We start from the raw sequence: 71,193 nt of genomic DNA, 5'->3' as shown, positions 1-71,193 counted from the left end.
AGTAGTTAGCTGAGCCCTGAGCTTTGCCCTGTGTCTAGGGCTTCACAGCCAAAAAGTCTCTCCCTCCCGAGCGAGTGCATAGCCCAGACTGGCCGTAAAGAGAGAGGGTGGGGATGGGAGGGAGAGGTGACTGGAGGAAAGGGTGCAGGCCGCTCTGCAGCCTCCTTTTATACTGATATTTATGAGCCAGAGCTGGCGGTCCACGCCTTTAATCCCAGCACTGGGGAGGCAGTCCCAGCTTTGTGAGTAGGAGGCCAGCCTGGTCTACATAGTGAGTTCTAGCCAAAGGTACAAAGTGAGGCTCTTTAAAGGAAAAAAAAAAGTTACTTATGTAGCTTTTGTGGTTCTAAGAATCAATTCTAGGACCTCACAAATGCTAAGCAAGCAGTGTATCTCGGAGTTGTATACCCCCAGCCCTTTGAAATATTTTATCTTTTTCTTCAGGCTACGGAGATGGTTCATAGGGTGAAGATACTTGCAAAACAAACCTACTAACATGAGTTCCATTCCCAGGAACCCAGGGAGGGAGAAAGGCAGGCAGGCAGACCAGGAGAGTGCCAAAGTGCCTGTCACCAGCTTCCACAGCCACTGGTGGTACCTGAGATGCCCCTCTGCCTTACGCTTGCTCTTCTTCCATCAGGTCCAGCCTTTCAAATACTTCTTTTTGAACATTCCCAGACTGGGGATGTGGCTCAGTTGGTGGAGCGCTTGTCTACTGTGCACAAAGCCCCAACATTGCATAAACCAGCCACAGTGGCTCACCCATAATCCCCTCACAGGTAGGTAAAAAAAAATCAGAAGTTCAAGGGCATCCTTGACTATATAGTAAGTTTGAGGTCAGCCTGGGCTACAATTAAACATTCTTGATCCGAGTTTAGAAGCAGCCTTGAATTTTAAAACTTGGGATTAACAGAGCTGCAAAAGTTTCAAGTTCACATGCTTGTTGCCCTCAAGACACCAAGTCTGGCAATGAATCATCCAGGCATCCCAGCTGGCTTGCAAGACAAGACGGCCACAGAGAACTCATCATGGCTTCATTTGTAGCAGTGACATCCTGGAAAACAGTAGAGGACCGGTTAAATAATTCACCACTTACCCACATAGTGGATGACTATGCAGCCTTTTAAAATAGAAAGAAGGCCCTCTCCGTACCCAAAAACAATATTCAAGATGTAATTTTTAATGAAAATCCAAGAGTGGAATCACCAGCACCCAGATCCCTCCCCTCACTGAGCCAGACACATGCACTTCTTCACCCAGTAACATATTTGAAATGAAGATAGATTACCATCGAAGGCCTGCCGTAATTCAATTGGAATGGTTTTTCACTCTTAGTATATAAAATAATGTCATGTTTTACAATATATAGCATCTGGAAATTTATGAAAGTCAATAGCATTTACCAAGTTCAAGGCATTGTCAAGTGATGCGCAGATATTACATATAGATTTTTTTCTTTTTATTACATTTATTTCATTAGTACGTGAGTGACTCTGTGTGTGTGCACGCGCGCGCGCATTGGAGCAAGTGCAAGAGCATGCTCGCCTGCTCAGGCACACAAACACATGTGTGTAGATGAGTAGACAAGAGGACAGACAGCCCACAGGACTTGGTTCTCTCCTTCCACCATGTAAGTCTGGGAGTCAAATTCAGGTCATTGGACTTGGCAGCAAGCACTTTTACTAAGGTATCTAGCAGCCCCTTCCCCTCACACACACACTCACACACACACACACACACACATACACACACACACACACACACACACACACACACACACACACCACACATCACACACATCACGGTGACCTATGACGGTGGGCTGTCTACATTCTATAGATCAGGAAATAAGACTGACCTTAGGTACTCTTTGGATTTCCATAGCCGATGCTCTTAGGCTCAGGAGCCAAAGCTACCAATAATGATGACAATGTCACATATAGAGGGCTCTCTGGGTGCCAGGCCTGTCATCAGTGCTTCCTATATTAGCTCACTTAGTTCTCAGCGTACAATGAGGGTGACAAGGACATTTCTCATGTATGTGTGGATGAGGAAGCAAGCATTGAGAGGTAAGGACACAGCTCACAGGTCAGGTGAGTCTTCACACCTCAATTAACCTAGTCTAGACAACCACTCACAGACACATCCAGAGATTTGTCTCTGAGGTGTATCAAGTTAATAATCAACATAAGCCATCACACCAGGCATGTAGGAAGCCCCTGGGTTCCGTCCCCAGCACCACATAAACAGGGAATGATAAGAATTGTAGTGGGACATTCAATTACACTGTGAACCCCGAGTTTGCATTTGTGTGAATTACATAAAATTAACCTTGACTCAGAGAGGCTGAGTTAGCAACTAGCTGACTGGAAGTAATCATAGAACAACAGAGGGCAGCTGGTAGAGATAGAAAGACGCACAGGGAATAACAGGGAGGGACTGAGTGTAGCATCTTCCAGGGACGCCAGCAAGGAGAGAAAGTTAGCTAATTGCTACTCAAACTCTCTGAGCTCGGAGGTTTTCACCCCAGCCTTTGAATCTTGAGTCTCATTTATAAATAGAACACTAGAGATTTAGCTAAAGCCACCTTTAGTGGCAGCAACAGAGCCATTGCCAGGGAATAGAAGGGGATGGGGAGGGAGGGGGAGGGGACACAGCTCCCACCAGGCTGAGGTCTCAGCAGCCGGGCAGCTGTCAGAGAAGCAGGCCTTTGGAGTCACAAAGGTAAAGCAACAGTGAATGCCTATAACCAAAACACTAGCAAAGTAGAGGCAAGAAGATGAGTTCAAAGCCATCCTCAGGCACATAGCAAGTCTGAGCCCAGCCTGGGCTATAGGAGATCCTGTCTCAAACTAATAATAATAATGAGAATTTGTATTTATAAAATGGAATTTTGGAAGGAATGAAAAGAAACTGATGCACGTGTGTTGCTTGAAGTGTGGGACTAGGAATAGAGGAGGTATAATGGGAATGAAAAACTTTATTCTGCCCCCTTTTTAGTGGCATTTGATTTGGGGTCTGTGTGAACACATTACCTGTTTAAAACTAAATCAAACAAGCGTTTTAACTTTGCTTCAAATGAACAAACCACTGTTGTAAGAGAAGCCTGCCTAGGGTCAATAAAGCTCCCGTTGCCATTTGTTGTTTGGATATTCTGATATTTATCTTTTAAGCCTCTAACAGATTTCATCTTGTTATTTGGAAGTATCGAGGGACAACAGATGAATGCCTCCCTTTAGCCCGACCACACAGGCCATGATGTCAAGGCTCCAATCCCATGGCATCGACTCACACGTGGGTCCCCAGATCAAGCTAACAGAAGGGCAGCGCCACGGCTAACCAGAAGGAAATCCGCTCCCCTCCGAGGGTGGCAGCATGGATGCCAGCTGTGTTGGCATGGGGATTTGTCTTTTAAGTCCTTTATCTCCCCACAGATTCAGTGGGGTCGACTCGCTGACATTCTCCTCCTCAAGAGTCGCAGGGTCTGAATTGCATAAATATTGAGATTCAAAACAATTTTTAAAGATTGTGTGTGTGTGTGTGTGTGTGTGTGTGTGTGTGTGTGTGTGTGTGTGTGTGTGATGTGCAAGCATGGGCACAAGGTCAGAGGATAACTCTACAGAATATATTTTGTTCTTTCACCTTTATGTGGCTCCGGGGATGAAACTCAGGCGTGTTATATGGGATATCAAACTCCCTTGTCCACTGAGCCATCCCACCAGGCTCTTAGCAGTTCTGTTGGGGCACTGGATCTCATGCAGCCCAAGCTGCCTCCAACTCCTAAAGGCTGGGATTACAAGCACGCACTACCATGGCCAGTTTATGCTGAGGATGAAATCCATGGCTTCCTGTGTGCCAGGTCGGCAGGCACTCTGCCATTTGAGCTCCACCCCTCAAAATGCTGTCAGAAAAGGTTGGAGTTTGGGCTCCCTCTGCCTGTACTTACATTATTCCAGCTATGGCATCAGATAAGAATGCTAAATCTCTTTCCGTTTCCAGAAAAGATTATAAAATGTCCACTTTCGCTGAGCGGCAGTGGCACATGCCTCTAATCCCAGCACTCGGGAGGCAGAGCCAGGCAGATCTCTGAGGCTAGCCTGGTCTACAGATCAAGATTAAGGACAGGCACCAAAACTACACGGAGAAATCCTGTCTCGAAAAACAAACAAACAAACAAACAAAATGTCCACTTTCAATAAATGTTTGGCTTGCAAAGATCTTTTGCTATTACTTCCCCCAAAGGACGATATGTTGTCTTTGGATTTTATTCAATGTTACAAGAGTTGGGAGATCAGCATGCCAGCCTGATGCATCATGGGAATGTGTGTGTGTGTGTGTGTGTGTGTGTGTGTGTGTGTCCCCAGCCTTCTAACAAAGATGCTTCTGCGAGTTGCCCCAGCACAAGTAGCAGATATCTGGAGTCTCTCTCTGTCTAAAAGACATACAAAGGCCTGCACCATCAACAGCCATCAGAGATCTGAGCTCACTGTACTCCCAGGACTCAGGACTCGCAGCAAACAGATCCCAGCATCCTTAAGAGATCCATGCTAAGGCTGAGGATGTAATAATGGTCAGTAGAATGTCCAGCATGCGGGAAGCCCTGGGTTCCAACCCTCGAACTACATAAACTAGGCATGGTAGGTGGCATACTCTTGTAATCCCAGCCCTTGGGTGGTGGAAGCAGGAGGAGCAGCATTTCAAAGTCATCCTTAGTGACATAGTTAAGTTCAAGGTCAGCCTAGGCAACATGAGACCCTATCTCAAAAAAAAAAAAAAAAAAAAAAGAAAGAAAGAAAGAAAGAAAGAAAGAAAGAAAGAAAGAAAGAAAGAAAGTGGCCCAAGTTAATGTCATATAGAGTTTTTTGTTGTTGTTTGGTTGTTTTGTTTAAAGAGTTACTTATTGGGGTTGGGGATTTAGCTCAGTGGTAGAGCGCTTGCCTAGCAAGCACAAGGCCCTGGGCTCGGTCCTCAGCTCCAGAAAATAAAAATTTAAAAAAAAGTTACTTATTTCAGCTGGCAGTGGTGGTGCACATCTTTAATCTCAGTATTCGGGAGGCAGAGGCAGGCGGATCTCTGTAAATTCAAGGCTAACCAGGTCTACAAAGCAAGTTCCAGGACATCCAGGACTGTTACACAGAGAAACCCTGTCTCAAAAAAGCCAAAAAAAAAAATTTTTTTTGGGGGGGGGCAGGGCCAGGCATGGAGATGCATCCACTCATTCCATCACTTGGGAGGCAGAGGCAGGATGATCTCTGGACCAGCCAGGACTACACAGTGAGACCCTGTCTCAAATAACAAAACAAAAGACTAACTTATTTTTATTTTATGTATAGGAGTATTTTACCTGCGTGTACAGAAGGGCACTGCTTGCCTTCCTGGTACCCCTGAAAGCCGGAAGTGGGCACAAGAGTTACAAACGGTTATAAGCCATCCCGTGGGTGCTAAGAACTGAACCTGGGTCCTCTGCAAGAGCAGCAAGTGCTCTTAACTGCTGAAACATCTCTCCAGTCCCACTAAAGTCACATCTTAAGTACTTGTGATAAATTATACAAGGAGGAGATACCCAAGTAGGCTCACAGAACATTGTGGTATATTTTAAATATCTGTATTTTTAATTGGATTTTATTTTATTTCATTTCATTTTATAGAAAAATCTCATATATCCAAGTCTGTATGAAACTACAGATGACTAAAATAAGCCCTTTCAGCACAAAAACAAAGTTAAAAATAATTCATTTTTGAGGCTGCAGGTGCCACTACACTGAACATGTATGTTATGGAGCCAGTCGGTGGTGGCGCGTGCCCTTGATCCCAGCACGCGGGAGGCAGCCTGGCAGATCTCTGTGAGCTCAAGGCCAGCCTGGTCTACAAAGCGAGTTTCAGGACAGCCAGGGCTACACAGAGAAACCCTGTCTGGAAAAAACAAACAAATACGTGATGGAGAGGTGGGGAAAGATAAGAGAAATGGAGCGGTATGCGGGCTGTGGAGAGAGGCGGAACTGGAGGCGCTATGGGGACAGGCGTGAGGTCTGCAGTAGAGCGCGTCCTCGCCCTCTGGGGCTGGCGGGGTAGTATGCAGCTGCTGGAGCTTACGCAGATGCAGACTCAGTCCCCCAACATGCTGTCCACTTCAGGAGCGCTCTGGCTCTGGGCAACAGTGGAGGCCAGAGATGAGGGACATTTCACTTTCTAGACTGGACCTCCTTGAAGGACAACCTGCGAATGCCTCCGGAGGCCATGTTGGTGTCTGTGGTCCATGCTGCTGCTCCAGGGGCCATATCTGGGTCCCTAGTCCTACTTCAGCCGGGGTCTGTGTTGATTTCTGTGGACCATGTCACCACCAAAGGCCATGTGGAAGTCTGTGGTCTGTGCCTCAGCCTGAAGCCATGTTGACGTCTGTGGGTCATACCGCCGCCAGGGGCCATATTGATGTGGGTGACCTGTGCTGCCACCTAAGGCCATGTGGATGTCTGTGGTCTGGGCTGCCTCTGAAGGCCTTGCCTGAGTCTGTGTTCCTATTGCAGCTGGGGGGCCATCATGTTTATGGACTGTATTGTCACCAGAAACCGTGTGGGAGCCCATGATCTGGGCTCCCTCTGACTGTAAGGAGCAAGGAAGCTACTTTTGCAATGATATTGATGACTGCAGACTCACAGTTGAGAAAGAGGGACATGGAAGGCTTCTGTGACAACCCCAACACTCACCACCACCACCCCAAAAAGCAACAGCCTAAAGAGGAAGCCATTGAAGAGAACCCTTAAAAAGTGTGATAAGGATGCGGAAGTGTAGTGCTCCACAATTGGTGGACGGGACGGGGTAAGGGGAAGAACTCAGTCCTATTTAAAGACCCGGGCAGGCCACTGAGAGTTTGACCACGCTCCAGTGAGTATATAGGTAACACAAATTGGACTTGATTTTCCTTTATTTTTCTATTTTTTAAAAATTACCTGGAGGGGGTCAGAAGGGTGGGGAGCAGACACAGAAGGACTGGGAAGTGAGGGGTGGGGCGCATGGTGTGAAATCCCCAAAGCACCAATAAAAACATTATGTTAAATAAAATGAATAAATAAATACATTCATTTTATTTTTGCTAACCAGGAGATAATTGCAGAATTCATAAACATTCACCCACAGTGCAATAGTTATACACTCCTGACATGAAAAATCACATTATCTGCAATTACTTCAAAATCAAAATGAATTTAAAGGTAAATAATAAACTGAGAGAAACACCTGAGGCATGGGATTAACACCGTTACCTCACAAAAAGCTCCCAGGAGCTTCATAAAAACACTAAAAATCCCCCTTCCCAAGTGAGGGAAGGGACAGGGAGATGGAACCCACTGTGTTCAAGGATTAGCCTTGAACTCATAGAGATCTGCCTGTCTCTGCCTCGTGAGTGTGGTATTGCAGGTGTTAGCCACTATATCCAACCATGGTCCAAAGTTTCTATATATAGTTGTGTGTGTGTGTGTGTGTGTGTGTGTGTGTGTGTGTGTGTGTGTGTAGAGGTCAGAGGATAACTTTAAGAGGTTAGTTTTCGCCGGGCGTTGGTGGCGCACGCCTTTAATCCCAGCACTCGGGAGGCAGAGGCAGGCGGATCTTTGTGAGTTCGAGGCCAGCCTGGGCTACCAAGTGAGTTCCAGGAAAGGCGCAAAGCTACACAGAGAAACCCTGTCTCGAAAAACCAAAAAAAAAAAAAAAAAAAAAAAAAGAGGTTAGTTTTCTCTTCCCACGTGGGTTCAGGTTCCCAGGATCAAACTTAGGTGGTCAGGCTTGGCAGCAGGCACCTCCATTCACTGAGCTATCTCACAGCCCTTTTTACTTCGGTAATAAAAAAAATCGTGTTTTAGTTGAATGGAAAAACATGTCAGCCTTCTAGGTGATTACAGATTGGCTGTGGTTGTCATTTTATAATCTTGGTTTTGCATATAATCTTTGCACTGTTGTTTCATGGCAACACTTTTCATATACACAGAAAAGCTGATAATATATTTAGCACCTCTATTCTGTAATTAACCTTTTCCTATATTTACTTTATCACATGTACATTGATACATCTAATTTTTATGCATTACTAAACAAATTCCAGAAATCAGTGCCATTTCATCTCTGAACGCTTCAGCACACGCCATTAGCTGTGGCTCACTGTTTATTTACAGTGATATGGCTTTTTAGTTTACACACAGTGGAATTCATAAATCTTACATGGCTGATGAATTTTGATAAATGCATACACATGTATAATCCACATCCCAATTAAGATGTAGAGTAATTCTGTCATTCCAGGTCCATCCTCCTCCCTCTCTCTATACAGTCCCATCCCTGTGCACTGGTGACAAACCAGTGTCGGACTTCTATCACTGTAGGCTCCTTCCACTTGTTACTACATTTCATATGAGGGTTTGGGGATGTAACTCAGTGGCAGAGCATGGTTAGTGTGTACAGAGCTCTGGGTTCCACCCCCCAACACTATACACCACACACACACACACACACACACACACACACACACACACACACACACACACTCCAGGTAGGCCAAGGAAGATTGCTTAGTGGGTAGTATTTGCTGTGTAAGCATGAGGGCCTGAAATCAGATCCCCAGAACCTACAGAAAAGCCAGGGGTGGTGGAATGCACGTGACCTCAACACTGAGTAGGGTAGAGACAGAGCTCCCTAGGGGTTTGCTGATAAACAAGTCACACTCAGGAGACAGAAACTAGCAGATCCTTGTGAGTTTGAGGCCAGCCTGGTACATCTGGCTGGCAACTCTGCCCTTCTTCCCAGCATTCACTCAGCTCTCCTGCCTAACCTCTTTCTGTCTAGCTATTGGCCTGTTGGCTCTTAATTAAACCAATGGGCGCAAACCATCTTCACAGTGTACAAAAGGATTATTCCACAGCAGCCAGGGTTACATAGAGAAACTGTCTCAAAACACAAACAAATGCTGATTTCTTAGTGGGTCTAGGAAACATCAAGGGGAAAGCATTGGGTGGGATGTAGCTCAGCAGAGTTCTTGCCTAGCACACATGGAGCCCTGGGTTCAAACCCCAGCACCACATTAACAGAGCATGTCTATAGTCCCAGCTCCAGGGAAGTGGAGGCAGGAGGGTCAGAAGTTCAAAGTCATCCTTGGCTACATAGCAGGTTGAAGGCCTGCCTGGAATACATGAGACCCTGCCTCAGACAGACAAACAAACAAACAAACAAAAAGCAAGCACACCCACAGATTCCCCTGGAATGGAGCCCTGGTGGTCCCTTCTGCACTATTGGGAGGGTCTGTCACTCACGGTTGGAGCACCCTGGCCAGACAACTGGAGCAGGACTTGGTGCCTGGTCTGATGTAGATATGAATGTCCCCCAAAAGCTCGAATGGAGAAATTTGATTCCCAGCTGGTAGATGCTGCCACTGGGAAGTGATTTGGGTCATGAGGGCTTTGGCTCCATCGTGAGTTCACCTGACGATAGATCTGACTTTTCCACCAACCAACCAGCGCCATTTTACTATCATTGGTGCCATGGACTCGGATAGGAAATTCTGTGCACTCAGCATCTACGGCTGAATATCAGAAACCTAACCAAGGACCTGCGACTGCCCAGTGACTGTCAGATCCACTTTTTCCATTTTCCCAGCTGCTGGACCCGCCCACCACTCCCGCCACCGCATCTCCACCACACATGTGATTGGTGAGTCCCTTCCCACAGCTCTGCGGTCTGAGGTATATTGTTTGTGCCGGACCCCCCACCCCCACCCCGGGTGTGTGTGGGGGTCTTCAGGCTGCACTGGCAAGGACACATTCTATCTTGACAAAATATAGGATGCTGTCAGACCACCGGGTGATCCACGTGCTATGTACGCTCCCAGCCCTTACTCATTCTGTGACAACGGTCTGGGTAACCTGTGTTGATTCATAGATCCTTCTCCTTGCCTCAGGGACGCTTGAGATAGGAGCCTAGGATCCTGGTTTGTTATTTTAATTTTTTATTTTTCTCTCTCGGCTGCAGCCGTGGGACATAAGGGTGGATATCAGTAAATTTGGTGGATACCAGTAAATTTGGCCACATAACGGGCAAATGAAAAGAGTTACCTTATCCCCAAGCTTCCTACTGAAGCTATGAACCCTTCTCCCTCCCACTACAGCCCCCAGCCAATGTGCAACCACTCCTGTCTATCTGAGTTCCGCTTTCCGACAGTGGGCAGGCTTTAACCCACCTCACCTTAACTCCTGAACCAGTGGGTGGGCTCTCTCGTGTTGTGGGCTCTTCTGCTGACTCTCACTTTAACTCACCTTAACTCCTCCCGCTCATTCTCAAGCTGCCTGAGAGGCACAGACGAGTCTGGAAGCCGACTAGGATGCATGCAAATAAGTTCACGATCAGGACCCACATGGGGATCACAGTAATCAGGATGGCTCTTTAGCCAGAGATCAGTTTATAGCCTGCCTCCTGGCAGATCTTCCCAAAGCTGTCCTCAAGCCAGCAAACATCAAGGAAAAAAAATAAAAATTCAAGACATGGAGTAAAATCTGTCTCTTGTCCCTCAGACCTCCCCAACATGGGACTAAAGCTTAAGCATCCAGAGAGCAAGGCTCCTGACCCCACAGGCGAAAGTGTCATCTGGGGTATTCAAGGCGTACCAGGGAAGAGATAAACAAAAGCCTGAGAATAAATTTGCCCAGTACTGGCACATCCTGGCTCCCGAAAGCCGTTGGGTCCCTGTTTTAAGTGAGGAAAAAAAGGCCACGCGGGCTAGTGAGTGCCCTGCCAGGCCATCAATTGAGCCTTGTTGAAAGTGCTGCCTATAAAGACAATCAGTCAGCTGACTGCCCCCAGGCACCAAGATGGCCTGGGGAACATCAAACTAAGACCTCCAGCAGACCTAGGCTTGGCCACAGGCTCACAGGGAACCCAGAACACAGCATGGAAGTGATCTGTTTCTTTCCTTCTGGACACCAGAGCCACTGACCCGGTCCTGGGAGAGTTTTGGGGTGTCACCTCTCCTCGTTTCCCTATTGTTGGGGTAGGGAGGACAGCCTTACCCCCACACACACCAGATTTAATTGTACTTTCAGGGTTACTTAATGGGAAAAGATTTTCCAGCTAAGATAGGAGCTTTCATTTCATTGCTCCCTCCATGTGCCTCATTCCAGACCTGTCAGCAGTGCTTCTCATCCTCGTGCACACAGACAGGGCCCTGATCTCTGCCTTGTCCCTAATTCTAAATAATGATGATGATAATAATAATAAAAATAATAAGTTCTCATGCACCACAAGCTTTTCTCTTCCCAGTTCCCTCTTCTAACTCACTGTTGAGCTAATGGTTACAAGATCACCACAGAACTGGAGTCTAGAGATCATCAAATAAGAAACTAACAGCTAAAAGATATTTACACCCCCAGACCCAAAAGTGTCTGGGCTCTGCAAAAACAGACTTTAATATAACCATCTATTACTGTTAAAACAGGTGCCTTAAATAATCTGTCTCTGATAAAGCTTAACATGTTCCAATATCTCTGTCTCTCTCATTAACACTAACCAATACAAGCAGAGTACTAAACACCACAAATGGTCACTAATCTTCTCATGGCTGCTTCTTAACATGTTCAAAAATTTTCCCAAGCTCCAGAAAACAGCTTAAATCCATCTGGACAGGTCAGATCTACTTCAGGCCTTCTCTGTCTCACCAGCATCCTGTCAGATACAAAAGCAGCCAGAGTGCCAAGCCAAGAAGCATGGATGTCTCCAGGGCAGCAGGACAGCCCATCATCCCAGAACTCCTGTCTACCTTGGAAGACCCCCCTTTCCTATTCCTCCTAAGAGCCAACCGACGCCCACCAAGTCAGCTGGCAGCAGTTTTTTTCCCAAGAGAAACAACGTTCCTATTCCTATTCACTCACTTTTTTATAATAAGCAAAAGTCTGGAATGTTAGGACTCTGTACATGCACAGCTCAGGGTCCTGTGTCCTACGTCTTACATCATCATCAGGCGCTAGCGACTGTGTGGTCACGAAATCCCCACCTTAAAAGATTGGACATGGACCCCCATACTCTCTCTCTCTGTGCTCTTTTTATGTGTTTCCCCTCTGCTCTCTGCTCTGTTCCCTCCCACCATCTTCCTCTTCCTTTCTCTCTAGGCCTGGGTTTGTGCTGAGGTAGGAAGTTATCGTGGAAGGACATGGTTGAATAAAACTGTTTACCTCCAAGGGGAGATGTGGGGGAAGCACAGAGAGAAAGGGCTAGAACACCTCTTGAGAAAAGACCTCACAGAGCCCAGGTGGGCTAGGAACTGACTGAGGCTGAGAATGATCTTGAACTCCTGACGTCTCTGCTTCTGTCTCTGAAGTGCTGGGAAAACACCGCTCACCTCCACCTGGGAATACACTCACTCCCACAGTTACGTCTTTTCTCTTCTTCCTATCACTGTTTCTCCTTGAACATCTCCATCTCTGGCCTTCAGCACTTCCTTCCTTCTGGTCAACCCTGACTCACCTCCTTAACCAGCTTAGAGCTCAAACTGCAGCCTCATAACTTCCCAAACACTCTACCTTAGAGGCCTGCTGTTTGTTTTGAGCCAAGGTCTCATGTATCCCAAACTGACATTGAACACAGTATGCAGCTGAAGATGACCATGAACTTTTGATCCTTTTACCTCTGCCTCCCAAGAACCAAGATTGTGGGTACACACCACCATGTCCAGTGTTTGCAGAGCTGGGGAAGGAACTTGGACTTTGCACATCCTAGATAAGAACTCTACCCACCGAGCTATAGCCCCAACTCCTAAACATCCCACTTTAAAGATGCACTCAATGGCATTAGTCTCCACTACAGGAGCAGCCTACCTTCTGTTGCCCTGTGGCTGCTTTCCAACACCCAGAAAAACCTCCTCATGCCTTCTGTACCTAACTCAAGCCCTATCCCCATCCCACCTTTCACTGTGCCTGAGTCTTATTGATGACCCCGGACTACATTTTCTTCAAAAGCTAACCGGTACCTTCTTCCCAATTTCCCACCAGTGAACCTTCCCACTTTGCAGGCAAAGAGCAAAAGCATCTTTCTTCCATGTCCTTAAATGGGCTTCCAGCAGAAGGTGTGGCCCAGATTAAAGGTCTGTCTTCCCACCTCAAGATCCAGATCAAAGGCATATGTCTTCTGCCTTTAAGATCTGGATTAGAAGTGGATCTTCCTACTTCAAATTAAGCAAAAATCCCTCACTGGTGTACTCTCCATTCTTGGATTTTAGCTAACTCCAGATGTTGTCAAGTTGACAACCAAGAATAGCCATTACAAGTCAGACTTCTAAGATCCCATACTCCCCATGTCATCATCTACAACTCTTCCTCCCACACAGTTTCTAGCAGAATGTGTGCTCTGACCTCCTGAGCCTTCTAGAGCTAGGCAGTGAGACGTGGCTTATCTAAGGTCATATGGCACTGTCTCAGGATGGTCCCAGCAGAGTTTGGCTCTTCCAGCCTTGCAGCCTTGGCTGATTTTATATATATATATTTTATTTTACAATACCATTCAGTTCTACATATCAGCCATGGGTTCCCCTATTCTCCCCTTTCCCACCCCCTCCCCTTACCCCCAGCCTACCCCCCATTCCCACCTCCTCCAGGACAAGTCCTCCCCCGAGGACTTCGATCAACCTGGTAGACTCAGTCCAGGCAGGTCCAGTCCCTTCCTCCCAGACTGAGCCAAGTGTCCCTGCATAAGCTCCAGGTTTCAAACAGCCAACTCATGCAATGAACGCAGGACTTGGTCCCACTGCCTAGTTGCCTCCCAAACTGATCAAGCCAATCAACGGTCTCACCTATTCAGAGGGCCTGATCTAGCTGGGGGCCCCTCAACCTTTGGTTCATAGTTCATGTGTTTCCATTCATTTGGCTATTTTTTTCAATAATTGAGTAAAAGTGAAATTTATTATATTGGCTGATTTTTTTAAGCACCAGAAGCAACTGATGTTGGAAACAGCCAGTACCTGGTTGGCAGCAGAGGCCCATTCTTCTCATACCTGAGTTTCAGAACATGTTTGCTGTGAGACATCTGTCCCCAGGGATGATGGGAACACTTTGTCACTGTCTTGGAAGCAGACAGATGAGAGGGAGGACTGTGCTGGGTCTGAGAGCTAGAATCTTGAGAAAAGGTGTGAAATTAGTCAAGATGAATCTTGTTCTGGTTAACTGCGAGCCGAGCTAGCCCTGAGAGCTAAGGAGACACGCCTGTATTGCAGACCAGGAGGCTATGGGTTCTAATGCTACAGCTGCCTTTCTGCTTGGGTGACCTTGGATATTGACTATCTTGAAGAGAGTTTGGGGCAACAAAACAACAAAGCATCGTCTGATACTCCCAGTGTGACTGTCTGTGCTGGCTAGTTGTTTGTTTGTTTTGTTTGTTTGTTTGTTTGTTTGTTTGTTGTTTCTCGAGACAGGGTTTCCTTGTGTAGCCCTGGCTGCCCTGTAACTAGCTCTGTAGACCTGGCTGGCTTCGAATTTACAGAGATCCTCTTGCCTCTACCTCCTGAGTGCTGGGATTAAAGGTGTGTCTCTCTACTGCCCGGCTCTAGCTGGCTAGTTTTATGTCAATTTGACACAAACTAAAGTTATGTGAAAGGAGGGAACGTCAATTGAGAAAAGCCTCCATAAGATCCGACTGTTAGGTATTTTCTTAATTAGTGATTGATGGGCAAGGGCCCAGCCCATTAAAGGTGGTGCTGTCCCTGGGCTGGTGGTCCTTGGTTCTTCTATAAGAAAGCAGGCTGAGCATGCCATGCGGAGCAAGCCAGTAAGCAGCGCTCCCCACCACCATCATGGTCTCTGCATCAGCTCCTGCTTCTAGGTTCCAGCCCTGTTTGAGTTCCTGTCCTGACTTCCTTCAACATGAACAGTGATTTGAAAGTGTAAGCCAAATACATCCTTTCCTCCCCAAGTTGCTTTTTGGTCATGGTGTTTCATCACAGCAACAGAAACCCTGACCAAGACAGTGCCCAAACTGTTCTCTTCACAGCCCAGAGAGGGCACCTATCAGCCATGACCTAGCTAGTTAGTCTCAGAGCTAGGATGAGAATGCAGGTCTCTTGCCTCCTCAAGGAAGGGTAAGGAAATTCCCAAGGATAAAGCTCTTTCTTTTTACAACCAAGAATGAGTCCAACCAAATGAGTTAGTGTCAGGCCTGCCAGGGCTGCATAGTAAAGCCCTACCTATCTCAAAACCAAAAGAAAACTGAGGGCTGGGGAGGGAGCCCTGTCAGTATGCTTACGCCGGCTTTGATTCTCAGGGCCACATCAACTGGGTGTGGTGGCCCACGCCTGTAACCCCCACACTTGGGAGGTGAAGGGAGGCAGGAGCAACCGAATTTCAAGGCCACTCATTGTTGGCTCCACATTGAGAGTGTGGCCATCGTGTAACATATGAGATCCTATCTGGAAAAAAATAATTAATTCCGTGAACTGCATCATTACACCAAATTAATGTATCAACTTTACTGTATATACATTCTAAAAGGGAAGCGGGGACAGTTTCTGTGTTGTTGGCTTTGTGTTGTTTTAAATGTTGAATGCCATATTGAACCCAAAACCTCAGGCGTGGCTTTATCCCTAGCCCTTTTAGTTTGTGTTAGGGGTGAGTGTCAGGGTGCAAGGGTGGAGGTCAAGGACAACTTGTGAGAGCCGGCTCTCTCTTCTCACCATGTGTGTCACGAGCTTGGCCTCAGACTGGTGGTCTTGGCAGCTCAAGATTGTTTTAATTACCACGCAGCATGGAGAACTTTGTTCTCCACGTGTCGTGGAACTGTTTGAGTTGCTTGAATTCTTTACTGGGAAATCACCATCATTTTGTTTGAAATGTTGAGGATTTGTGCGGTGATATATTGTGTACCCTAATAAAATTTGCCTGAAGATCAGAGGACAGAGCAGCCACTAGATTAAACCGTAGAGGCCAGGCAGTGGTGGCACACACCTAGCACTCTCTGCGAGTTCAAAGCCACCCTGGACTACAGGAGATTGATTCAGTCTAGGAGAGAAACAGAGGCAGGCAGTGGTGGCACACACCTTTAATCCCAGTACTTGGGAGTCACACGCCTTTAATCCTAGTATTTGGGAAGCACACACCTTTAATCCCAGCACTAGGAAAGAAGTAAATAGCTGGGTGGATAAAGGTATACAAGGCATGAGGAGACAGGAACTAAAGCCTTTTCAGGCTGAGGGGTCCTCGAGGTAAGACATGGCAGTGGCTTGTTCCTTTGTCTCTCTGGTTTTGGGAGCCAACTACATTGAAGCTACCACAACACCAAAACTTCTCTCATGACAAGACTGCTTTGGGTATTGTTAAAACCCTGAGCCCTGGGTTTTCCAGGTCCCAATCTGGGGGTACAGTACCAGAATTCCCAGGGGGGCAAGACCTGGGAACTGTTGTCAGGGAATTTTGGGGAACCCTGGGTTGAGTTCTGTAAATTGTCCATTGCTATGCTCAGGGCTAAGCAGCTAATATTTACTGAGCACTTCAGTGTGTGCAGTCTTTCTGTGGGGATGATTGTGAACCAAACAGAGTTCTCATGAGTGAAAAGCAAAGCAGAGACTTGCCAAGGACCACTAAGAGCTGCCCGCTTTGCACTGGCCAGTCCGAGGATGAACGGAGCCGTGGGAAGCCGGCTACCCTGATTTCCTGGCTCTGGTTGCAGGATGAGGCTTTTCCTGGAAGATGCACCAGGCTCCTCCCAGTCCTATGCTCAGGCAGCAAGACGTGTCTGTTCTCCTTTTGGTTGTTGGGTTTGTTTGTTGGTTCATTTGTTTTTTGAGACTGGGTCTCACTTTGTAGACCTGACTGGCCTAGAACTATGTAGACCATGGTAGCCTTGAACTCTCAGAGATCCACCCTCCTCCTGAGTGCTGAGGTTAAAGGTATTTGCCACCATGCCTGGCCTAAAGCATTCTCTTAATAAACTGTCTCCATGGACCAGGAGAGGAGGCTGTGTTTGCAGAGGACCTGAGTTTGATTCCCAGCATTTGCACTGGGTGGCTCACAACTGCCTGTAACTCCAGCTCCAGAGTAGACAGACATCCTTTTCTGGCCTCTGGCCTTGGGTACCTGCACTCATGTGCATTTACCCCCACACAGACACACACATACGCGTAATTTCAAATAACAAAAGTCTTTCAAACAACAAAACTGTCTCTATTCTACCACTATCCATATGTCTCTGGACACCAGGCAGACTGTGCAAACACCCTCTGTCCTTGAGAGTGCGCAGTGAGACATCATCCAACTGAACTTCAGGAACGGAGAGTGTTCCCATCCACATTCCAATGGTCCCCCACTAAGAGGAACTGTTATGTCTCCTGCGTCTGCTTCTGGGGTCACAGTGACAATGTCTCACTGGGTTTGGCTTTCTCCAATCCCTGGAGGGTCTGCCAAGTCACTCAGCTTCAAACGTGCCCCCATCTCTGGCCTTCTTCAGCCTGCCACAGGGACCGCTCGTTAGGGACCCAGAGTGGGAATCCTTCCAAATGTGAACAATGAATTTCCGAACCAGGATATAAATAGCCTTTGCAAGTCAGCAAATGAGGCAGCCTGAATTGCTCACCTCTGGCCTGCATCTGCTAGCACTTCTAACACAGGAGAAGAGCAGTGTCTCTGGTGTCAGAGACCTGGCTGGGGCTTTAAGGCGATTACTAGCTGGATAGCCTTCTTGCTTCTGAAGCTCAGTTTCCATCTTTGTGCAGTTTAGGAGACTGAAGGGAGCGATGGACTCAAAGCTTGTTGGCCTGGAGGTCACACCCAGAGTAACACCCCCCCCCAGCCCCCTTCATCTCTCCGGGCAGTGACTGCACCAGGAAGGAGGTGCAGAACCTCCCATTGGTCGTCAGCATCAGGAATGTGGGGAACTGATGGGTTCTATCACCACATGAAACCTGTGGGTTTGCTCTGTTCCTCCTGGAAAACACTGCCCTTCATCCCTTCCACCCTCACTGTAGATCCCTCCCTCAACCACACAGTTCAGTAGAGGCATGTACCAAAGCCCAGAAAAGGCATCCTGGGCTTAAGGCACGGCTCTTCCACTCACTCCCTTGTGGTGTGACCTTGGGCCTATCACTTGCCCTCCCAGAAACTTCAAGTGAGAGGGTGAACTGGGAGGCTTCTGGCTTATTTTTTGGACAAATTCTCCTGTAAGCAGACTGTCCACAACCTTGCTATGTAGCCAAGGATGGCCTTGAACTTCTGATCCTCTAGCCTCCAACTTCCAAGTTGGATTATTGGGTAGGTGCCACTGTGGACAGCTGGAGCTGGGTAACTTCTTGTTCATCTGTATAGCACTTCCTAGCACATTGGTGACTTGAGTCATGCTGGTGTGAGCTGAGGAACCATCTCATGATGACTCACCTAGCAAGCCACAAGTCAAAGATGCAGGAGACCAGGGATAAGGCCAAGGTTGGCTCTGGGACCAGACGTAGCTCATCTCCTCGGGGCTCTTCTGTCTGTGTGACCTTCTAGGAGACTACGAGAGCCTACCGATTGGCTGCATTTAAAGTATTAGAAGGTTCACTTTTTCCTTCCCATTCAATGAAACAAATATTACAGGAACCAGAGTGACTGGCCTGTACTTCACCTTCTATTCCCAAGCTACTCAGCCTTTCTCATTTATAGAGGAGTGGGTTCCAGGGAGACCAGAGCATGGACTCATGTGTGCAAACCTGTAGAGGTCAGAGGTCAACCTTAATGGTTGCTCCTAGCTGTTCATTTCGCTTTCTGACACAGGGTCTCTCAGTAAGATTTGGGGTTGGCCAACCAGTGAGGCCCAGGGATCTGCCTGTCTACCTCCCAATGCTTGTTACAAGTACATGCCACATCCAGCTCTGTACAATGGATGCTGAGGCTGGTACCCAGATGCTCAAGGTTATAGTTGACTGACTGAGTCAGCTCCCCAGCACCTTCATATTTAAAATGTCACAGCAACTTTTCTCAAAGGTTGATGGAAATGCACGGCCTGGTTCAGCAAGGGTGTCCCCTAGAGGCTGTCTGCAAAGCTTGTTCACTACCCACTCTGTGCCAATCAAAGCTACCAGAGGGGGTTTAGGGTCAGCAGCACCGTCCTGACACATCACTTCCATGTTCTTACCCCTCTGGAAGACATAGGACACGTGTACCTGACTTCTGGCCTCAATGACCACAACACTTAGCCTATAGACTACTTGACCTTACTTCCAGAGCCAGACTGGGTAGCTAACCTAAAAGAGCAGGTGTCAGGGTGAGGTGAGCCCCAGGTCCTCTAAGAAGCATTTAAGAGTCATTCAGACTAAACCACGTCTGTAAGATCATGAGGGTTTGCTATGGGGTACAAAGCTATGTACCACTGGTGCACCCACAGATCGCTATTTTGGAAATTTTTAGGGAAATCTCATACAAAACCTTTACAAAAATGCTCGGGGAGTTTTGGTCCAATGACCATTTTGTCTGCTAGGGAGACAGAGGCAGGAGATTGATGCCAGCCTGATATACAGAGGAAAGAGGAGGGAGGGAGAGAGAGAGAGAGAGTTAGTTCCAGGCCAGCCAGGGCTACTTATTAAACTCTGATTAAAAATAAGTTCTTGAGGCTGGTAAGATAGAGGCAGCCCATCAAATAAAAGACTTGATGCCCCAAGTTCAATTTGAGATCCACATACCATGGAGAAAATTGATTCCCAAAGGTTGACCTGACATGCATCCTTACATTTACACACACACACACACACACACACACACACAAAATGTGAATAGATTTTTAAAACTTTAAATGTAAATACTTCTCAGAATGTCTGCTGCAGGGGAAACCAGAAATAATCTGATGACCTACATATATGGTTACAATGAAGCCAATCAGAACTCAGCCACAGGATTACCAGGGAGCCAGTCTGAGTGCTTGGGAAAACTACAAGAACAGAGATGCCCCGGACTGTAAGTAAAAAGTACACAATAAACACCAGCTGTAACTCTAGGGTTTGTTAAATAATGTTTTATACGTTCCTGAGTTTTCAAAGCATACATTCTTTTACAATATGAAAAGAAACATGAAAGATACTTGAAGATATTAAAAAACAAATGCTATCTTTTGGGTGTTTTAGGTTTTTATTATAAGTAAGTCTTGTACCCCCCCTTTTACCTCCTTTTTTTTTTTTTTTTTTTTTTTTTTTTATGTAGCATTTAAGGAGCACACATCCCACCCAGCCTTGCTTTGAGAACAAAGTCTCCAGTCTTGGTGTAAGGTGACATACTCTGTTTTAGCAGGTGACAATAACAAGACTTCCTTCCGGGGCCAGCGGTTGATCCTTGGACGATCAGTGGCTCGTAAGGACTCAAAAGAAGCCATCCCCAAAAAAAATTGTATCAAAAAGATTTATTGAAATTTATCAATGACAAACAGACATAAAACTCAAAGTTTGGCTCTTCTCAAGGGTGGGAGAAAAATGGGTTGCAGATGTTCTTTGTACAGATGAGACACAGGGTAGGGAACAGCATGTCACTTCTAAAGCAATCCGGAAGGGGGACGCCGAAAGCAGGCAGCATTCGCCAGGAGGAGCCTGCGGTCACTTCAGAGTCCACTAGGTAAGAAAATACAACCTTGCATTCCTTTTCCGTGCTCCAAGGTATGCGAGAAGGAAAACAAAACAAAACAAAGCTACCCAGTGGACATGCAGCGAGCCTCCAGAGCTTAGATTTGCAAAAATGTTCTAAGCTGGAGCACCTCCTGTCACTTCTGCAAAACAGACTGCGATAATATTTTACACAACAAGAGAGGACAGGTTATGGGTTGCTTTTTTTTTTTTTTTAAAGAAGTTGAAATATGAAGGTTCACCTATTTTCATTATGATTACCAAACCCATTTGACTCGTATCTCCTAAGCCTGCCGGTTTTAGGCTCTCAGGATCACAGCCTCTGAGCAACACAAGTTTCTTTTTTGCGAAAGCAAAGCCCACTGCCATCTGCGAAGGGGGAAAAGGGACGAGAGATGGGGAATGTCCCCAAACCAGTGCCAAAATACGCCTTTAGGTTGCTATTTACAAACCCGGGTGCCGGGTGCCTCTAGCAGAGACCACATGAACCAGAACAGAGTTACCGAAGACGGGGGGCTGGGATTCGGCGCCTCCTGGGCTGTGAGTCACCTGGTGGAGGCCAGCCACAGCCTCCTGACCAACTCTGGGGATGTGGGACATACCAAAAGGAGACCTCAAAGCCCCCCTCTCCAGAGAGTAAGAACAAACAATGGCGTGGTGCGTACTCAACTATTGCATACGGGGACAAAAGCAGACACGAGGAAAAAGGAGGGGAAAATAAAGATCGGCAGTAAAAATAGTATTTTATTCCTCCCCCTCCCCCCACCCCCCGGCAACCCCCAGTACACGTTTCCCCTCTCATTCCCACAGCAACGCTACAATCAGAAAAAAATAAGTTTCAGGGGGCAGGAATAGGAGGGGGAGTGGGGAGGGGAATATGGGTAAAAACAGTCAAATCACAATAGGAATTTCCCCAAATAGGCGAATTCCCCTTTAGTCATCCTCTTCACCCTCGTCTTCGGGTTCTCGTTTTCGCTTCTGACTCCTCTCTTCTTCTGGAAAAGCAAGGAGAAAGGGACAGTTAACACAGGCAGCCACCCTCCACTCAGCCCCGCCCCGACGGGAACCCAGACACCGCTATCGAGGAAACAAGGCGTGGAAGTGTGCGGGCCCTCTGATGGGCACCCTCCCCCCCTCCACCGCCGGCCCTCACAGCCCAAGCAAGTCAACGCCAGGGTCAAAGGGATCCAGCTGCCACCAGGACATAGCAAGAAGGCTGACGTACCACCAGCGTCCTCTTCGTCTTCCTCCTCATCCACCTCCCCGTCGTCATTGTAGCCTTCTTCATCCTCCTAGGGGCAAAGACAGACAGCAGATCAGCCGGGCCCTCCGCGGGTCTGGGGGTGGGGCGGGTCTGGGGGTGGGGCTCAGAGGCAGCTAAGCCCGGGGGAACCAAGCTCCAACCCAGCCCCTATGTGGCGGCACAGACAGGTGGGTCCCCAGAGCTCGGTGGCAGGCAGTCTAGCCAAATCAATGAGCTCCGGATTCAGTGAGAGACCCTGCCTCAAAAGAGAAGGTGGAGAGCGATCGAGAAAGACACCTGGTGTCGACTTCCGGCCTCCACACCCTGTGTGCACACACAAGTACATACACTATACCTGCACATATACGTGAGTTTAAAAAATGAGGAGAGTTAAATGCCCCTGCCTGGGAAGGCCTCGTCTCCCACCTCAGAGCTCATAATGCCTGCAGCTCAGGGCAAACACACAGTAGGGCTTCTTACTGTTTTGCATCAAGGAACCATTTGAGTCAGAAGGCTTTCAACGTGTGCCCTAAGACATTTCCAACATCACATGAGATATTGGCAAACCACCTTGGGGGTGGAGTAGTTGTGGACTGCTCCATGTTAGGGACTCCGGATGTGAAGTCCCTAGAACTCAGGCAGCTTGCCACAGTGTGCAGGCTCGGAGGAGAACGGGCTCCCCAGGCAGTGCTCCGTCACTGAAACTAGGCCATCCTTTCTTGCATCTGTCCCCAATATGGTTTTGGCTTCAAGGGAAGACTCCGCTTTCAGCAAAACCCAGAATCAAGTGGACAAGCCCAGCTCTCCTCTCCTGGCCACTCCCCCAAGCCAAGCCTAGGCAGCCGGTTGTGTGTGTGTGGGGGGGGGAGACACAGGGCCCCTTGAGGATTTCACTTCCAACTTGCTTTGGATTCAGCCAAGCCTGTGACTTCATCCTCCCCACCCAGGGCCCTTGCTCTGGGTACTTCCCAGGGTTCCACACTGGCCTCTCTGTACCTGAAGCCCCCGGTTCTAAGGCACGCAGCTGCCTACGCTTTCTAAGAACTGTTGAGGTAAATTTGCTTTCATGTCACTGAATAGTTCTCTCCCTGGTCTGCTTGCTAAGACTGTGTGTGTATGGATTTCTGTGCTTCTTCACTGGTAACTGGAAATGGGCAGATGGTCAACAAGATTACAAACAAACAAACAAAAACCCCACACATGGGGCTCTTAGGACAGACCAGAACAGTACGAAGGATAACCCACCAGCCGGTATGTCCCACTACCCTGTCCTCAGGGAAAGACATTCCCTCCCCCAAGTATCCCTTCAAGATGTGCCTGGCAGCTTGGGCCCAGAAGAAAGAGACACTGTAGGAACAGATGGGAGCTGGGTTTCCTGCTGGCATTCACCATCCCGAGCCCTGAGGAGACTGGGAAACCTGCTCAGGTGGTGTGTGTGGCAGGTGGACATGCACTATCAAGCAAGGAGGCAGAAAACTAGGAGAGAATGAGAGACTACGGGGTGTGTACCGTGTGTGTGTGTGTGTGTGTGTGTGTGTGTGTGTGTGTGTGTGCCGTGTGTGTGCCCGGAGGCCTCTATCCACGTGCTTGCTGTCTTTCCCGGTGTACCAGCCACTAGTGGCAAGAAGCAAGAACAGAGTTAGCTTTCCAGACTCATGGGAAATGACCCAGCTATTGGGAGACCCTGAGCGTCCGAACTCAAAACCCAGCACGCCTAGAACAAAGAGGATAGTGTGGACAGCTGCGACTCAGGGTAGCCGCCCAAACCCACCCCTCAGACACCTCCCGTCAGTGTGTACTTTACTCTCAATAACCCAGTGAGGAAGGTGACGGGATTCCTACTTCACAGATGTGAAGAGGCTCAGAAAAGCCTAGTGACCTGTCCAAGGACACACACTTAGCACAGGGAGGGGCTGGAACTGGTTACTAAATAAGTAGGGACTGGCAAGATGGAGCAGTGAGGGGAGGGTGCCTGCGGCCAAGCCTGCCGATCTGAATCTAAAAACCGAAAGTCACACCGTGGAAAGAGTAACACCGACCCCCAGACGTTGTTCTCGGCCTCCCCAAAGCACGTGGAGCCCTCGCGCCCAGCACTCCCCTCCCTACCCTGAAACCAACTTCCCCAGAACTTTGTACATCTGCACAGTAAAAAAAAACCTCGGAACGGGGCTCCTTTCCCTTCCCTGGGGGTGGGCGGGGGAACAGACAACCCAAGGCTCCTGGGTGCCCTGACTGATAATCGAGGTGCGGGGCAGGACTCAGGTGGATCGCACAGGTGCCGGCCCTATCTCCTTACCTCCTCTTCTCCACTCACATCCTCTTCCTCCCCTTCTTCCTCCTCATCCTCTTCCTCTTCATCTTCCACTAGCTGGGCATATTCATCATATTCCTCCTCTGTGGGGGATGGGTAACAGGAACACGACAGGGATTGAGATGGCTGGCGGCCCACGTCTGCCCCACCCCCACCAAAGCCCGGAGTCCACCTGATCGAACGCACGGAAGTAGTGATCACACAGCCCAACATGCTAAAGAGAAACACGTTAGAAGCCTTCCTCCCTCCAAGTCATGCGGGTGGGTAAGGCCACAGAGACACTGAGGTCTGAACAAGAAGTTCCGGGGCCCCGGGAAGCAGAGAGGCCAAGTCACCATAACCCATCCCTCCTCCCTCTTCAGAGAAATGACTCCTTCAAGGCCACGCACGGCCTGTGCAGTGGAGCAACAGGGCATTGGGACACAGGCCCCTGCCACACCCTACAGCGCCACGTCGTGGCCCCAACAGGGAGACACAATCTACTGGGAAAAGAACCTCCACCAAGACCAACAGACTATCTGAACATCTCACAGAGACCCCAGACCAACAAGGAGAACTCGTGTCTACACTGACTGGGCACTGTCTGGGCTCTTAGCTTTGTTTAGGCTGTAAAGACATGCCGGGACCCTGCAGGGGACATTGGGAAGGGATTAGAAGGAGGGGCCTTTAGGCTATCATTCCCCCCCCCCCAAGGGGTCTGACATTGCCTACAGGCCCCAACTTCCCAGCCTGGGGCCCCTGAGCAGCCCAATGCTGGCCCGTGGTCCTGCATGCTGCAACCACCAGGGGGCGCCACAACCTCTCCAGCAGAAGACCTGGTCGCCCAGGTGGGGAAAAGTCCCCAAGTCACCCTCTATTGGCCTCTTCTCCTCCCAAGTCTGGGGTGACACTAGAGAGATGCACAGCATGACCTTCCCTGGGGGACTTGAGAAAAGACCAAATTTGAAATGATGACTGTTCACAACCGGCAAGTCTCAACACGTCATTCAGGAGACAACCAATAAGACTAACTAGGGAGATGAGGTTCATAGGTTTTGAAAAGAGGTGGCAGGTGGCTGGTCAGTTGGTCCAGGGTAAGTCACCCACCATCCTCATCTTCCTCGTCGTCATCCTCCACGTAGCCCTCAACATCGGAGTCAGGGGCCTCCTTGTTGTCCCGGTCATAGCCATCGAGGTACGTAACCTGGGGCAGGAGCTTGAACACGTTTTCTCGGTAGTCATTCAGGTTGGTCACCTCACAGTTAAACAGGTCTAGGCTCTTGAGGTTCTCTAACTTCTTCTGCAAGTGGAGAGAGGGGGGTCAATGGTGAGGGTCACTGTGGAAAGTGGGTGGGGAGGGGGAGATGCCCCAGGAAAAGGCAGCATGGACGGCCCCGAACCACAGTGAGAAGGAAGCCAGGTGTGTGTGTGTGTGTGTGTGTGTGCGCGCGTGCGCGCGCGCGCGCGCGCGCACTCAAGCGCTCAGCTTAGCTCTGCACTTGCCCAGACCTCAGTGCACAAAACAGGTTGGACTTGAGGGTTTGAAAAACCTCACTCCAAGTTAACACTTTATTCAGCTGTTGCCTAACTGTGACTGAGCCCTTCTGGTACATGAGCAGGGGGAGAGCTCTGACACCCCTGCCACAAGCAGTCAGTCCAAAGGGGGTGAAAAGGACAGCGTGAACTAACTCCTGCATCTAATCGTCACAGGAGCACAGATCTTCATGCACTGAGTTAAAGTATCCTCCAACCTCTGTAAGGCAGAACTAACGACCACTGTGCTGCCTAGCTGGGGAACGAGAGGCGAAGGCCTGCACTCTTAGTCTGTTAAATATACTGACAGGAAAAGAAGCGATGGAGGACCCGTTCTGTCTGGAACACTGAATACCATATCTCTATCAGGTCAGACCAGTCCTGCCCATGTTATCTCGCGGGACAGTTGGGAAAACTGAGGCCCAGGAAGTAAGGGGCACACAGTTAGCAAGTGAGGCAGCTAGAGCCTGACCACCCCCCTCATTCATTAAGGACTCATTCCACGGGTCCCTGTTGCCATGGTGACCAGGTCAAACCAGGAAGAGCAGACCCTTCGGGGTCAGAGTTGACTCTCTGCATACAAAAGTTGACCACTTTTGTATGCAGACCCAGGCAATTCTTGGCACAGGGGTCCAAGGCAGGAAGTACATCTGAGTTCCAGTGTTTGTGTGTGTGTGGGGGGGCAGCACCCCCCCAACCTAAAACAGGTTCTAATCCCAGGAGGACAGAGGACATCATGTCAATAACCAGGGTGGGAAGCTGCATAAATCATGTGATCTGCGTGCAGGGAAGTGAGGACATGTGCGTATGTGTGGTCTCCTGTGGTGACCCTGCCACACTGTTTTATGAAGATTTTACAGACTCGGCCCTAGACACACTCCCAACACAGGTGATTCAGAACTTCAAAGATGTTTCTTCTCATAACAACATGACGACATCAGGACTTCCAGGCAGACGAAAACAGTTCTGCCTTCTCCCGGGTGATTAGTGGGAGACCTGGAAAGAACTTTCTGTGGTCAGTGTGTTTTATTGGCTGACCCCAAGACACAGACAGAAAGGTAAAGTCTGAGCTCGAAAAAGCAACACCAGCTTGCTGACACTGTCCCCTGACAGTCAGCGAGAGTGTCCAGAGACTGAGGGGTGCCTTGTGGACAAGAACCCTGGAAACACCAACCCAGAGGGAGGGCCGCTGCTACTTGGACCAGTCACTTTGGCAGCGTCCCGGGGCCTTCCTCAAGTCTACGGTGCCTGGCGCTGTGCGTATTTTCAACAGCAAGCTTGCTGAATGGGCTACTTTTTTCTACCAAAGATTTTTTTCTGTCACATCTTTGGGTGGTTTCTTTTTAAAAAAAATAAAAAATAAAAAAATGCTGCACTTCAATTCATGGCCACAGAGAATGTCATTCTGACCAAAATTTCCCTTTTCTAACTGGAAAATGAGTAAAGGGAAGAACAAGAAGTGTCACCCATCATGTCTCTGAGGCCCAGGTCACCAACAGAGACACTTTCCTCCACATATGAAAGGCAGGACTGTACCAGGCTCCCACTGGGCCGGCATCTGTCCTAACCCCAAGAAGAAACAATGGCCGATCTACCTCCAGTCAACTTAGAACCAGATTGCTCCTCTCTCCTCAAAGGGTGGCACTCCAGTCAGGCTGTGAGCCCAGACATGCTACACCCCAGGCTGAAGGGCACACACCGGACAGGGTCCGTTCCCTGGCCCACACTGGATGCCCATTCTGGCCAGATGACCTTGGTCAAAGCACCCAACTTCCCACCTTTGCTCACAGCACAGAAGGAGATTCAAAGGAATGGAGATAGGCAGGGAAATGAACTCAAAACACACACGCAAAAGTTGGGCTTCCCACCCAAGCCCCACTGCCCCCAAGGAAAGGGGGGGACCCCAAGGGACTCACCAGCGGCTCTATTGTGCTGAGGTCTTTTATTTTGTTGCCACTTAAATTTAGATGCTTAAGGTTCGGACATTTTTCTGCCAATACTTCCAGGTCCCCCGAGATTCTGTTATCACTTAGTTCAAGCTGTGTGAGGCAGAGAGGGGCAAGACGCTCTTAACTCCAAGGCTCAGGGCCCCCAGCCTCCTAGCTCTCCCCAGCCAGCAGGAAGGGAACCTCCCCAGAGGACACACCAGCGAGTTGCAGCATGCACCTGGCCTTGCCCTTAATTATGCTCCCTGAGCACAAAGCAGCCCCCACCCCCAGCCTCCCGGCTCCCGGCTCCCGGCTCCCGGCTCCCGGCTCCCAAGCCCTGGCTGTTTACCTTCTTGAGTTTGTTTAACTTTGGTAAGTTCGCAATGGAGGTGAGGCCTACGTTGATTGTACTTAAGAATTCCAGTTCTTCAAACTCATCTGTGAGGCCTTTGATTTTGCCTTCAATCGACCGACAGTTGTCCAGGACGAGTTCCTTCACCTGGAAAGGGAAGGATGGTGTGAGTGGAAGTGGGGGACAGGTCAGAGAAGCACCCTCCCCCGTGACCACGTGCGCGCGCACACGCACACCAAACAACATCCTGCTACATGCTCTTCAACCCCAGTATACAATGAAAATCAGTCACCACAGTGCCACAGGCACCAGCCACTGTGCTGGGGTCAGTGCTGGTGGCATCTGGTATCGCTGCTTACACATGCCCAGGCCAGATCACCCAGTGGAGGCAGGCTACTCACTTCCCATGCTCAGCCCCCACCGTCCACCCCGGCAAACGCTCACGGCTCGCACAGAACACACTCACACCTGCTTTCACTCCTTCCTTCAGCCTCAGCCTGCCCACTGAGGGCCGGCACTTATCCCTGTGGTCACATCCCCGCCCCGCCCCGCCCCGCCCCACCCCACCCCACCATTGGGGGCGCAGCACAGCAGAGCCTCCTTCTACGTCCTCACGCCTAGACAACACCGTTCAGGAGAAATTCCCACCAGACCGGAAAGGTCTGGTGCTGTCCAAGAACAGAACCATGAGCTTCGTGTGGTCCTGAACACTTGGTGTTATTTCATCAAGTATACAGAGCGCCAAGGCCTACTTGCTGGACCACATGGCTCATGGATGTGTTCCTTAATCCCTGCCTCGTAAATGGAGACGAGGAAACCTGTACTCCTAGGATGGCCCACATTGAAATATGACGGCCAGCAAGGTCCCAAGGCCAACTAAAGGAGGTGCCCTCATGGGCCTGTTAAGTCCTCACCCATTCCCTATCCAAAGAGGAAGGGGGTGTCCTTTGTTTCTGACCAAGCGAAAAGCCACTCTGATGAGGAGGTTCCAAGTCAAATTCACTGCAGGGGCAGTTGCTGGCTCCAGTGAACACATCAAATGGATGATAGGCCAGAAAGAAGCCAGTGGGTCTCAGGTAGTCACAAGCAGCCCAAGGGGTTGGCAGACAGACCAAAGCTCCCCGGGCAAGCTGGGTGCTTGGGGAACCCAGCGTGTGGGGGACGGAAGGAACCTTACTGTGGAATGGAGCTGACAATTGAGCCTGGGCCCTCACACACGCTAGGCGAGCAATCTCCCTTTATTTTATTGAATTTTAACACAGGCTCTCCTTAAGGTGCCTAAGTTGGACCCTTGTATATAGATTTAAAAAAAAATGTCTTGAGTTGGTAATCCTCCTGTCTACAGATTTGTGGCACTAGGCCTGGCTGAAAGGAATCTAAAAAGAGAAGACGGCCCCTCCTAACGGCACTTGTCTTGGTTCGTCCTTGCACACCAGGACACTGCCTCAGAACCACGCTGCAGCCTCTGGAGTATCAAGAATCCTGGCTGGGTACGCTGCACCCTCCATTCTGGGGACTTCACCACAGGCCCCCACGGCTCACAGGGTCACCACTGTCCTCTGACCCTTTCCTTCCCCTGGATACACAGCACATGAGCCATGGCTGCGCCTCTCCAAGAAGGCGACCTAGCCTAGAGTTTCCTACAGACAGAATGGCTTGCTCCGGTCTTCCACAAGCCCTTGCACTCAGTCACCCTGCAGGGAACAGAGTCCACCCTGCCGGACAGCGTAGCAGGCATTCAGAGTTCCACCTGAAGGAATGGGAGCCAGGAACACCACCTTCCTCACTGAATCGCAAGCTCGGGCGTCCTGGCCATGCTCCATCTTCTTGATGGAGCTGAGAGCCGAGGAAGTCCAAAAGGCCACGGGTCCAGGCCAAGCCTCACTCACTGGGCAGAGTCCCTAAGGATAAAGGCAGGTGGCCCTCCCCTCTAGGGCAGGAAAACTGTAGACAGGAAAGCAGGCTGCTGGGAGCAAGCAAACGTGGGGAGAGGCTGTGGGCAGAGGGATATGAGTAATAAATGCTGGACTCCGGGGGCCCTGTCTTCTTCCTTCACTGGTTTTCCTGGGAATCCCTGCTTCCAAAGGCAGATCCCAGTCAAAGATCGCAGATATAATGTGGTTTTCTAGAGTGGTCAAAGGCCTCTCCTTGTCATGCCGTTAGCCAAGCGTAAGAGGGCCTGGGATGGGGAGGTAATGCTGGACAGTCAATGGAATTCCTCAGGAAGTTGCCTCTATCCTGGGGGGGGGGGCACAGCCCCTCCCCAACTCCTGATCTCAGGGCAGGCTGCCTAGCATTTCTACAAAAAATGGCCAGTCTCCACCTCCCAGCACCACATCGTAACTGGGAACCCCCCTCCCAGGGACAATATGCAAGTCACCACGGCTACGGTTTAAAAAAAAAAAAAAATCACTGCCCTCCCCCACAACAGACCCATTTTAAGTATTTCACACATAGTTTCATTTCAACACCCCAGCTACACCCTGGAGGGGGATTCTCTCTATTCACAACCACATTTAAAACACTTGTGGTGTGGTGTGGCTCAGTTGGTAGTGCTTGCCTAGCATGCACGAAACCCTGGGTTTGATCCCCAGCACCCCACCAACCAGGTGTGTTCAAAGTCATCCTTGGATACACAGACATGTCCAAAGCCAGCCTGGACTGTACGAGAGACCTCGTCTCAAAACATAAAAAAGAAAAGAAAAAAACTCTTATCCTGAAATTCACGACAGCCACAGCAGATATCTGCCGAACCAACGTGGTCAACAATGGCCACACAACACAGCGGTCCCCTGAAGCACCTCTGACATGCCAAGGTTTAGGGCACGTGCCTCCACAGGCTCCCAGGGCTAATGGTTTCCTTTCAGCCCTTTCCTGTCTCACCAGCTGGGTGGACACCGCTTCCACCTCAGTCCCCAAGGTGCAGAGCTCAACCTGGCCATGGCTCGGATGGCTGTGCACTCCCCTCCCCCCATGGGGTGTAGGTCCCCAAGGGGCAGGGGCTGCTTCCACTCCCTCTGGGAAAACTCTCAGGTAGCCTTTCCCAGACTCCTTTGCTCCTGCCCCTCCTTGGCAGGGAATGAGGGGGTGTCCTGCACTGCGTAGGAGGTTAAGATGGAGGGTCCAGGACACAGACCCTAAGGTTTCAGCATCCCGTGGAAAGCCCAGGGCCACGCAGGCTCACAATGAGAGAGGCAGGTGACTGCCTGCGAAGTGGCTCAAAGGGGACATGGTCCCCTACATGAATAGTCATCTGGCTGTCCCCTGCGAATGAGAGGACGCACCCTGCAACGGCTATCATTTCCAACCCACTTCCTCCACACTTGGCAACCTCTTCTCTAGCCCTCCCATGTGAGGAGAACATCTCCTTTGTATTCGGGGTGTGCTGCGCTTCAAAACAAAACAAAATTAAAAAGGCCCACTTCCCTTGCCCAGTCCTGAGTGGGAGCGAACTACAGGTTAAAATTAAAGGGAAAGTGTGTACTTCGGGTTTAGAGGTCCTCCCGGTTCCACCAGCCATTTTTAAAACATCCCAGGGCGGTTAGTTACTCTGTGTAGCCCCGGCGACCAGGATTACTCTGCTTACACAGGAACTTCCAGCCCTAGGCAGGAGGCAATCTTCATTCCCCCAGAGGTCACACCCAGGAGGAGGCTGGCACTCACATCCTGCTGGCAGTGAGGAGGTACCACAGATTCCCAAGAAGTCAGCCTGCCCTTGCTCCCCTGTTCTTAAAAACACAACAAAAACCCGACCCACCCCACCCCAAGCTTGGGTTTGCCATAGTTCCTCACCAGTGGGAGCTGAATTTCATGATAAACACTAACACACTCACTCTGCTCAAGAACTTGTTTGTTTCAAAACCAGCGAATCTGCCTTTACAGATTTCTCAGATGTGACCTTTCTCCTACATCTCTAATGCTGCAGCCCCGGCCACTGCCACCAAGCTACTTCAAACTAGAAGGCTGTGACCTCAGGGGAGGATGTGGTTAGGCGATAGCCTGGTCTACTGGTAACAGACCTCACCCTGGATGCAAGACCCCTACCCCTGGGCTCAATGATACCATCTCTGTCCTCTGGAGTCCAAGCTTCTACCTCTTAGAAAGGGGGTGGTGACATCTGTTTAACCTACAAAGTGCACACTCCAGCCTCAAAAAACAAAAACACTGGGAAAATGCTTAAGTTTCTAAATGTGATCCACAAGCCCCCCCTCGTCACCTACCCCTGTACCCAAATCTAGTTCAAGCTCCCCCCCATCCCCAGCCATCCTTGTAATTGGCGCTGAGCACCCAGGCTGGGCTCCGGGCTCAGAGGCGGTTGCTGCATGAATCATTTAATCGTGTATTAAGCATCTGATCCTCCTAGAGGTCAGAGACTGTCCTTCCCCATAATCAGCCTAGCGGGAACGCACACCACAGCACTGCTTAGCAAATGCCTCCCTTATTGGCCCAGGCACAGTATAAGTCCTGGGGACACCAGAAGAGAGAGGCAGGACAGCCCTGGCACACAGCGCATAACCGGTGTGCTGTAACCGGTGGAAACCATGCCGCAGGAGCTCGTTCATACAGCAGCTTTGGGTAGGTGCCTGTGCCAGTCAGGCACCAGCCCATCAGCCCATCAGCCGCTACCCCCACCAAACTGGCCCAGCCCTCCGCATACAGGCCCCCAGTTCTCCCTACACAGGGCGCTCCTGCCACATTGTTGGCTGAGGAGACACAGAAGTCATGGTGAACCAAGATGGGGGTTAGGGGAGGAGTCTGCCAGAAAGAGCAGCGGCTGGTGGCATGCCGGGAGATGACAGCTAACTGGTAAATAGCCCCATCCCAGAGTACCAAGTAGTAGGCTGAGTTAGGGACTCAGCGCTGTCTTCAAATGTCCCCAGTAGATAAGACAGGCAGGCCACCGAGGGCAGGTCGGAGGCACCCAGAAAGACCAGAGGGAGATGCTCTCTCAGCCAGGAATGGCTATGTAACTACAACCCAGTGCAAAACCTTGTTCACGAGACACAACACAGAATCTCATAAAGTTTTATGACGGTGACCGCCAAGTGTGTGTGTGTGGGTCACATGGCTCTGATTAAAACGGACAGCTTGGCTCTACAACAGCTTTCTAAAAAATAAAGTCCCAGGCGGAAGGATGCCTTGAGAGCTCTGCCCCTTACTTTTTCGGAACTTCTGTGGTAACTGAGAGAGCGGGCGGGAGGCAGGCAGGCTTTGTAGTTAAACAGACCTGGCTTAGTCCAAGTTTCTCTCTCTAGCCCGGTGGTTCTCAACCTGTGGGTCGAGACCTCTTAGAGGATGGACGACCCTTTCACAGGGGTCCCCTAAGACCATCAGAAAACACAGATATTTACATTACCATTCACAACAGAAGCAAAACTACAATTATGAAGCAGCAACAAAATACCTTTATGGCTTGGGGGGGGTCCCCACAACCTGAGGAACTGTATTAAAGGGTCTCAGCATTAGGAATGTTGAGAACAGCTGATCTAGGACATCTCACCGCCCTGGGCTTCTAGTTTCCTGTCACAACCCTAGTGCCAACCACCTAGAGCTGGATTAAACAATAAGATGTCCTAGCCCAGAACGTCACCAGCTTGGAAAAAGCCACCCATCACCCCCTTGACCCACAGCTGGCTCCACTATAGTGCCCACACGTGTATAGCATCCACACTGAAGATGCCGGCTTGGAAAACAAAAGCACCTAACCTGTCCCGGTCCTCCAAGCTGACTGCCATGGGCTCCTAGCTCAACATCCTGAGCCTCCCACACTGATCTGGAGATGCAGAGGGTACTCAGAACATACCCTCCATGGTCAACCTCTACATCTTGTTTTGCCGGTTTTTCTATACCAAGCTCCAGCCATGATTTTCCTTTCCTGTACTGAGAGATAATCAAATAAATACACGTGGCTTTGGTATCAACCTTGTCAGCCCCTCACCAATTTAGGTTCCAAGTTCGAGGCTTCGAACAGAAGACTCCAATCAGATTGACCCTGTGTTTTCTGGTGCTCCTGGGTTTTAACTAGGTCAGCTTTTAAATGGGCCATCCCCCGTTGCAGATCCCATTTCTAGCTAGAAGGCCAAACCGTATGAGTCATCGGGGTTTCAGACAGAGATAATAGATGCATGCTTGCGTTTGTTTTACCGGTAATCTGTTTACCAACCGTTGTGGTGGAACCTGCAAAACTCAGTCAGGTTCCTCGCAGGAAGGGAGGGACACAGCTCTGGGTCAGAAGTTGGATATTTTGAAAACTGGAGGGGTCTTAGGGACCAGAGCCCAGTGGCTTTCTGATCACAACCGCTGCAAGGTACACGTTTCCGGGGCTAGAGAGAAGACGTTTCACAAGTTAAGGCACTCGCTGCTCTTACAGGGCCAGTCAGACTTTGGTTGGTGCACAGCACCCAGGGTCAGAGGCTCACAAGCCTGTAACCCCAGCTAGGGAGGAAGGTGGATCTGTGACCTATTCTCCCCTAGTCTCCCCAGACACCTGCAGATGTGTACACACACACACACACACACACCAATACAAACAAACCTAAAAAACAACAAAACATTTTACTCAGAGCATGCACTTTTTGCGTGTAGAGGCACACAGTGAAAACAAACACCACACTTAGGATTTCATCTATTAATGTTTTAAAATCTTATTTTTTATTTATGTGCTTCTGTGAGTGAATGCCACGTGTGCGGAGGGCAAACGATCTCATGGAGGGAGGAGTTGGAGGGTGCTCTGAGTGCTGAGAACAGAATCCAGGTCCTCTTTAAGAGCTGCAAGTGCTCTTAACAGCCGAGCCATCTCTCCAGCCCTCTTATTATTGGCCCACAGTAAGGGGTGAGGTGGGTCAGAGACATCGATTGTTGAGCGGTTTAAAGAGCCCTTGTTTTAGCGGAGGACTCAGGTGCAGGTCTGGGCAGACAGCGCAAGGAATTCTGGGCTGGGTTAATTTTTCTCTTCTGCCACACCACGCACGGACACCTGTCCTAGGTCAGAATCACAGCCCCTGGCAGAAAGCAAGGGAACCCACACACCTTCCACCAAGCTCCCGAGTTCCTGCAGCCTCGGTGGCAGCCAGGGCTTGGGGTCTCCACGCCTCTCAAGATCTTGCGTAGTCGTAGCTAGGGGCAAAGTTCTTCCTCGCTTTAAAAACAAACAAAACCCTCCCCAAGAATTGAAGGCATCTCCGGGCCTTGGATTTTTGCTGCTGCGTACAAAGCAGCTCGGCAGGCAGCGGGGGAGCACGTGGCGCGGGCAGCGGTGACGCCATCCTCATTACTTGGAGGCGGGAGGGCGGGCCAAGGGAGATCTGGCCGGCTCATAGGTCCAGCAGGCAGGGCGGGCCCGACCGCACCAGCCCGCCAGCCCCGTGACTCGCTCTTATCGCCCGCTGCCCCCACCCCCGCAGCCCGCGCGATGTCGGGTGACTTGGCCTCCACTTCCCGCAGAAGGAGTCGGTACAGGGGACGCTTCCTCTCGCTGGAAAGGGCTTGGTGGTACCTGGAGGCCCCGGTGCAGGCCAGACTTGCTCAAGAGGATGTCTACCTTCTGCCCCAGCCCGCATACTATGCCTTTGCATTCCTTCTATCTTTAAGATTTAAAAAAAAAAATGTGTGACGAGTGTTTTGCTTGCATACTGTGTGCGAGCCCCGGGCCCCCGCAGTGGCCAGAAGAGATCGTCGGATATTCTGAAACTGGTGTTACAAACGTCTGTGAGCCACTTGTGGGTTCTGGGAACCGAACCCTGGGAGTCTACAAGGGCAGCAAGCGCTCTTCACTGTTGGACTCTCTCTCCAGCTCCCTTTATTCCTTCTCTCACAGCCTCGTTCCTGCCTTCCATCTCAACCATCGATTCCTCCTCCCGCACCAAGCCTTCCTTCCCTGGCTGCCTGGCCCTGCCCTAGTCGTGACTGGCTTTCAGGTAACAGAAAGTTACCAGAGAGGCCTGAAACAGCCTAGACGGCTGCTGTGGGGTCTGACTCAGGCTTGTCTGAAGGTACAGAGGTGAGAGAAAGATGGGGTGGAGAGAGGTATGGGAAGCCGGGGGTGATGATGAAAGCTAGCAGGCTCCATTCTCTTAATATATGTTTCCTTCCTGGCTTCCTGTGTGGCCTGGAACACATACAGGGAGAGAGGTCACCAATCCAGGCGGTCAAAAAAAGGGGTTGGTCAGGAAGCACTCAAGGAATATGCAAGGATGCTACAGGCAGTCTCCTGACTTGGCTTCTGCCTCTGCTGTGTCTCTGAATTTGCTGTGTGCCCTGGTCGCAGCTGCAGCTCACTCTGGGCTTCTGCCCCATCCTCCAGACTGCACACTGGAGTGGAGCTGGCATGGAGAGATGAGGCCCTTCTGGTCCGAACTTTGAACTACCATGAACTTTGAATACCTGGTATTCCCTCTAGATCCAAACTCAGGCAGGACTCCCTAAAGGAGACAGGGGGTCTCGGGGACGGAGGAGCTCAGGATTCAGCGTGCAGAGGAGCAAGGTTGTTCATTATTGTAGATAATAACTAAGATGGAGAAACAGATCAGCTAGACTCTTTCCACACACCACGATCACAAAAACAGTCCCCAGAGGCCCAGGGTGTGGGGTTCCAAATGTGGGAGTTTGTCAGTCATTTCACAGAGCATCCAGTGGCACCCAAGCCCCTCTTGAGGTAAGGGCAATGGGCGGGAACTGCCTCCACTCACCAACGCTGCATGCGATTCCTGATAAAACCCACGGTGGGTGCTGTGTTCTTACAAGAGAGCCACAGCACTGTCCTCATGCAATAGAAAAGCTGGGTTGGATTGGGGCAGATCCAGTGATGTTGCATCATGGCTCATTATTTCCCCCTAAAGCCTTTAATGGCCATGGAGATCAAGGGCAAACCCAGAGCCAGATTCTCAGGACCCCCACCCCCCACCTCTTTCCAAGGCAGCTGTCTCTGCCTCACCCCACTGCTAGCTAGGCCCTTCTCTGCAGCGAAAAAATGATGACACCACATGGCATTGCATGTCACAGAGTTCTACCTCACCTACCCTTTCCAGGAGCCTGTCTGTCCCTGGCTACCAGGGCCCTCTGAGAGTTGTTGCACAGGTCTACAGACTCAGTGTCCCCCAGGTGCCCTGTACAGAGGGACTGGCCATCAGTGCATGCTCACACGGGAACAAGCCACTCAGGCTGGAAGAAAGGTTGAGGCACAGGTGGGCAACCGTCCTTGAAAAGCTTCTAGATGACTACTCCCTTCTCCGATGTCTGAGGCAAAACATCCCCCTAGAACCACTCATGGGCAGACCAACTGTACCAGCTGAGGGATGCCAGTGACCAGCAGCTGAAATCAGATGGGAGATTTAAACCAGTCAGTGGTGCTGGGACCTCTAATGGCCTTGAGGCTGGCTGCTGGGGAAGGCCCTCGGCACACTCCCTAGGGCTTCTACCTCAAGATGTTGACTGCACAAGACAAAAGAGACCATTTCCCCAGTTTCACTGGCAATTCAATGATTCTGCCCATCATGACCCTGTCATGACCCGCCTCAAAAGACACAAAGCCATTCAGACTCAAGAGGCCAGGACACCGGAGCCTTGGTGTGGAGATCCACCCGATTACCAGTTGACCTTTAAACGAAACAAACAAATAAGAAAACCAAACAAACAAACAAACAAATGCTCCAGGGATGGAAATGTAGCTCAGTTGGTAGCATGCATGAAACCTGGGTTTGATCCCCAGCACCAAATAAGCCATGCCGGATGGAATGTCTCTAGTCCTAGCCCTCAGCGGGTAGAGAGGTCAAGGCTATCGCTACCTCCTGCCTAATGAGTTAGAAACCTGTGGTGTATTGGAAGATCAGAGTCAGCCTGGGACGGAAACCTTGGGCTTTCTCTGTCCTCTCAGCCTAGGGCTCAGAGGCAAAGGGAGTCCCATCCGGAGGGACCTCCTCAAAGCAAGAGGAAACATGGGAGGCAAATAAAAGGGACGGAGAGGGAAGTACCCAGACCCAACCTGGGTTGTGGGAGCGGGGGAGGCCCCCAGCCAGGCCTCACACACCTTAGCAGGCATGGCCAAACTGCCCCAGAGAAGAAGCCTTGCCCTTGGCTTCCCTCCTGCCCGCTCTCTGTCAGACCTGACAGAGTCTCCTCAACACAGGAGCTGAAGCCCTGGCATCCAGGCTCCAACAGGGAACAAATGATTTGGGCAGAGATGGAAACCAAGCACGCAGAAGAACCTCACTAATTAAGAAGGGAATCAATCAGCTGTTTCTCCCTCAGCCTAACAGGATGCACTCAACTTGCCTAAGTGAACAAATCAAATACATATGGCAAAAATCCTGGTCCAGAAGGAGGGGGAAGAGCAGAAGAGAGGAGGGAGAGACGGGGAGACAGAGAAGTGGGGGGAAAGGAGGAGGAAGGGGAGGACAATAGAGAGAGGGAGGGAGAGGGAGGGAGGAGAAGGAAGGGGAAGCTAAGTCAAACCGGGCGGTGCAGGTTTGGTTTAGTGTCCTGAGTGCCGTTTTCTTCCCCCGGTCTTGCTGGTGAACCTGACCTACACTTAATTATTTTAAAAATAGAACACAGAGCCGGGGCGGGCGGTGGTGGGGCGTGCGTTTAATCCCAGCACTCGGGAGGCAGAGGCAGGCGGATATCTGTAAGTTCGAAGCCAGCCTGTGTTACAAAGCAAGTTCCAGGATAGTCAGAGCTACCCAAAGAAACCCTGTTTCGAAAAACAAACAAACAAAAAAAGCCCCAAACCCCAACACAGATTGAGTTAACTGTTGTTCACAGATCTACAGTTACTTTAATCTTAAAATTCTAAAAACCAAAATAAAGAATCCCAAATGTTACAACTCTGAGTACTGTTTGAGTCAGGGAGGGGCTTGAGATAGGTGGACAAGATAGGTGGAGGTAGGCTGGAGGGAGTTGAAAAGGCTCAGATCGCCTCGGAAGGAGTGCCAGCCCCCACCCCCCACCCCCCATCACAGTAGCCCACACAGACAAAGCTATTTGGGCTATGTTAAGAGAAATAAGCAGGAATGGGCATGGGCGGGAGGTGGGGCTCACCCGTAGAGGGCTTGCCTAGCATGTACTAGCATGCCTTATGTTCAGGCTCTAGTATCAAGGATTTGGGGGGAGGGGGACCTCAGTGGCTAAAGTCGCTCAGTCACCAAGCCCGAGACCTGTGTTTGATATCTGAAACCCACACGTGGAGAGAACCAACACTTGCAAGTTGTCCGCTGACCTCCACATGCATACGATGACACTCATCTGTGAGCACACAACTGCACATAAAATCTAACAAAACCTTAAAAAAAAAAAAGACAAGTGGAAAAAACCAAGGCTCCTTGGTGGGAGTGTCTCAAAGCCTAGCTTCACCGAAAGACCAAGCCTTAAATTCTGGAACCTCACGGGCAGGCGGAAGAAGGCGACTCGGATGGGGAGGCATCTGAAAACCAGGCGCTGGACAACTGAGGGAGCCAGGGGGGCCTAGGCTGGAAGATGGGAGACCGACCCGCAATAATCAAAGGATGCTAGGCAACCATCTGCGAAGAGCTCTGTACACAAACTGCTGAACGCCCATTAAACGGATGAGTAATGCATTCTGAAGCTCCCTGCTAAGCAGTGCCGTGGGTCTTCTAAAAAATGCTGCTTTGGTTGTTGCTCTGAAGGAGGGTTACCTGCTTAGACCACGGGCCCAATCAACCATTCAGCCGTCTTTAAGGAGTAGCCACAGTGTGCCAGGCAGCGTGCTAGGTGGTAAGGTATGGCACGGCAGAAAACCCATATGGTGCCTGTCCCCCCCCCCCCACCACTGTGCCTGCCTTCCAGTGGGGGAAGCAGACATCAAGCCAGCGATGGTATACACCTGTATTTACAGCTGAAGCGCAGAGGGAAAAAAAAGAAAAGCCGTAGTGACAAGGGACAGAATTGAAAGGGTGGCTAAAGAAGGCCATCCAAGGTGGGTTGTCTGTGCGGGCTTGAGTCCCACACAGTCTGTGATCAGGGCCCTTAACAATGGGAGGAACAGCCACGGCCGAGACTCTTCAGTGGGAAGCATGCTTGGCCACGCTCGGCAGCTGGGGAACTGTAAGAGCATCTGTGAAGGGAGGGCCCGGTGGGAGAGCTCGGTGGGTAAAAGGTGCTTAACCTGATGAACCGAGTTCAGTCCCTGGACCCCCACGTGGTAAAGGAGGGAACAGACTCAGACAAGGCGTCTGACCTCCGCATGAGCAATGGGGACTGTACCGAGGGCTGCGCATGGTCGTGTTTTCTGGTAGAAGTGGGCCACACTACACAATGGGAGACATCTTATGGAATATTGCTTTGATTATTATCCTAGGGACGCATGAGACAGTCTGGCTTGGCTCTAGGCGTTTCCACTTACTTAAGAACGGAGATATTTTTTGTTTGTTTGTTGTTTTTGAGACAAGGTCTCATGTAGTCCAGATGGGTCATAAACTCTCCATTGCAATTGAAGATGACCTTCAACTTCTGATCTTCCTGCCTCTACCATCCAAGTTCTAGGAACTCAGGTGTGTACCCATTTTAAGTTGTGCTGGAGATCGAACCCAAGGCTTCGGGCATGCTAGGAAAACTCTCTACAAACTGAGCTACATCCCCAGGCCAGAACTGTGGCTTTGGGCAGGACTTCACCAACTCTGTTCACCACTAGAACGGGAAGAAGAGTCTATACCCCACAAGAACGGGCCAGATGCCAGGTGGGAAGGCACTTGGGAAGCCTTTGTGTCCTGGGCATTACTGCAATCCATTTCACAAGCATGTTCCTTGCCAAGTAAGAAGCTGCGCCCCACAGACTACAGAGGAGGTGCCGTACACCCAAGTCCCCTACCCCTCCATGTTTGCTGATCAGAAAGGCATTAAAAATAATCTGGGAAAACATCCTGCGGTTTTACTCTTCCACTATATAGCAGCCAGAATGCTCTGGAACACTCTCTGCCATACCCTTCACTTCACTCTGTTGGGAGAAGAACCAGCTGAGTTACACCACGGCAGTGTGCTGGAGGACAAACTCCGGGGATGAAGACAAGGGTCGACACCCGGAGGAGGCTCCTTGCTAAGGGCCATCGAAGCCTTACTCAAACTTCCTGAGAGCCAGAGACAGCCAGGGTGTTCCCCTCCAGACAGAGTAAGAAGCTATGTGATATACAATAGAATATCTCTGGTCCAAAATCAATTTTCTGTTGTTGCTTGTTTTCTAGGTTATTATTATTATTATTATTATTATTTATTATTATTATTATTATTATTATTATTATTATTATTATTATTATTATTATTTAGTAATACATTCATTCTCCTGGTTTCAGAATCAGACAATACAAGAACATTCAGTGACCCCTCTCACCACCACCCTCTGTTGGTCTAGTAACTAACTACTTCACCTATCTCCAGGGTGTGTTTAGATTTAATGAGCAAATTTTTGAATCATTTTTCTCTCCTTTACCCCAAACTAGCCTATAACACTGATTTTTTTTTTTAACCTTGCCTTTTCTCATAGAGTTCACATCTGCCTTGGCTGGGCATGATGGCACATTCCTGTCACCTGAGCATTTGGGAGCCTGAGGCAGAGAATCACGAGGCCAGCGTAAGCTAGACAGCCAGGCTGTTTCAGTAACAAAACCCCACCCAAGAACCTCCCTGGCAGTGCTGGAGATTGAACCTGGGACCTCATGCATGCCAGGCAAATGCTCTACCACTGAGCTACTGCCCTAGACCACTGACAACCCTTTTTATTTGTAGCCAAACGGTGTCCCGTCGTGTGGATGGCCACTGTTTTTTACCCAGGCCCTTCTTCATGGATATTTGGGTGGCTTCCAATCATAGCTGTAATAAATAATCATGGAATCCAAAGAAGCTGGCACATGTCATTTTGCATCCACCTGGCTTAGTGATAAGTGTTGAAATCAGATCCCACCCTGATTATAGGGTCACAGTCCACAGGCTCCTACAAACCTAAGGGTCTCATCACTGCACACCTGCCTGGATGGGTTACTTAACCTCAATCCAACCCACAAATGCCTAGAACTCACTCAGTGGAGACCGCAGCGGGAGATGGGGCTACAGCAACAATGTCGTCCTTGCCTCCTGACCCAAGGGTGTCTAGTCTGGGAGGGGCATGCAAAAAAAGAGTCCACTGCAACACAAACGGGAGGTCCAGCCTGCCAACCTGACCTCTCCGGGCCAGTCTTCCTATCTCAAAAACAAGTGGCCCAACCTACACCTTGCGGTGTGCTAATAGATCCAAAAGGTAATGTTTACCAAGTACCTAGCAACAAGCGCCACCCAAAACTCACTCTAGGCGCTCAGGAAGGGTCAAGTAAGCCTCCTCTTATCCCAGGAGGGCTTAGCTCAACAGGGTAGGGAGGTGCTCTGTGCACACTGCTGCCATGCCCATTCACAAGGGTGCTCTTCTGCCCTTGCTGAAGAGGATGCCAATCCCTGCTCCTGTTTGCTCCTAATTACATTTTTATTGGAAAACAATGTTGTATCTACTTTCCAGGTCTCGGTCAAAGTCTCTGGGTATGTGGGCATAAACTTACTGTATAAAGTGTGTCAGAGCCATGAAGAGAAAGGACCTTCCCTAGGACCCTGGCACAGGCTGAGGCCTGCCAGCAATCTCAGCACTCAGGAGGCTGAGAGCTCCAGGAGAACCCAAGTTCACAGTGAGACAAAAGGGGAGGGAAGTGGGATGGGGGTGGAGGGGACAGTTGGTCAAAGCTAAGGTTCTATCTAGGTTGCAGGCACAGCTCTGAAGTTGACCTGGCTGGGCACCCAGGGCAGCTCCCCAGTAGCCATGACCTTGATCAGGTACTCTCTGCAGCCTCCGTGGCCTCATCCCCTCACCTCCTACAAGGGAACAATCTTAACTACTTTGTAGCACTTCTGTAGTTTAAACAAGGCATCTGGCACGCAGGCATAAAACAGTACCAAGCAAACAAAACACAATTTAAAAGACTCACATTACTGTTCCTCACCGTGTAGCACCAAGTCGCTTCCTTTTAAAAGCTCAGAGGACAGCAGCATACTATTATGGAACACCACAAACACCAGGAAGCCTCACTGGAGCCAGAAGCTCCTTTCAAATTCTCTGAGTAAAATCCAGTGGCCCAAGGTGATTCACCCTGGCCCTTGGGACAAGCTGGTCAAGTTCTCTCCCCACAAATACCGGTGGCAAGGGGCACTAGGACCCTGCATCCATGTGCAGACGAAGGGCAGTACAGAGTTCTATCCAGTCCACTCCAAAGCACCTGGGTCTCCACTCATGGGTGTAAAGGCAGGAAAGGTGTAGACAGAATCCAGAGAACAGGGATGGGTGTTCTCCAGATCCACTGTAACCTCAGGGTAGAGCTGGGTCCGGTGGTGCACGCCTTTAATCCCAGCACTCAATAGGCAGAGGCAGGTGGATCTCTGTGAGTTCAAGGTCAGGCTGGTCTACAGACAGCCAGGCTACACAGAGAAACCCTGTCTCAAAGAAAAGAAAAAGAAAAGACAGACAGACAGACAGACAGACAGACCAGGTTATTACAATGGGTGGAATCTCCGTCCAGACAGAGAAAGACTACTGAAAAGTAGTTAGTCTTGCCTGGAAGGATGGCTGCCAGATACAGACAGAGGTGGTCATAGTCCACTCCCTCCAACACACCCAGCCGCAGCCGAAAAGGTAAATTAACAAATGCATTTCAAAGTTCAGATCACTCAAGGCAGAAGCCCCGAGAGGGTAACAAGACATTCTGGGACGGCAAGGTCCTGCCCAGAGCTGCTGGGAGCACAATCCTGGCCAGCCAGGACATCAGAGTCATTGTCCACTTTTGTACCCGATCGTTTAGATCCCCCGACTGTGTTCATCTGTCCCACCCTCTCTCTCTTCCCCCTGCCTCCTGGAACTCCCCATCCTCCTGCCTCAGTCTCCCAAGTGCTGGAATTACAGACACACACCACCCAAACCGGTCTTGTATATAGTACCGTGAATTGAATCCAGGGTTCTGTGCATGCGAGGCAAGAACTCTGCCACTGGGCTACATCCCGGCTCTCTTTTTACCTTGCAATTAACACAGAGTATCACTGAGCTGCCCAGGTTAGCCTGGAACTCACTCTGGGATCCACCAGGCCTTAATCTTGCCATCCTCTTGCCTCAGCCCCCCACGCTCTGTATTATAGGTATAAGATTATATTCACATCTGATTCTCCTGGGGTCTCGGGCGTTCTTTGTGAAATGACAGTAAAGGCATTTCTGACTAGCTGGAGTTTAAGCTACAAATCCAGCAGAGGTTATTATGCTGTCCACTCAAATGTCACCTCCTCCAAGAAGCCCTCCTGGACCACAGCTTCATTTTCAAGGCACATAGTGGTGCCTTTGCTGGTGGTTTATTAACTGACTCCCCATGAAGGGTGGGCTGTGTGGGCACAACAGGTGATGTGACGGTCTGCTTAACTGTCGTATGTAGAAAATCTGCAATGTACCCAGTAGACAGCAGTTGTTCAGTCTCTGTAAGCAGAAAGAAAGAATGGAAGCAGCCAAGGCTGGGGGGCAGAGAGAGCGGTCATCAGAGGGGAGATGGGATTCTTCTAGCCCTGCACTACTGTTTGCCATCTGGGAATTGCCAGGCAAGCTGCATATAACTGGTTATATAACTACATATAACATCAGGTATTAGCCAGTTAGGGGCTGCTTGCCACTGAGACATCCATGCCCATAACCCTCATGGAGCTAATGCATTCAGCGAATACAGGTCTGTGTGCTGGTGCAGAGGGTCTCCCCGCTCTATGTCCAAGACCAAGATTTAATCTGGCCAGGGTTTAACGACCACTGGTCAGACTCAGGGGCACACGTGAACTTGTCCTGTGCCACTCCTGACAATGACCACATTGGCCACTGGAGAAGAGAGAAAGTCCCTGGATACTCCCAGAAAACAAACACGTGCCCCGAACCCAGTATCCTTCCAAGAGGATAGCCTGCATTCCAATTGGGCTCCCGACACCCCATCCCAAACAGCAGCCTGGAGTGTTGCTCCAGAAACCGCCCCAGACTCATGGACACACCCCGAAGAACAGATACACCAGCACTCACTCAAGATATCTATGAGCATGTCTGCAACAGAGCCACCAACTAAATGGTGTTCAGGAGTGGAGCTGCTTGCCATGGCTGCAGGCCAGCCTCTGCAGAAGCTCCTTCTCCAGCCTCCCAGAGCACACTGACAGCCCACTACCTTAGGCAATGTCCAATCCTCATGGCAAGGGGGGACCTGCGGTAGAGGGAGGCCAGCTCCCGGTCCTGCGTGTGGATGGGGCCCCTTCCCACAGGCAGCTGGGCAGGAGGCCGAGAAGCATCTGTCACCAGGGAGCCTCCCTGTTCCAGCTGTGGGACGTCACAATGGACCCCGAACACCCTCAGTATGCTCCCTGGCCAATGTACAGAGAAGCACTGACCAGACGAACAGCACACTCCCATGAAGTGTTACGGGAGTTCACTGGGGAGACAGACCGTGCATGGCCTCGCATCCTGGATGCCACCTGGGCAGAGGCAGAGGGGTCCCTCCCTCCAGTAGGTCCAGTAGGACTTCCTGGGGAAGGGACCTCTGGGGAGCTGTTTGAAAGATAAAGGACGAGAAGCAGCAGCCCAAAGCTCTGTGGAGAAGCAGAAGGGCTGGCGCCCTAGGGCAGCTGGTACAGAAAAGGCCAGTCAGGCAGCCTCATCCCCATCCCCGAGAGTCCCAGAGCAGCGCGTGCCTGAAGCTGCCTTTGTCCCTACAGTCCACCTCCACACAAGCCAGAGGCTCTTTCCTTTCCTCAGGTCTCCCATCTGCTTTTGAAGCTCCCTACCACATAGCAACAGCCTTCTTCAGCTCGGCTGGCTCCCCGAACAGTGAGCGCCTGCACCTCTCGGGGAGAATGTAGCCCTCAGACTCTGCCTCGCATACCCGGCGCAAACCATCCTCTTTCCATTCTGGTCACAGACCCTAGAAAAAGGCTGTTATTTGCCACTTTATGGCGATGGTACCTGAGGCCCGGAAGTGACCTGCTGATATCATCAAAATACTGCCTCCTACCCCCGACTGCCTGGACCCAGCGGCCACACTTTCCTACCGAAGGCCCATTGGCTCTTTCATGCCTCTGGGACTAAGGAATGACCAAGTCCCAGAGTGCTGTGTACACATGTTTGTGTGGATCTACATCTGACGTCTTTGTTCCTCAATTACTCTCCACCTAGTTTTCTGAAGCAGGGTCTCTCGCTGAATCTGGCGCTCACTGGTTAGGCTGGGCTGGTCAGCCAATGGGCTCAAGGATCCTCCTGTTTCCCCTCATGCTTGTAGAACTGGCATTTCACCAACCATCTCCCCAGGCCCCAGGATCCACTCTTGGTCATCCTCTAGTATGACCTCGTGGGACATCAGCCTCGTGGGACACAGGTTCGTAAACCCCACAAGTGCGGTAGGCAGAACACGGGTATGTTTAAATTTGGCATGAATGCGTGGTGGGGATAGGGAGAGAGGCACAGGCCAAGAAATGTGTCCTTGCATCCCAGCACATTAAAGCGCGGACCATCCTTTAGTTCCGCTCTCCTCTTTTACTTCCATTTAACATGCGTCTCCCTGTCTACTGGGAAAGTTTTGCACCCTGCTTCAATGTGGCGACACCCAACTGTGCCTTCAAGTACCCCCTAGAGCTTTCTAAAAATACATGCATTCGGGTACCACCCAGAGACAGACTCGGCAGTCGGGGTAGAGCCTGGGAAGTTCCTCAGATACTCCCCTGGTCGTTCTGGTGCCCCGATGAGGCTGCAGTCTGAGTCACTAGCCACATTCTTTCCTCCTGTCTATCACCCAAGCTCCGCCGCAAGACACAGGCATCAGCGCTCTCTGCAATCTGGTCCTCCCACACCTCTGCCCCACCCAAGCCACCCAAGACACAGGAACAGAATGCAATTAACGAAGATGGCCCGGCGAATGGCTTGGGGGAACCCAGCCTTATTCTGATGCCGGTGCTTTGGACGGGGCTGATGGACAGGGAATAGGATTGTGGGGTCCTCTTACTTTTCGTCACAGTCACACCATGTTGGCATCCTGTAAGGTCAGGGTAAGGTGATGACGAGCTGGTTACAGTGAGTGGGACTGGGTCCCTTCCCCAGATGTCTGATCCCTCTAAATTTACGATAACAGATTCTTGCCTCTGCCCGGCCAGCCCCCTTTCCCCCGCTCCATGGTCCTCATGGCTTTTGCAGAGAGAGGCAGCTGAATGGAGAAATCCAGGTCTGGGTCCTGTGGCCAACTGAGTCAGGACTCTGCTACAGCCTCACACAGCAACACTGGCAGACACACACACCAGCCACTTGAACCTCATTCTTCCTCCCCATTGCCGATCTTCCAGCCTACTGCAGATCCTTCCCTGGTGGTATTCTCAGACAAAGAAAAGCAAGAGAAAAATCACCCAGGTACCCACTGGCTGGTATATGGGAATGAAATCCTCTCACTATGCCCACTCCTGGCTTCTCAGGCTATCTGTAGGGAAAACCCAGGGCATATCCCTTTGGGACCCTCAGGAGACTCAGAATGAATCTGGTAGATCTGTGCACACACACAGACTAATCGATCAAGCTGCCATTCAGCAGTGGTCTTTGGTGAGCTGGGTACCTTAAGCAGGCTGGCTTACTAGAGGGCACTGTGACTGCCCCTCACCATGCCCCCCATGCCAGGGCTGGGAAGATCAGCACATGGACAATGTTTGGCATGGTATGAGCACTTCTTTTACAGCATGGACTTTTATAACCAAGTTAAAAATAAAGGAAGCAAGCCAGATGTGGTGGCACCAACGTTTAATCACAGCACTTAGATGGCAAGGGCAGGCAAATCTCGGAGAGTTCCAGACCAGCCACGACTACACGGTGAGACCCTGTCTTAAGAAAAAAAAGAAAGGGGGCTGGAGAGACGGCTCAGCGGTTAGGAGCACTGGCTGCTCTTCCAGAGGATCCCCGGTTCAATTCCCAGCACCCACATGGTGGCTCACAACTGTCTGCAACTCCAGTTCCAGGGGATCTGACACCTTCACACCAATGCACATAAAATAAGTTTGAAAAAGGAAGGAAGAAAGGAAGTCAGAGAGAAAATATTTTGGACACTGACTCTTAGATGAACTGTCCAGGATAATCCACTTGGCGCAGGGAAGAAATAGTGCTACTTTGAATATTTTCTAAATGTCTCCTTCATTTTTGTTCTCTGAGGTACTTAATGCATCTTCTATGTAAACAATCCATAATTAAAAGACAGAAAAGTAGCTGGGTGCAGTGGCACACACCTATCGTCACAGCTACTTTGGTGGGCTGAGGCAGGGGCATGATGAGTCCATGAACTCAAGGACAGCCATTGGCAACACAGCAAGGTCACCATGTCTTGGAAAAGGGAGAGGAACAGGGTATATGGTGGTTTACACCTGTAATCCCAGCATTTCCAAAGCTGAGGCAGAAGGACCACAAATTGGGGGCTATCTTGGGCTACCACAGTGAGAAACTAGCTTAAATAAATAAATAAAATAAAAACAATGTCTAGGTGTGGTAACACACATCTAGAATCTCATTGCTTGGGAAGCTGAGGCAGGCCTCAAGTTCAAGGTTTGCTTGGGTTATATAGGAAATGAGACTAGCCAGGGCCACATGACAAGAATTCTGTCAAAAAAAAAAAAAAAAAAAAAAAAAAAAAAAAAAAGGCGCCAGTTCTTCAAGTTTTAGTTGGCAAAGTTGAGATAACCAAACAGCATGAGATGGGGGAGAAATTAAAACAAAACAAGTGGGCCGGGCGGTGGTGGCGCACGCCTTTAATCCCAGCACTTGGGAGGCAGAGGCAGGCGGATCTCTGTGAGTTCGAGGCCAGCCTGGGCTACCAAGTGAGTTCCAGGAAAGGCGCAAAGCTACACAGAGAGACCCTGTCTCGAAAAACCAAAAAAAAAAAAAAAAAAAAACAAAACAAGTGGAAGGTAGAGATTGTAGCATTTGAATTCCATTTTTTTTATTCCTAAAATATTGGGGGGAAAAACCCTGAAAGCCCACTGATGTGCTGAGAGACCGCACATCACCCACGCCGAGGTACCTCAATCAGAAACTTCTGACAATCAGCAGGGCTTCCAGCTCCTGCCTGCTAGACAGTCTGGGTTAAGAAACCAGTCCATGTAAATACTGCAAGGCCCTCACTCCAACACTAAGAGAATGCCTGCTTGCCAAGTGTGGGTACACTGCAGAGCCCTGGGGAGACCCCGGGGTGAAGGAAGCCCAGGCCCCTTAAAGCACACGGGCTTTCCCCAAGGGAAAGAGATGCTAATTAACGGGGCCAGGAATGTGCAATTACAGGGGAAATCCTAGGAAAGTTTTACAACAAAAGAAATCTGACCTAGACCCTCCCCCGGAAGGAAGGGGAGGGGAGAATCAGCTACAAACTGTGGCGGGAGTGGTTTGGATTCAAACGGAGGGGGGAAAGTGCTAGAAGCCCAAGGGAGGGTAAAGACCAGTTAAAAGGCCAGCACGCGGTGAACCACGCGGACCTTGTTGATCGTACTAAGGATTTTTAGACTTTATCCCAGTGGTGAATTTTACACACAGGATGGCAAAACCAAACCAAACCATGTCATCTGAAGTTGGAAGCCTGGCTTCCAAGAGACCAGAACTGTGTGGTGGGGAGGCCAACCGGGATAGAGTAAGAAGACAGTGTTGTAAACAGGACATGCGGGTGGAAAGGAGGGGTGGGCAGGCAGGGTACCGAGGTCTGGGTTCCCTTTGGACTTGAGTGCAGGGTGCTGCTGGGTACCCAGCTGGCGTGCAGCTAAGAGGGAAATATCACAGCGCAGGCACTCAGTATCTGCAGGTATCAATGCGCGAGATGTCCCAGGGAAGGGCGGGGAGTAGAGGGGGCCCAGGTCCCGCATTCGACTGAGTTTAACATGTTAGAAACTTGAGAAGTGGCCAGAGCCATAAAGAACACATCCAGAAAGACTAATGATATATTCACAAAAGTCTAGGACTCCAAACACTGCAAGAGTCATGGGAGAAAAGAAATAAAGGTTGACGGATCCCCAGAGCTATATCCAGGAAGCAAAGCTGGATTTGCTCCTCTCAGAGAGGAGACAGGGATGGTAAATGCAGTTACAGTCATCTGAAAGACAGGAGACGGCCACCACGAGGGGCACAGCTCAATCAAGGGTTCTGCTGTTGTGTTTTGTTTGAGTCAAGTTCTTGATTGTGTAGCACAGGCTGACTCTGTGATCCTCCTGTCTCGGTCTCCGGAGTGCTGTCCCCTGTCCAAGTCCAGTGCTCTGAGACCAACCACAGAAGTATCCTCAGCGCGCGCGCGCGCACACACACACACACACACACACACACACACCCAGGGGACAACCACAGGTGCTGGTCCTTGAGTTCCACCACCTCGATTGAGACCAAGTCTACCCTTTTTCTGTTGCAAGCTTCCAGAGCTGGTCTTGTTTCCGCCCCTCTGGAGCCCTGGATTACAGATGCTCAGGTCACACCTCCACATCTCCAGCTCTTATGTGGGTGGAGAATCTGAACTCAGGTCAAGGTAGTGTGGCAAGTGCTTTACCACTGAGCCCTCTTTTTTTTTTTTTTTTTTAAGTGACTGCCAGCCACCACACAGCATGACAGCAGCAGTGCTTACGGTGCCCGAGACTGTTGGTAGGCACTATGGCAGCCTCACTTAGAGACTCCTAGACACTGTGAGGGGAGGGGAGGGGCAGAGACGGGCACACACCAGGCACCCTTCTCTAAAACCTTGACTCAGTGAAAGAAAGTGTGGGTGCCCTTCCTGGTGTACGGCATAAAGAAGGGCTAGGCGACATGGCAGCGAAGAGCATTGGCAGAGCCAATAACTCTGGCAGGCACCCACCTAGGATAGGCACTAAGCTAATGGCTACTTTTACCATGAGGTTGTCCAGGGGTAGACAATAGACAAGAGTAACCTGAGCAGCTGGGGACTCAGGACCAGCACTGGGCTGTTAGGAAACTGAGAAAAGCACTGTTGCCTCAATGCAGAGGAAATACACGCTCTATTCCCAAACCCAAACCACAAGACAGCTGAAGGAATTTTAATACCCAACTTTTAATTTTTCAAACAGTAATAGAGTGAAATCAACTTGAGTCTAAACTAGTGTATTTTCTTCTCATTGAATCAAGTGTGTTTTTAAAATATGTATGTATTATGTATGTATATACATACATATGTGCTGGGCAACAGTATGGATCATGTCACTAGTGGGTTCAAAAAGTCTGAATACCACTGAGCTAATTCAGCACCCCCACGTTATTTATTTGGACAGGGTCTTATGTAGCACAGGCTAAACTTGAACTCAGCATGTGGTTGAGGATGGCCTTCAGCTTCTGATTCTCCAGCCTCCACCCTTGAAGTGCCGGGCTTGCAGTTGAGTGCTGGGATTACATCTGGTTTATGCAGTGTGGAAAATAGAGCCTAGCGATCTGTCTATTCCAGCCAGGCACTCTAGTAAGCAAACTACATACACCCCCAGCCCTAAACACACACCCCTTCACTTGAGATGGAGAGACAGAAAGCTGAACCACTTGTCCAACTCCAGTTAATGACAAAGCTGAGGAGTGCATCCAAGTCTCTAATAGTTTTCAATAATTTCCCCACTAAGAAAGACTCTCAAAATGCAAATACACCAGAGTAAGGAATTAGTAGAGTAGGGGGGGTCATCTCTTAAACCTCCTGCCTGGAGCCAGTTTGCTAAAGATAATGGTAAAATGGGGGTGGGGGAGGTGCACAGCATGGAGCTCAAACAAGATCAGTTTGAGGTCCCACCCCTCGCCCCAGTGCTGTGGGGCATGGCAGAGGACAGGGCTTGTCACACAGCATGAAGACAATAGTATCATCTGGACAACTGGTTCTATACAAGGAGTCTGTTTCCGTGTCTGCGAAGGTGGATGAGGGCCATGGGTGCTTTGCGCATGTGGCTTCAGCAGATGTTATTAAGTGAGATGTTCTGAGTAACAACTACCTCTGTTCCAGCCAGAAGCCCTTTCTTCCACGCAAACACGCTGGGTGTTCAGTATCTGTTGTATAATTATGTTCCAGTGTAACGTAAGTCAAGTTCGTGGTTCTTGACCTGTCTGTGAGAAGCAAGCGCTGGGCACTGATGGAGAGTGGAGCTAGGAGATAAGAGTCCAAAAGGGAAAGTCTCCAAGTCAGAATTCAGGGCAGAAGGCTGGACCAAGTTCATTGCATCAGACACCAATCACAGCCACTCAGCAACGAGCTCTGGGCTCCAGAGCAGAGGGAAGAGGGGTGAGCAGACAGCTGATGTAAACATCACCCAGCCCTTCAGCCTGGTGAGTTAGCAGCAAGTCAGGCACCTTTCCCACTACACCGGAACAGGAAGAATGGCTAACTGCAGAAGTCCCAAGGAAGTCACTTTGAGAGGCTGCTGATGTGTCCCCAGCCAAGAGAGGGGACAGGGTCTGAAACTACTGTCAAGAGTGTCACCTTCCACTCACTCCTGCTTAGTAGCTGAGGCATTAAGAAGCTGCAGCTGAGCCGGGCGGTGGTGGCGCACGCCTTTAATCCCAGCACTCCGGAGGCAGAGCCAGGCGGATCTCTGTGAGTTCGAGGCCAGCCTGGGCTACCAAGTGAGTTCCAGGAAAGGCGAAAAGCTACACAGAGAAACCCTGTCTCGAAAAACAAAATAACAACAACAAACAAAAAAACCACAAACAAACAAACAAACAAACAGCTGCAGTTGGAAAAGGGTTTTGAACCCAAAGCCATCTTGCTTTGCTGTGGGTTATCTCCCCAGGAAGCATGCACAGTAGAAGAGCAGCAGGCCTGAGAAGGAGGGGCCAGGGGTGACCTGGGGTTTTCAGTGATCTGTGTTGATCCTGACGCCAGCCACTGAGTACAGAGCAGCTCTGCCTTCAGTAGGCCTCAAAGCCTGGAATCTGGTGGTTTAAAGTTCTCCTCTACCTCTGAGGTAGAGGGTTGCTCCACAGGGAGCCAGGAATGAGAACAACTTCCTACAGGGGCTGGTGAGCTAGGGCTGAGTTCTGTGAGGATCCAACCAGCTTAAAGGTATATACAGAAGGTCTTGGAAAATCCACAATGCACCATCAAATGTAGGACTTGCCACATACCTAAAAAAATCAAAGCACAAGACCCCGGGGACCTCCCCTAGCCTGCTACACAGAGATGCACAAACATTCTAGGTAGTCAACTTCACCAAGAAGCAAAACTGACAACTCAACACAGGTGCTTTTAGGACAAAAAAGATACACACATCCCTGTAATTCTTTTATTGATCAAGTTCAAAATATAACGGGTACAGTTTTTTTCCCCTGGATTTAACAAGTCTGTTAAAGTGACAGGTGCAATTTGTAGGGAGGAGGAACCAAAGGTTGGTGTCCCACATCAGATCCCTCAGTGTTCAGGCATACAAATTGTTTTCAACTCATGTGGCTTAAGACAAGCCACTCAGCTGCAGTTCAGTGGCCCGGCAGTCAACCTAGACCCAGGGGGGTGGAGCCCAGGAATCTGCATTTCACCCGCTCCCCTGGTGAGCTGGTAATATAGGTCACGTTTGGGCTTTAGTGAACTACAGAGCCACACAACCTCCCTTCTCTACTGTCCACACAGATGGCCTCTGAGGTTGACTTTGAGCCCTAGGTGATCCATCCTCACAGCGGGGAGATTTTCCCTCCTGCCTCGAAGTCCCTAAGGAATGGCGGAACGGCAGGCAGGGTCAGGCAAGTGGCTCTGGGCAGTGTTATTAGCATGCTACACCCTAACACCAGGAGCCTGCCTATTCTGCCCAGAATTTTTGTTCTTTCTGGAGAAAAGACAAATAAAAACAGAAAATGCATTATAGCTAAGACCCCAAATAAGCACTAGCTAGGAATGGATCCTGCTTGTGTTCTCATTACCCCAAAAGTGTGCCCCAACATCTAAGAGGCCAGATTCATCTCACCTTAAAACGATGTACATTTATATTCGAAACCAAGGTAAGGCTTCCCCTTAAAATGCCTACCCACCCTGCCCATCTGACCCCATCTTCAACAGGAAGGCATGCTTTGTTTCAAAGTCCGCAGTATCAACAAACCCAAACCCACTCTCTCGCTAATAAGGTGGCATAACTCCAAGGCTTAAGGAGAAAAAAGCCCTTCCTCATGGTGCTTTACAAAAATACAACTAACTAGTCATGGTGCTTCAAGGCAGTACAGAAGCTGAGTATGTCCGACGAGCTAGAATCTGGGTCCTGCACTGGTGGTGACCTGGAGCTCTGCCTCAATTTCCTTACATTTAATATAAGAAATAACAACGGTCCTTAACACAGTGCCCTTGTGAGGATAAATTAACTGATGTGTGTAATCCACTTAGCAACATGCCAGACACAGTAAGAGACTATGTAAGCATCCGCTATGATTGTTGGAGTTGTTAGTTATTTTAAACCTCCAGGACGCCTGAAGTTATCCCTCACCGTTCCCCAGCATCTGAGACTAAACGATGCACCTGCTAAGAGCCAAATCAAACCATCTTTGTCACTTATTGAGAAAGCAGCACCGTCCCCATCTTAGAGAACGTATGTGCCAAGCTTTGGAAGTAAACTGAGTTAACCTGTCCCGAACCACAGGTTAGGACCCCATCTCCGTGTAGCTGGTGAATTTCAAACCCAGGTCTGCGTGGCTTCAGATTCACCATGGAACTTCAGATTCAAAACAAGCAGCCCCGGCTGCCAGTCACAAGACTCAACTGATCGCCACCACACCAAGGTCTCACTCCGTTCTCTGCCTCTGAATCTCCGCTTGGCTTGCATAAATTGGAGCAAATATCGGGCCACTTGAACCCAATTAGGCAGTAAGTCAGCCTGGAAAAAAAACACGCAATGCATTCCAGAGGTCAAAGTAGACTCTGGCTCGGATGGCAGCCTTTGCCGGCCACTTCCATGGAAGTTAGTCTCTGCATGCAGACACCAGCCTACAGCCAGGGAGGTGCCTACCATACGCTTGAGTCCCACATCCGGACCAGCATTGGGAACAAATTGCCTGAGTCTTAAGTCAACACAAAAAGACAGTTTACTTTTCTTTCTTTCTTTCTTTTTTTTTTTTTTTAAAGGAAAGTCCTATTTCTCTTTCGGTTTAGGGTGGTGGTTAGTATGTAGTTAGCTCCCTGCCCCACCAAAACAAAAAGAAAAAAAGGGGGGGAGGCAAAGGATAAATAGCGAGAGAGCTCCCCCAGCCTGCAGGGTGCTGCGACACCCACCTGAAACTCGACCAACCTTTCCAGAGAGCCCAGCCCTGGAGGGCGTTTCCCCAGCGCATCCCAACAACTTGTCCCTCCCGGGTAGGAGGCCGACGCCCTCGACTTCAGTTAGGGCCACTAGACTGGCGAGGAGCCCCTCCCGCCCTCCAGTTTCACCCCCACCCCCCAAACACCACCCTATCATTTCCGCCGAAGGCGCAAACACCAGAGCAATCGCTTCGCCTTCAAGGCCACCTTTCACTACGTGCAGAGCGCAGCGGGAGCCACCGCGGAAAACCGAGCCGAGGGCGGGGGTTGGGGGGGGTGGGGAGAAGGAGGCAGGGAGTCGAGGAGGAAGGGTGGGGGGGAGCTCTTGCTAAGGAGACCGTCACCTTCTCAGGGCTTCGATAGCTTCGGGATCCTGGGACCCCGGGCGCGGGGTGGGAGCCCCCGTAAGACCGAATGCGAAAGTGGGGTGGGGGTGTCCCTGGGGCCAGCTCCCCCAGAAGCCACCTTGCTGGAGGGCGGCCGTCGGGGCGATGGCGTAAGCCTCTCGCTCCCCCCCCCCCCAGCACGACAACAGCCACGGTGACAAAATGGCAGCTCGGTGCCCGACAGGCGAGCCACCGGCGCAGAGCCGGGGACGGCCGCCCCTGCACCCCGAGAATGCCAGGCACCCTGGGGCTGGGTCTCCCGCCGGCCTAGCAGTGCAAATGACGAGGACAGGGGCCCGCAGGTCCGAGCCGGGCGAGAGCCCCCGGCCCGCCTCGCCCTCTCTAGATCCAATCCCCAGGCCCGCGCCGCCGAGCTTCTGCTGCGCCTGTGCGCGCCCGGGTCCCCTCCGCTGGGCACCCGGGTCCCCGCCGAGCCGGGTCCGCGGCCGCCGTGGGGGAGGGGCGGGCCGCCGGCGCCCCGGGAAACATGGCTGCTCGTCCTAGTTCGGCGGCGTCGCGGCCACCAGTCCCCGAGATGCGACTTGGGAGAGAGGTTGCAGAAGGTGGGTGCGTGGGGGCGGCGGGGGGGGGACGGGACTGTGGGGAGGGAGGCTCCCCGGAACGATCTGTTTTCCAAAAAACGTTTATTTGAAAAAACAAAAAACCAGAAAAACAACAACAAAAAAAGCCAGTTCCTCCTCCCCCACCCCTTTTGTCCCTCTTTCGAGAGCTTTCTGCCCTCCCCTCCCCCATGCGCAGCAAGTGCCCCCTCCCCCGCCACCCGCGCGCCCCACCCCGCCGGGAGCCCCGGGGCCGGCGAGTGGGCCGCGGACTCACGGCGAGGGGGCGAAGCGTGAGAAATCGCGCCCAGCCCAGCGCGCCCGCCCCTCCCCCAGCGCACACACTCGGGGAAGTTTAAAGAGCCGGTTCGACCCGCTTTCCGTTTCGCTCCGGGTTGGCTAGTACGGTGGATCGCTCGGGCCGGCCCAGCGCTTATGCGCACCTACTCGCCGCGACCCCGGAGCCCCCCAACTACGTTCAGGGGTCTTCCGGAAAGTACGCGGAAAGCCCGCGTTCGGCCCCCTCCCCCAGCACCACACCCAGCCCCCTCCACCCCCGGGATCGGGCACGGGGACTGGGTCGGGACGACACCGGCCGAACCCGGTAGCCCCGCGGCAAGTCCTGCTGCTGGCGGCGCCCCCTCCTCCCCGCCCTGCGCGCCATAAGGCTGTAGCACGTCTCCAGTGCACAGCTGCGTGAGGATGGGCGGACGGCAGAAAAGGAGCTTGTTTTCAAAAGTCTTACTCAGGTTTGGAGGGAGGAACTAGGGGAAAAGAGGAAACGAGGCCTGCCTTTGTCAGGATTCGAGGGGCCAAGTGACTAGGGGGGCGACAGGTCAGCGCAACGTGCTGCGCGAGCCCCCAACTCGCCCGAACCCCAGACACCTAGGCTGGACCTGGGATCTTCCCGCCCGCGAGACCCTTCTCCCCAAGACCGGGCCTTGAGGGGAAGTCGGCCAGGGTTTCCACCCCAGACCCTAGGGTCTCTCGGATGGGCCAACTCGTAGGACAACACGAGTGTGTGAAAGCGAGAGGGAGACAAAAATAAACAGTAGCGTTCGAGTCTCCCACCCTCACTTCCCCTAGCAGTGGGCTCGCGCCCAGCCTGCCTGTTCCCACCGGTGTAAGTTTCCTCCTGCCATACTCCCGCCGCTGCCCAATCCATAACGGCGACGGCCAGACGAACTGCCCATCCCAGAGCTGCGTGCCAGCCGTGCCCGCAAGAATGTAGACCGGGCCAGTCCCCACAGCAGCACCAGCTCTGGGCACCTCGGGTCCTGATAAAGTTTCCCGTGCCCATTTATTAACCAGGAGCCGAATGGCTGCCAGGGAGCCCACCCCGGGAGAAGCAGGGACCCAGAGGTGGGGTAGCTGGTGCCGATGGGGCATCAGGGTGCCAAGGCTGGCATCTGGGGAGGAAGCCGGGGGCCAGGGGCTCACCGGGACGCAGCCTTCGGTCAACTTACACTAGCGAACGCTCGTGGTTGGGGAGGCGTGAGGATTATCTGAGCATTTGCACACTCCACAATCCCTCCCCCTCCTCCTAAGGCACCCCCCCCCCTTTCCGCGAGGAAGAAGGGAGAAAAGACAGCATCTGGCCCAAAGGTGGGGTGGAAAGAGTGAGAGAGAAAGGAGAAGAAGGAAGGCAGGCAGAGAAAGGGAGGGAGGGAGAGAAAGGGCGCGTTCACGAACACGACAAAGTTACAAATATGGCTCCCCACCTCTCGCCTCATCCCCGCAGAGAAACGAAGACGCGCTTTAAACTCGAGCCATCTCCCAACTCCGCAGCAGCCGGGTCCCCACGCGCTCTCCCCGGGGGCCTTGGGCCACATTGATCAGAAACTAAACCGGACCCGCGAATCCCAAAACTTATTGTGTGCGAGAGAACGAGCGAGCGAAAGAGAGACGGCAAAGGGAGGGGGCAGGCGCGGGAGGGGGCGGAAAGGGGGGTACGTTTCTAAAATATAACACCCCCTTTTTGTTGTTTAATCCAGGAGGCAGCCCATCTCCTCCCCTCGATCATCTTTTCCATCCAGACGCGAGTCGTGGGAGCTGAGAGCTCGGACGAGGGTGAGATCGCCGCGTTCCCTCCGACCCGAACGCGTGCGCCCCGCCGGCCCCCAGCTGGGTGCACACTCGCACGCACACCCTCGCACCCATACCCGCACACGCGGGAGCACACGCACAGGTAGTCACACACCAAGGGCAGCGGCGGCGGTGGCCAGAACATGCTCCGATGGCATTGCAACCCCCCCCCCAATCCAACCTTGCAATTCATTTGCAGTCCGATCCCAAGCCCTACACTACCCCGGACCCCCCTCCATAAAAAAAAGTGCCTTCCCCCCAAACACACACGCACACATAACACAAAGTAGGAGAATGGACCGACAGAGATATTTTTGGCAAATGCTCACATCAGAGGGCGTCCTGTTCCGCAGCTCTAAATGAATCCGTTTGTCCATATCCATCTCTCGCGCTCTCTCTCTGCAGAGGATCCTGCGCCAGCGAAATTCAATCAATAAACCCCGAACCCACGGCCGCGCGTTTTAGGACTTTGAAGGCTCAACCAGCTCCGCTCGGTTCTCGAGCCCCCAGCACCCGCGGCGCACACTAACCTGATCGCCGTGAAGGCGGGACCTGCGGCTCCGGCGTGGAGCGGCGGCAGCACGAGCCAATCGAGTGGCGAGGCTCCGGATGCCAGCCAATGGTGACGGCGGCGGCGGGGGGCAGGGTCCAATGGGCGGCCTGCGCAGCGGGCCAGGGAGGCTCAGCCATTTGGCTGTGGTGCCGGAGACGGACCCCTTTAGATACCCGGGCGGCCGAGGAGGAGCGCGGCTGCAGCTTGGTGGCTGCGCGCGGGGGGCGGGAGGGAAGGCAGGGCAGGTGCGTGGACCTGAAGGTTCGTGACCGGGGGCGGGGCCGCAGGTGCGTGGACGCGGGAGGGGCGGGGTCCTCGCGGGGGCATCCTCTAGGTGCTTGGCGGGCGGACGAGGCCTGGGGCGCGCGGGCGCCGGCCAGGCCCAGGGAGGGCGCGCATTCTGGGAGCGCAGGAAGGACAGATCACACCCTGGGCCGCCCACTCGGCGCATCCCTTCGGACTGGGTCTGCTTCCATGCCTGCAATTAAATAAGCAAGTCTAAGCGCATGATGTTCCCACCTTCCGAGGAGCGAGGGCGGGATCGCGACCCAGAGGCTTGGCGTTCTGATGTCCTGCCAGGGCAGCCTTAAAAGAAGCGATTCCCCGAGAGCCACCGGAGACCTTGTGTAGGGCAATAATTGAATGAAAAGGCCGTGGATGCAGAACTGTATAGAATATTAAAAAGTGCGGAAGGAAGGTGCTAGTAACTGCCGATTCTCAGAGCCGAACATAATTTACGGGCTTTATAGGTTTTGTTGAGAGTGAGCGTTGCACGTTTCATTCTAATCGCCCACCAAAGTCGTTTGGTTACATCTGAGTTGCCAAGGAGTCGCTAACTGGAACACTTATCGAGGTCTTTTGGTTGCTTTGGGTTTTGTTTTTTTGTTCGACCACGTTACGTTTTTAAGAGACCTTAAAAGCCCTGGTTCCCACTGGGTTACCAGCTTCCTATGGGCAACCCTGGGACCTCATGCACTGCATGGATATCTGTGGCTGTGGACAAATCACGGGGATGACTGTCAACAGGGACACATGTTTAACGTCATCCACACAACTGTATCATAGTGTCTGTTTCTCTTCGTCTACACTCTTCCGCAAATACCCCAAGGTAGTTTTATCTTTGTGGATACATTGGAACTGAGCATTTTATTCAGTAAGTTCTTTTAGATCAAATAATAAATGAATTTGAAAGCCGATAAATATTTATTCTAAGTAACTGGAAGTACGAAATAAAAATGTCATCTGGATGAATATGGCATAATTGTTTTAAGTTGTTCATTTAACATTTCTTATCTTTAGATATTGTTAACCTATACAAAGACTGGGTAATTGGAATTTTTCAATTGTATTGGTTCCCTTCTAAAACACAGGGGACTCCTCTTTGCCATTGAATCGGTTGGTATTTCCGGAAATGATAGTTAACGTTTTTAAAGCAATAGTCTTTCATCACAAATATATTAGAGGGTATGGTGTACAGAATCTACATAGCAGGAGTCTTGAAATTCATATTCTTTGGGATGGTAAATGCTCATTTGCTACTTAACTTGGAACCATAGTTGAGGTCCCTGCTAACAGCAGAATTGTGGGAGAGTCCTTTCTGCAGAAATAACTCCTTCAAAGTCCATCTAAGCAGAGAGGTGCCCCATTCTCCTCTGCTGAGTAGAAGCAAAGGGCTTACATGATAAGGACAGAAGAGAACTATTTGGAACACACACCCTTCATGGAGAATATACAGAAACAAAATTATGAAAAGGCAGGCATTTCATATGGTCTGAAGAGAAACCAGAATAATAGAGACTAAATTATAATTGGAAAAAAAAAAGAGATTGCCTCATCACTGAAAGTATTAAATATATCTTGTTTTTGGAGCGTCTCACCTTTACAAATGTTGAATAACAGCTTTTGTATTTAGTGTCATGAAACTGAAAGATGTCATCATTCACTGGATGTCAGGGCATGTAGAAGCTTAAATATCAAGGCACTTTGAGTATTGCCCTCTTGCTAGTACATGTTGAAGGAAGAAAGTTCTCTTGTAGTTTATCTAAGAAAGTTTTAATAGGACTTTGGTGGTTTTATTAAGAAACAGGAAGACAGCTCAGCCATTTGCCCTGTAAGACTTGGGTATATATACACAATGAATGTGTAATTATTATTTACAGGGTTATTATAGTTTTATTGTGTATTATAGTAGTAATACTGCTCCGAATAAATCTGCATTTCAGGAAGGTAGCATGAGAGGCCGCGCCTCGAGGGCTCTTAGAGAAACTTTTATATGGACAGGAAACAGGTACAGTTCCCATACAGGCTGGACCTCCAGTAGGCTTTAGGTGAGGAGGGATAGATGGTCTGCAACAGGGTTTGATTCCTGCTGAGAAAGAATTAGATGCAAATCAGGTTTTGAGCCCCTGCAAAAAGGGGTGGTTTTCAAATTAAGGGCACCTTCCTCTAAGGAAGCCACCAAGAAGCACCCCAAACTAATGAGCAGCCCCTTCTCAAAAATGAGAGCAATGAGTGTCCCTGGCACCCTGCTTTTTGAAGGTTTTATTTTATTTTTTGTTTGGTTGTTTTGTTTCCGAGACAGGATTTCACTGTGTAGCCTGGGCTGTCCTGGAACTCACTCTTGAGTCCAGGCTAGCCTCAAAATCAGAGATCTGCCTGCCTCTGCCTCCCAAGTGCGGAGTTTAAAGGCATGTGCCACCACTGCCCGACTGAAGGTTTTGTGTGTGTGTGTGTGTGTGCAGTCGCCCAAGGAGGCTGGAAGAGAACATGGGATCCCCCTAGAACTCAAGTTACAGGTGCCTGTGAACTGACATATAGGTGCTGGGACATGTCCTTGGGTCCTGAGCAGGAGCCACAAGTGCTCCTAACTGCTGAGCTGTCTCTCCAGCCTCCTTAGCTCTTCTGACAAGTTGAGAAGTCCTGTTTTAGAAATACCCACCCCGTAGCTGCTGAGGCTTTAGCTCTTAGCCCTGTTCAGTCTGAAGGAGACCCTTTGGTTTTTATGGGTCAAGCTAATGTATGCACAGTTCAACTTCTTGTTCCTCAGCCCGAAGCATCTAGACTGGACCCCGGCCATCAGGCTCTTCCGTTCACACCAGGCCTCTGCTGCTCGGATCCCAGAGACAATGACGTGGAAAGGTTCCAGCATGCTTGTGTGCTCTTCTGTCCTTACATATAAATAGCTCTTAGAAGTAACTTATTCTTTTGAAACTCATAGTAACAATGTGAAGATGTCTGCATTTTTACTTAAATAGCCAAGAAATGTTGAGGTCCAAGTTCTAAAAAGTTACTCATAATTTTCTATTGCTTAATGAAGCATTGGGTTTTAAAAGTGTATATTACATTTATTTTTGTATGTCGGGGTGGGGGGGTGGGGGATCATGTGCTACTTCACGTGCCTGGAGATCAGAGGAAAATGTTCAGGAGTCAGCTCTCCTACCATGTGGGACTCAGGGATTGAAGTCAGGTTTTCAGGCTCGGCACTTTTACCCAACTAGCCATCTGGCTAACCTAGGTGACTTATTAAAAAAAAAAAATGCCTTAATGATTGAATAGTTACCTTGTTAATGAGTTGGTCATGGAGAAAAAGCAGTGTTAACCAAAAATAGTTATTACAGGTCATTTTTTTAAAAAGTAACAAACTGGCCATGGTGACTCATGCCTGTCTCTCCTAGCAGCAGAACTCTGGAAGCAAATCACTATGGATTTGCAGCAGCCTGGGCTATGGTAACACTCTGTTCCAATAAGTCAGGTATGGTAGCCTGTGTCCCAGCATGGAAGCAGGAGGATCAGGAGTTCAGGGGCATCCTCTGCTGCATAAGAGCAAGCTTGAGGCCAGCCTGGGCTACCTGACCCTATATTAAAATTTAAGTGGGACTTGAGAGCTGGCTCAGCAATTTAGAGCACTAGCTGCTCTTCCAGGGGACTTGGGTTCAGTTCTTGGCACCCAGGTGACTGTTCACAACTGTCTAAAACACCAGTTCCAGGGGATCTGATGTCTTCTGGCCTCCAAGGGCATCAGGCGCACACATGGTGCACAAACATACATCCATGAAAAACACCCATACATATAAAAAAGTTTTAAATAAAATAAAATATGGCTATTTTAGAAAAAAAAAAAAAAGTAAGACTGGAGAGATGGCTCAACATTTAGAGCAGCTGTTGCTCTTGGAGAGAACCTAGGTTAGATCCCAGAACCTACATGATGGCTCACAACCATCTATAATTTCAGTTCCAAGGGAACTGAGGCCCTTTTCTCATCTCTGTGGGCACCAGGCACATGTGGTACACATATATACATGCAGACAAAATGCCTATGTGTATAAATTGAAAAAAGGAAAAGTAAGTGGGCATCGTGATGCACACCTGTAATCCCAATACTCAGGAGATAAGAGCAAGAGAGTCCGAAGTTCAGAGTCATCTTTGGCTCCCTAGTGAGTTTGAGGCTAGCCTGAGTTACATGAAACACTCAAGAAAACAATAGCAAAAAGACAATGGAGGGGCTGGAGAGATGGCCAAGTGGTTAAGAGCACCTGTTGCTCTTACAAAGGACTGGGTTTGGTTCCCAGCACCCACATGGTGATCCACAACCATCTGTATTTCCTAGGCACTCACACAGTACACATTCATATGTGCAAAATCTGAAAGAAAAAAAAAAAAAAGACAATGGAATGTGACGTCACCGAACAATACTGTGACTAAAGGCAAGTCATGTAAAGAATATAGAAAAGCCGGGTGGTGGTGGTGCATGCCTTTAACCCCAGCACTCGGGAGGCAGAGGCAGGCAGGTCTTTGTGAGTTCGAGGCCAGCCTGGACTACAGAGTGAGAACCAGGAAAGGCTCAAAGCTACACAGAGAAACCTTATCTCCAAAAACCAACCCCCCCAATCAATTAATGTTGAATGTATTAATTGAGTTTTAATCAATATAGGGTTGAAGCTCATCTCTATAGCAAAAAAGTATTAAAATGCATTACAAGCTGAGTGTGGTGGTGCACACCTTTAATCCAAGCACTTAGGAGGCAGAGGCAAGCAGATTTTTGAGTTCAGGGTCAGCCAGTGAGTTCCAGACCGTGTCTCAATAATAAAAGGAAATATATTAATACAGAAGCGACCCGGGTCAAACTTTGTAAGAGCTCTTCATTAGCATCCATAGCTTCTCTGCCCCCTCGGACTCTGCTTTCTAAAGGCAGCTATCTATCGTTTGAGCTTACTGATATTTGAAGGTACACTCCGTTACTCTCCTGGAGTCAGAAGTCAGCTGAATGCACTGGGATAAATTATTAAGTTTGTACTATATTTCAGGTGGAATGTTGAGCCATCCCAGAAGAGTATTACAAATGCTTTACACCTTCTGTGGCTACTCTGGATGCTTGTAACTCGAATATAAAGTTGTTGTTTAAAAAAAAAAAACTTTTAAAATGTATGTTTCTCTGTGTGGGTATCAGAGGACTGCACAGGAGTGAGTTCCCTCCTTCTACCATGTGCCTCCTGGGGACGGAACTCAGATCATCAAACTTGGTAGCAAGTGCTTCTACTGAGCCGTCCCAACAACAGGAATAGGAAATTGTTGGAATCGTTTGCATGTGACCAGAGAGATGACCCTGTTAGGACTTTGAGGACTCATGCCCAGCAGAAGGACACGTGTTCTCCGATAGACTGGCTAATTGTTCCAAATGCGTATTATACCCTTCTTGTGTTTCAGGATGGTGTCACTTGCACATGTATTTAGTTAGAGGCAAACTTAGCAAGTGTGACAAATATGTTTCACTCAGCCTGATAGAATCTTTGTGTCTAGATCCGTGTGTCTAGCACAGCACCGCGGTAGCTAACGCCCGAGAGCATGCATGATCGGGAAATGTGTGGGACAAGATGCGGGCCCAGCATGTATATATGCTGTCGAGTCACTTCCAGGATGTCTAAAGGGAACCAAACAAAAAAGGAATGTCGGGTCTCCAGAGTAAAGGTCGGGGAGGGTCATACAGAACTGGCTGGTCTTGTTCACTGTGTAGCTGATGATGACCTTGAGGTTCTGATCCTGCCTCCACCTCCCGAGCCTGTGTGAATGGTTAGTATCCACCTAGCTCTTACTGGAAAGGGACTTCATTACATATTTAGGATGGTCCTGAATATTCACATCTGAATCGAATGTTCTTTTGAGCCCCTCTTTCCTACCCCAGGATAAACAATACCTCACAGCTGTTGGCAAGCAACCCTGACAAGAATCTTAAGACTTCGAAAGAAGCCATCTCCAGTCCAGATAGTAGATCTTAAATTAGGATTTACTCCTAAAAGGTAATCTAAAGATAAGAATATTCCACCTACCACATGTCATGTGTGACTGTAGAGACCTCTGGCTATTGAGTGGTAGGGATAATAAGTTTCAGTCTGCTGCTGTAAACTGGGGTCCAGACTCAGGTGCGGACCTAAGCTGAAGGATGTGAGATTTGCAGCAAAAAATCCCCGGAAGTAGATAAGTGGTCCCTAGGGTCATGGCAGGATGTGGACACCTTAAAGACCATTTTGGGGAAAACAGAAAATATTGATGGTAAAGTGAATGCAAAACCCATGGACACATCAACAAGACTGGTATTTCTGGGGACAGAAAGAGCGTGTGTGTAGAAAATGTATGGGTACTGGCTGGAGCTGGTGCTGCAGGCCTGTGGTCTTAGCTTGTGGGGAGACTGAGGCAGGATAAAAAAAATTCAAGGCTTGCCTGGGCTTTGGGGTGAGCTCAAGGAACCCAGGGACATAGATCAGTGGTAGAGGTCTTGCTTGACACACATGAGACCCAGAGTTTGACCCCCACAGTTGAGAAACAACATCAATGCTGAAATATACCACCTCATATACCATTTCAAGTTAGTTATATTAATCTGCTTTTCAGCTAGAAAACACACACACACACACACACACACACACACACACACACACACTAAATAAATGTGATTTTTTTAAAGTTAAGAAAAGTGATGTCAGAATTCAATGTTTTTTTTGTTAAAGTGTGATTGCATTTGTTATTCTTTGTTGCTGTGATAGAACACTATGACCAAACCGACTTACAGATGAAAGTTTGTTTTGGCTAGCTGTTCTAGAGGCAGAATCCATGATGGCAGGGGAGGCGTGACTGCAGGTGAGCCGGAGCAGGAGGCTGAGTGAGGGATCACATCTCAGCCACACACAGGAAGCAGACAGCTAGTACTCAAGCTGGGTGAGGCTATTAATTCTCAAAGCCTGCCCCAGAGATGCACTTTCTCAGCAAGGTTCCATGTCCTAAGGTGTAGCTGGGGAGTTTTCTCTCACAAGCCCCAGCAATCCGACAACCCACTTATAAAATAAACACACAGATGCTTATATTATTTAAACTGTTTGGCCTAATGGCTCAGGCTTCTAGCTACCTAGTTCTTACATCTTAAATTAATCCATTTCTATAAGTCTGTACCTTGCCACATGGCTCGTGGCTTACCGGCATCTTCACATGCTACTCATCATGGCGGCGGCTGGCAGTGTATCCCTCCACCTTCCTGTTCTCTCAGTTCTCCTCTCTGTTAGTCCCGCCTATACTTCCTGCCTGGCTACTGGCCAATCAGTGTTTTATTTATTGACCAATCAGAGCAACACATTTGACATACAGACCATCCCACAGCACTAAGGTCCCCTACTGGCACCACCAGCTGGAGGCCCAGGGTTCAAATGACTGAGCCTGGGGAACATTATTATTTTGTTTTGTTTTGTTTTTGTTTTTGTTTTTCAAGACAGGGTTTCTCTGTGTAGCTTTGCGCCTTTCCTAGAGCTCGCTTTGGAGACCAGGCTGGCCTCGAACTCACAGAGATCCACCTGCCTCTGCCTCCCGAGTGCTGGGATTAAAGGCATGCGCCACCACCGCCCGGCGGGGGACGGGACATTTTTTTAAAGCCACCACAACTGTTGTATGAATGATGTTTTTGTCAGTGTCCGTGACTTCTTTACAGAGAAGTGACACTAATGACCCTGCTCACTGATGATAAAAAAAAATGTTCTTTTTTTTAAATGTCAGTTTTTATTTATTTTTTATAAAGATCTATTTATTTATTATGTATACAGTGTTCTATCTGCATGTATGCCTGCAGGCCAGAAGAGAGCGCCAGATCTCATTACAGATGGTTGTGAGCCACCATGTGGTTGCTGGGAATTGAATTCAGGACCTCTGGAAGAGCAGCCAGTGCTCTTAACCTCTGAGCCATCTCTCTAGCCCCAGAATGTTCTTATAACCAAGAACTCAGTTTTTTTGGGTTTAAAAATCATGAGAGACTGCTAATTATTTACCAAAATCCATTTTCTCTTCTTCCTGAATACAGAAAGCTTGACCATGCTTCCCAGCTACCCTGCTGTGGAAAATCCTCCTGTACACTGTAAAGATTTGTCACTCAAATTGATTTAATAAAACACTGATTGGCTGGTAACTGGGCAGGAAGTTAGGCAGGAGAGCCAAACTGAGAATGATGGGAAGGAGAGCAGAGTCAGGGAGTCGCCAGCCAGATACAGAGGAAGCAAGATGAGAATGTGGTACTGAGAAATGGTACCAAGCCATGTGGCTAAACATACATAAGAATTATGGGTTAATTTAAGTGTAAGAGCTAGTCAGTAATAAGCCCGAGGTACCAGCTGAGCATTTATAAGTCATATGAAGACTTATTTGGGAATTGGCTGTGGGTATTTGGGAACTGCTAGTGAGAAGAAACTAAGGCTTTCACTACCCCTGCAGCTAGATGGGGTCATGTTACTGAGTTCTAACCAATAGAGCTTGAATGCCAGTGAGGCTGCCACTTTAGGATCTAAAACTGCCAGTGCATGCCAAGATGGATGTGACAGGATGGCCTGAGCAACCATGTATTCATGAGGTGGAACCTCCCTCAGCCTGCATCCCCTAGAGCCATTCCAGCAACCTACTCATCTGTCTATCAAGAGATAACCTGAGGAGTCAGCCAGTTAGCTCATTGGATAAAAGAGCTAGCCACAAGCTTGATGACCCTGGGAGCCACATGGTGGAAAAAGAAAATTGAGTTGTCCTATGACCTCCACACATGAGCCATATGTGCTTACACTCAGATAGATAGATAGTTGATAGACAGACAGACAGACAGACAGATGATAGATAGATGATAGATAGATAGATAGATAGATAGATAGATAGATAGATAGATAGATAGATGATAGAATTTCAAAACAGAACTGAGGGTAGGAGGAGAAATGATGGTAAAGACAGGAAAACCTTTTTTTCCCTTTATGTACTGGGGATTGAACTCAGGGCTTCACGCATGCACACGTTAGGCAAATGTTCTCCCTCTAAGCTACCCAAGCTCTCTTTCTTGCACTTTTCATTTTTAGGCAGAGTCTCTCTAAGTAGCCCAGAGTGTCTTTGACTTATTCTGTAGTCCAGGCAAGAGCTGGAACTTATCATCCTCCTGCCTCAGCCTCCTGAGTAGCTGTCATTACAAGCCCGTGTCCAAGACAGAAACTATGGCGGTGCGCCACCATGTATTTGATTTGTCCCTGCAGCCTATTCTCATCAATACACTAACAGTTTTCAAAATTTTCAGTCCTGCTGTTGTATCCACTTCTGATTTTGTAGATCAACTATGAATCTGAATAGTGTTATACTTACAATGTATCTTTAATTTGAGGATTAAGGTACCATAAAGCAAACAATATATCTCCATGAAAAAATTATGAATGAAGAGTTATAAGGGAGGTCAAGAAATGGCAGGCACATAGGCCAGGAGAGGGTTCAGCTTGCTGGGAAATCAGGACCAGAGTTCAAATCCTCAGCACTCACCTGGGGTGTGGAAGGCTGAGGCAGGAGGATTTCACGTTCTAGATCAGCCTGGAATACTACATAGGGAGACTCTTCTTTTAAAACAACACAAAAATAAAAACCACTTTTGTAGACGAATTTCTAAACATTCTTAGTAAATAAGAAACACAGAGCCAAATACAGAGGTAATAGCCAAAGAGATCAGAGAGCCACGACTACCTTATCTTACCACCTCACCGCCGTCGCTTCCCCAAAGAGAGCTTCTTCCTGTGTGACTTGTGTTTTTATTGCTTTCCCGTTCTGCCTTCTCATTGGCTCTAAGCCCAGCCACATGACTTCCTCGTCACTGCCTGTCTATACAGACCTTCAGGTCTCTATGGTTGGTACTGGGATTAAAGGCTTGTGTCACCATGCTTGGCTGTGTCCTTGACCACACAGAGACTCGGCCTGCCATGTGATCAGATTAAGGGTGTGTGCTACCACCGCCGGACTTCTGCTTAATGGCTGACTATGACCTCTGATCTCCAGGCAACTTTATTTATTAACATACAAATAAAATATCACATTTCAGCACATATAAAATATCACCACACACTTCAGAAATAACTTTGATACTATATGGCTATATCCCTGTCCTTGGAAGCTAAGCAGGGTCAGGCCTGGTTAGCATTTGGATGGGAGAAATATCTTGACTCATCAATGCCAGTTACATAGCACCAGGGTACTGGATAGACAGGATTGCTAAGTAACTTCTTTCTAACACACGGGGAACAAAAATAAATTCCTGTTTCTAGGACTATAATACAGAGGCCTTCCTACTATGAAAGTTTTATTTTAGGCATCTCAAGAATTGTCTTTATTTTAGGCTCCTACTCGGGATTTGAATTGTCTGAGGACGCTGTAGGAGAAATGGAGATCACAGGGTTTCTCAGCTGTTTACTCGGGTCCAAGTGTGTGTGCTAATGTCAGGGGTACAGCTACCACTGCGCCAGTCCTTCCCACCCTCCCCGACTGTCAGAGGCATGCCTGCCTGGCCTTCGATGGGAGTGCTCGGGATCTGAACACAGAGCCTTATGTTTTCGGGGCACATACTCTTACCTACTGAGACAGCTCCCCAGCCCTTTATTTTTTTTATTTTAATTAATTAATTTACTTAAGTAGGATTTACTCTGTAGCCCTCAGGCTGGCCCTGGCCTTACTACCTTCCACCTTCAATGCCTCATGTGCTGAGACTACAGCTGTGAAACACCACTTTTCAGTTTTCCTTTGTTTTTAGATTTATCTTATCTGTGTGTGTGTGTGTGTGTGTGTGTGTGTGTGTGTGTGTGTGTGTGTGTGTGTGTGCAGGTATCCATGGAAGCCAAAAGGCATTGGCTGCCATGGAGCTGGAGTTGCAGGCAGTGTGAACCACCCCATGGGCGCTGGAATTGAACTTCAGTCCTCTGAAAGAGCAGCGAGTGCTCTTAACTGCTGAGCCACCTCTCCAGACTCTCTCTGCTTCCACTTTATTGAATTTTATATTTTGAGCCAATCTTACTATGTAGTTCTGGCTGGCCTTGAACTGGCAATACTCCTGCCTCGGGCTGTCTTGTATTAAGACTATGGGGTCACACCTTTTATTGATATTTTAAGGAAATCTTTCTGTTTCTGTTTTGTTTTGTTTTGTTTTTATTTGATTTTTTGAGACAGAGTCTCACTATGTAGCCCTAGATAGACTGGAACTCTCTGTAGAACAGGCTGGCTTTGAACTCGCAGAGCTCTGCCTGTCCCTGCCTCCTAGGTTCTGGGATTACAGAAGTGGGCCATCACACTGGCTTCTTTGAAGGGCTCAGCACTTACACACCCATGTCTTTGAACTGACATTTTTCTTCTCCCGCCCCCAATGGCCTTTCAATATAAAAATCCATGTGTAAATTTTCAGCTTCACTCTGATTATATGAATGATAAGAAATTTAGCAAGGATGAAGCTCAGTGTGTTTCATGAATTATTAAGTGGTTTATGGGACTGAAGACATCGCTTGTTAGGACAGCACTTGCTTACCTTGTGGGAAGCCCTTGGTTCCAGCCACACACGAAAAGGAAAAGCTCCAGGGGCCAGCAAGAATTCCTAACGAGGAGAAGTGCTTGCCATGTGAGCCCGACCACCTGAGTTATGTCCCCAACACGGCAGCAGGAAACCAACTCTCAAAAACTGTCATCTGATGACACACACTAATAACATGTGCACACCCCCACACACGCATGGATGCATGCACACAGCACCACCGGCACCCCTAATAAATTAAACGAGGTGGTTAGAGAGAAGGCTCAGTGGTTAGAGCTCTTCTGCTCTTCCAGGGGACTTAGGTTGGCTCCCAGCCCCTACACTGGGCAGCTCACAGCTTCCTATCATGCCCTCTCCAAGGGATCCAACAGCTCTGGTCTCTGGGGTACCTATATTCATGTGCACATACCCACACATATACACATAATTCGAAGTAAAACAAATTAAATTAAATTAAAGGATGAAAGCTCTAAAATAAGGGCTATTACAGAAATCTTATGGAAGATCTGAAGATAAAAGAATACTACCCAAATATAGGATTTTGAGTTTGAAGTTTGAATTGTAGAGG

General features: G+C 49.7%; 2 protein-coding genes across 3 annotated transcripts; one reads left to right on the top strand and one right to left on the bottom strand.

Moving 5' to 3' along the window:
* Positions 1 to 20,352: 20,352 nt before the first annotated feature.
* Positions 20,353 to 58,697, bottom strand: Anp32a (acidic nuclear phosphoprotein 32 family member A). 2 transcript variants are annotated; one of them, XM_006971454.4, is made up of 7 exons: positions 58,566 to 58,697; positions 27,928 to 28,077; positions 27,567 to 27,689; positions 25,225 to 25,417; positions 24,124 to 24,221; positions 21,810 to 21,876; positions 20,353 to 21,579 (listed from the first exon to the last, which is right to left on the bottom strand). In XM_006971454.4, the coding sequence occupies exons 1-7, from the start codon at positions 58,617 to 58,619 to the stop codon at positions 21,518 to 21,520; spliced, it is 747 nt and encodes a 248-aa protein (XP_006971516.1). In that variant the 5' UTR covers positions 58,620 to 58,697; the 3' UTR covers positions 20,353 to 21,517. The 2 variants fall into 2 exon arrangements, with proteins under 2 accessions (XP_006971516.1, XP_015858972.1); XM_016003486.3 differs by lacking the exon at positions 58,566 to 58,697 and adding an exon at positions 57,873 to 58,028.
* On the top strand, positions 55,514 to 59,989 carry LOC121830873 (uncharacterized). Its single transcript, XM_076576440.1, is given in 5 exon segments — positions 55,514 to 55,827; positions 55,830 to 55,872; positions 55,874 to 56,154; positions 58,146 to 58,221; positions 58,642 to 59,989. Coding segments are annotated over 4 exon segments (594 nt in total). The 5' UTR covers positions 55,514 to 55,619; the 3' UTR covers positions 58,208 to 58,221; positions 58,642 to 59,989.
* Positions 59,990 to 71,193: the final 11,204 nt, after the last annotated feature.

This window comes from Peromyscus maniculatus, chromosome 7 (genome assembly GCF_049852395.1).
Source record: "Peromyscus maniculatus bairdii isolate BWxNUB_F1_BW_parent chromosome 7, HU_Pman_BW_mat_3.1, whole genome shotgun sequence".
NCBI lineage: Eukaryota > Metazoa > Chordata > Mammalia > Rodentia > Cricetidae > Peromyscus > Peromyscus maniculatus.
The sequence above is the reverse complement of the archived record's forward strand: the minus strand, read 5'-3'. Positions and strand labels throughout refer to the sequence as shown.

Bases quoted from the DNA above. Each gene is read 5' to 3' on its own strand.
- Anp32a (XM_016003486.3), bottom strand. From the start codon at position 57,983: ATGTGGCCCAAGGCCCCCGGGGAGAGCGCGTGGGGACCCGGCTGCTGC. The intron at 28,078-57,872 runs GTGGGGAGCCAT...TTCCCTTTCCAG, and splicing joins CTGCGGGGATGAGGCGAGAG to GTGAAGGAACTCGTCCTGGA. The intron at 27,690-27,927 runs GTAAACAGCCAG...TGCCTCACACAG, and splicing joins AGTTAAACAAACTCAAGAAG to CTTGAACTAAGTGATAACAG.